This window comes from Rosa chinensis, chromosome 1, assembly GCF_002994745.2.
Source record: "Rosa chinensis cultivar Old Blush chromosome 1, RchiOBHm-V2, whole genome shotgun sequence".
Taxonomy (NCBI): Eukaryota; Viridiplantae; Streptophyta; class Magnoliopsida; order Rosales; family Rosaceae; genus Rosa; species Rosa chinensis.
The window spans coordinates 59,087,639-59,142,176 of record NC_037088.1 but is presented as its reverse complement, the minus strand read 5'-3'; the positions used below and the strand labels follow the sequence as shown (position 1 = coordinate 59,142,176).

The following is a 54,538-nucleotide window of genomic DNA, read 5'->3' as shown; positions in this document are numbered from 1 at the left end:
TGCATGTTATTAATCTTGATCTTATAGGGACCCAACTGCAACTATTTTGAAAAGTGAGGAGATCAATGATGTATTGTCTCCATACGTGCCCTCCTACTCATCAAGGGGTCCAAACGCGTTGAATCCCAACATACTGAAGGTAACTACCTTGATTTGATCGTAATGAAATCTTAATTGTATATCTAAGCTCTAGCAAGAGGCATGATATTGCAGGTGATGAAGTAGAACATATTTAACAATTCTATGTATATGGCCTTGCAGCCGGATTTAGCGGCTCCGGGAACTTACATTCTAGCAGCATATCCCCCAAATGTTAATAATGGAGCTAAATACAAATTGGCAACCGGCACATCAATGGCATGCCCCCATGCTTCGTCTGTAGCTGCGTACGTCAAATCATTTCACCCTAAATGGTCACCGGCTGCTGTCCAGTCAGCTCTCATCACTACTGGTTTGTTTTTATAATTTGCAAAGAAGAGTGTTTTTTTTTAATTTTTTTTTTATCTCTATTGGGATAGTAATGCTATGTTACTGAATATTGGATTAATTATCGGACCAGATGAGAAAAGACCTAACGATCCTTGCGTATTTCCAATCTTTTGCAGCTACGCCTATGAGTGACAAAACTACCCCGCACGCTGAAATTGCATATGGAGCTGGCCTAATAAACCCTTCCAGAGCTCCATATCCTGGTTTGGTTTACGATCTTGATGTACAAGACTATGTAGATTTTTTGTGTTCACAAGGATATAGTGACAAACTATTAGAACAAATAACCAGGGACAAGACTACCTCATGCTCATCAAAATTTGATAATGAAATAGTCAATGACCTGAATTATCCTTCTTTTGCTCTTCCTATCAAGGATCCGAAATTTGTCAATGGGGTTTTCCATAGGACTGTCACTAATGTCGGATCATCAAATTCTATATACAGAGCTAAAGTGGTGGCTCCATCGGGACTCAAAATCAATGTGGATCCAAGTGTGTTGTCGTTCACATCTCTTGAGCAAAAGAAATCTTTTGTAGTCACTGTAAAAGGGCCGATTGAGAAAACAAGTATGGTCTCTGCGTCTTTGGTTTGGGACGATGGTGCTTTCCAAGTCAGGAGCCCCATTGTTGTCTATATTCAACTATAGTCTTTGCATCTTTTAGTTATATTTTGGTTACTCTTTAAAATTAGATGCAGTTGCGCATTTTATTTTGCTTCATTGTTTTGTTTCGATGCATTTACGTCGCTCCATATATTAATAAGTTTCACTTGTCTTTCTCTTCAAAAGAACTATATTTTTCAAAGTCTAATAAGTAGATTTAGAAGTATATGACATATATAAACTGGTGTTTCCTATTTAAATCCATACAGACAGGCACTGATGATGGCATGGAAGAGATGCAATAAGTAAACTAGCTAAAACTCCAATTTATAAATGCACATTGATCCTTTTACTGTATATTTTAGCGAGCGAAAAATGTTAACTACTCACCATGTTAACTACTCACCATGATCGATTTCACACAAAACCAATCTCCACATGTAGTCCTTGCCCCTCCTTTCTGGTCTCTTTTGCCGTATCGCACCGCTCCGAAGTGAGACTTGGTTTGCGCAGAAGCAGAACCTCTCACCCAGACTATTCGATCAAACCCATTTGTCCCATCAGTTTGATCGATTTTGAATCCTTGATCTTACTCTGAAGAAGAAGAAGAAGAATCACCCAGAGAATTCACAGTCGAAGTTTTGAGGCATTCTTTTGCTTTGCTTTGCTGCCTTTTGTGGATGCATGTCATCTTCTTCGAAAGTGTCTTCAGTTGTCTTCTTCGAAAGTGTCTTCAGTTGTGAGTTTAGGGTAGGTTTAGTTGTTAATCTCGTTCATCATTCCCAAATTCAAATTTACATTTTGTGCGAAAGAAATTTTTTAAATTTCACCAAATAAAGCATGAACTATTTAAAATTAATTCTAGCCAGAATCTATAACCTTTAATGCCTTTGAGGACTCTATTGGTTTGCTTTGCTTCTTTCCTGCCATGGATAGTTTGATTCAGCAATATGTAAGATTGCTAAGGGTTACGGTTCTGGTGCCATGCTTTCTCGCACTCATGGACAGGTAAAAAGCAAGTTTTCCATGTACGTGATCATTTAAACTTGGTCTTTGACAAACATGTAATATTCTTCCATATCTTGTAAACCGATTACTTCCAGTAAAGTACGAGCAAATTTTATTTGGAAAAGTTGGGTTACCTCTACGATTTATGTTCTTTTGTTGTGATTTTAAAGGATGTGGGATTTACTGATACCTTCTAATGTGGTTAGTATGCCCTTGTCTTTTATTATCTTCTATAGACAGCCTCACCCACAACTTTGGGGAAGGAGCTAGCAATTTTTGCAGTCAGATTGAGCAGACAAAGGCATAGAATTTCTCGGGTGGAGATAACGGGAAAGTTTGCTGGTCCTGTAGGCTGTAGGAAATTACAATGCTCTTTTTGTTGCATATCCTAGAATCAAATGGCCACAAATTGCTAAAGAGTTTGTAACATCTCTTGGAGTGTGCTTTAATCCTTATGTCACTGAGATATTTTTCCTGTGCTTATGAAGTCTATTCAGTAAAACATTTTATCAAGTTTATAGGGTTCTGAATTTTAAACTCCACATCAATTTTAGATTGTCATTTAAGTGTGATGACCAGGGGATAGCTGTCAGACAGGATAGCTCTGCTATGCATGCTTAATGTTGGTTGGAGATTTTCTTTCTGATTAAAGTAGTTTGCTTTGTTTTGCAGATCGAGACTCATGATTATGTGTCAACACTTTTTGACAGGTTTAACCGATTCAATAACATATTGGTTGACTTTGATTGTGATATGCAGCGCTACATATCATTGGGTTACTTTAAGTCGGTGAATTTTCTGATATAAATGTTAACATTAATGTACTTCCATTTCCACTTATCCTGAAAGTAAACAATTTCTTCTTCAATATATCAGATAGCTAAGCCTGGTGAAATCGGGGCGTCAAGATACACAAGAAAGCCGCACAAAGTTAACCCTATTAATTTTGAAAACAGTGAAGGCCATCTTGGTGTGGCGGTGTGGCCAGTGGAAGTCTTTCCTATCCGAGTGATAAGTTGCCTAAATCACGTTTGTTGGTAAAAACAACTTTGTTGTCTTTATGTCTTGTACTTTCTTTTGAAAATTATTTTTTCTTGATTCTGTATGTACACATTAAGAAGAACCTTGATAGACCACCTAACAAAACCTTTTAAAGTTGTGGTTCATATGTCATAGGCATGGATAAGTGATGTAGTCTTTACCAAATCTGCATTTAGCCCCAACTCATGCCTTGCTACAGAGCAAATTTAGTTGAGCTAATTAAATTGTGCTATAAGAGGAATACCATTTGGCTCGAAAACTATAAGAGATTTTATGTGTACGCTGGACTTACATTACAAACCGAAGACTGAACTCCTTATAGCATCCCAACACTATTGGAGCAGCTGAAGAATTGGCAAGGAGAGTAGACTCGGCCATGAATGCAAATTTAAGGGAAAAGCAGTAGAAGTTCTTTGAAAATGTGATTGCAGAAAAGCAACTGGATTTGGCTGGTAAGAGAATCATATTGTCTCAATTATTTAGGGCCCCTGAAGAATTGCCATTACAAAAAGGTCTTCCTATGTGTGATCATCATCATCATCATCATCATCATCATCATCATCATCATCATCCCCATTTCTCTCTAAAGGGTGACAAGTGACAGCTTTCGGGACAAGAATCATTTTCATGTTGACCTGGCTGTGATATGATCTTAAAGAAAAATGTAGCTGATTGAATAATATTTTAGATCATACACAAGTGGTCTGTACCTGCTGTTTTGTAGATATGAAAACTATGCAGGGTTTGTTTTTGTTATTATTATTAGTGGAGATTAGGGCTGTCAATTCCGACACGATCTAATAACACGACTCAAAACCTGCACGAAATAAAGCGGGTTGAAACCGCACGATTAAAAAGCGAGTTGACCCCATGACCCATTTAATAAATGGGTAAGCCACGGGTCAACCCGCCAACACGAAGTGAACCCGTATAACCCAATTATGCAATACTTCTTATTGAAATTTTGGACGTTGGGAGTATTTGATCATTGGATTAGACAATTTGAATTATTTTGCTTTATAATTATTGGATTTAATTATTTATTGTTGTAAAACAATAGTGAAAAATTTGAGAGAGAGAGAGAGAGTTTAGACGTAGAGAGTAGAATGTGTGTATTATTCATCTCACCATGAGGATCCTTATATAGGACTACATGGTGTACACAAAAGGGTAATACTTAATTACAATTCAATCACTCCTACAATTACAACCTTCAATCACCAATCTATAGGGATAGGCACATATTACTCAACATCTATTTACATGATTATCCACAAATATTTACAACACTCCCCCTTGGATATTCCATGTCAATATTGTTGCATAGGCTGTGCGCTTCTAAATTGCCTCGTCAAAAACCTTGGCAAGTAATAAAAAAAACCCTATGGGAAACAACAACCTTGGTTGAAGGAGAAAAAGAGCACAACGCGCATGAGTGTGGAGGAGTCGTATCACAACTTCAGAGATAGGTGAAGTCTTCTATTAGCATCATAAGTAGGTAGTATGTCTACGAGAGGAATGCATTAGAGTTGCTGCACCAAAACCTTGCCAGGTAAACCCAATGGGAGAAACCCGTGGTCAAAGGAAACAGATGAGCAATTGCGTATATGTCGAATCAAAGCATCTTCAGGATGTATTATAATTGGGGTGACCATGCTAAATATATGCCTCGTTAAAACCTTGCCAGGTAACAAAACCCAGTGGGACAAAATAACCCTGGACGGAAGGACAAAAAGAGTACACGACGGTCAAGTGGGTAAGCTTCAGGATACTCCCCCTGATTTCGACTCTCCCTGAAAATTACATGTTAGGTAATTCAGATAGTTTACGTAGACCAATATCTTGAGCATGCTTCTGGAATGTATACTTTGGTAGTGACTTGGTGAAGAGGTCTGCATGATTGTCTTCAGATAAAATCTACTTAACTTCAATCTTCTGATGCTCCTGTTGTTGCTAATTGAAGGAGAATTTCGGTGCAATATGTTTGGTGTTATCTCATTTGATTAAACTCGTCTTTATATGCTCTATGTAAGCAACATTATCCTCGGAGATAATGGTTGGTTCATCAGTGGTGGAATGCAGTCCACATGTGCTTCGAACATTCTTTGTAACGGCTCTTAGCCATGTACATTCACATACTGCTTCGTGAAGAGCTAGTATCTCAGCATGATTCGAAGAGGTAGCAACAAGTGTCTATTTCATAGACCTCTAAGAAATTGCAGTATTCCCAATGGTAAAGACATAACCAGTTTGGGAACGTGCCTTGTGCGGGTCTGATAGATAGTCTATATCAACATATCCAACAAGGCGAGCATCATTCAAAGGATCAAGGGGGTTTGATCCATTCCTTGATGCGTAGGGATAGAATAAGCCCATATCCGCCGTACCTCTAAGGTATTGAAAAATGTCTTTTATGCCATTCCAGTGGCAGCGTGTTGGCGCAGAGCTATATCTAGCTAACAAGTTCATATCGAATGGGATGTCTTGTCTAGGGCATTGAGCCAAGTACAATAATGCGCTTATTGCACTTAGATATGAGACTTCTGGCACCAATATCACTGTGTTATCATTTGCAGAACGATACGGTTTTCTTTAAACTTCAGACGACCATGGGTGTGCTTGCTTTTATCCTCATTAAAGCGTCTTAACATCTTCTAGATGTAATTTGGTTGATGGACCAAAATTTCATATGCACTTGTCCTCAGGCTTTAGGTGTAGACAATAATTTGTTTTCCCAAGGCCTTTCATCTCAAATTTCGACTTTAGGTGCTTTGCGGTTTCCTTGATTTCTTCAGGAATATCAATCAAATTCATGTCTTTGACATAGACCGCACAATTGCAAACCCGGAACTTGTTTCCTTAATAAACACGCAAGGGCATAGTTTATTATTCACATATCCCATCCCGATCAAATATTCACTACTTAGACAGTCATACCCCCTCCGTCTAGATTTTTTCAATCTATAAAGTAAACGCCTCAAAACTAATGGAGAGCGTGTTCTGTAGTCTAGAACTATTTACATCGGGTATCATAAGTCCTTCAGGAACTTTCATGTATATCTCTGTATTGTGATCCCCATAGAGATAAGCTGTGACCACATTTATATGCTGCATATTCAGTTTTTCGGAAACTACCAAACTGATAAGGTAACGGAACGTTATGACCCATTACTGGAGAATACGCCTCCTCGTAATCAATCACAGAGTGTTCAAAAAATTCTTGCGCCACTAGACGAGCCTTGTGTATCACAATCTCGTTTTTCTCATTACGCTTCCTTACAAATACTCATTTAAATTCTACGGGTTTAACATGGGGAGGTGTAGAAACAACATGTCCAAACACCTTTCTCTTTGTCAAGGAATCTAATTTGACATGGATTGCTTATTTTCTTGTTAGCCAGTCGTCTTTTCATTGATATTGATCAACAAAGCAAGGTTCGAGGTCATCGCATACTATAGATTCGGTGGCCACCGCAAATACTAATATACCATCGATGATAATCTTAACCCAATTCCAAATCTCACTAAATTTATCGAGTTTCTCTATTCTCGGGAGTGGGTTCAAATGTTGGAGCGTCCCCCAACATCATCTCTTCTATGACAAACCCATAATCCGGATTTATCTCATAAGATCGATCGGTTTGAGATTGCGATGTTAAGAGGATTCGTTTGTGTCAAGTTTACCCTCTTCTAGGGATAAGAATCTTTCTAACCTAATGGTCTACCTCGCTTTTGGGCAGGGATATATGACTGGTTAGCCGCCATGGTCGTACTGGGACGACACATCCTACAGGGACGTCTATCCTTGCAGGCACATTTGCAGCAGGTATATATGATCTCGTCACTTTTCCTAAATCAGAGAAAGTGTCTGGCATATTGTATTCTATACTCTATAGATTTAGAATTGTCCGCACTTCAGTATTTTCATGCTGTTTGGGAATCAAGATGAGACATTGTGGGGACATTCCATGTTAATTCACGCCATTCATCAGGAACGGTGACGTTCTTATCTCCCCCTAACGGCGGGAAGACTGTCTCATTAAAGTGACAATCCGCAAATCAAGCAGTAAAGAAATCGCCTGTCAAGGGCTCTAAAGAGCACATAATGGATGAGATTCATAATCGACATACATACCCATCCTTTGTTGAGGACCCAATGTTGTGACGGCACAATTAGCACGAGGACTGCATATCCAAATGCGCGTAAGTGCGAAACATCAGGTTCGTACCCAGTCACCAGCTGTAACGCGAAGTAAGGTTGGTAGCAGTGGGCCTCAACGGGACCAACATAGCTGCATGCAAGATTGCATAGCCCCACACAAAAACTAGAAATTTGGTGCGCATTACCAAGATCTATTTGCGAGACCATCTTGGGTGTGAACAAAGGGAAATATATGTTCAACATCAATACCAAGGGATATGCCATAATTATCTAAAGAATTCTATGTAAACTCTCCGGTATTATCAAGTCTTGTAGACTTTATGGGATAATCCGAGTAGTGAACCCTCAATTTCATGATCTGGGTGAGAGTTTAGCAAAAGCAGTGTTTTCTTGCGGACAATAGTGTAACATGTGATCACTTTGTCGATACATCAACCAAAACCATTAATATTTAACTGATCCACATGGTGGTTGGATATGTGCACAAATTTCCCTTACATTCTGTGCAGAAAAATGGTGGTGTATGCATTAGTCTTTGCCTATGATGGTCTAGTATTAAATATTCTTAACGAGTATGGCATAGCGTGTCATCATATACAAGACTCTTATTCAGAAGAGGATGCACCTGCGATGAATTGATGATACGGTGCATCATACTTTGACCTGGGTGTCCCAAACGGTCATGCCATAGCAAGTAGTTACTTGAATTAGTTAGCTTCTAGCTAACAGATTCCAATTTCTCCAATGTACGCTTCTGGCCACAAACTTTGGAGGCTATGCAAAGATATTACACTCATTTTTCTCAGTGGTTTCAGCGTGATAATTGTTGGTTCGAATATCCTTAATACTCAATAACGTTCTTCTGGAAGGTGGAGATTATAATGCCTCATTAATGGTAGGTTCAGTACCATTGGACAACATATAGTGGGTTTTGCCATAACCCTCTATCAGGTTGGATTGGCCTGATACAGTTGTCATAGAGGTATGAATAAACAATAAGTTTGACAAATATCTCCGATCTGGGAGTATGGTGTGTGTAATAGCACTTTTAACCAGACAACAAACTTCCCCACAGAATATGCCTATTCATTTATTTAATTCAATGGATCACATGTATGAATAAGTTTATTGAATTAAATATATTCGAACATAACCACATTTCTATAATCCAAAATAATTGAAAACATAAATCACCAAAATCTGAAGATGTTTCATTCATTAAGATGAAATAGATATGGCACAAGGGGCTAATTATACCTATGTCTTCGAGTTCTAATCCTCGGTATGTTCAGTAACTGCCTGAAAATCCGTGATCTCTAGTGTGAAATCGATAGAAATGACCTTTTAATAAAGTTAGTATTTCGAGTTCCGTGACCGGCGTAATACTCATCTACTGCTTAGGCTATCGCACAACAGGTGTGGGACCAGCAGTCAAATTCTCCACATCGGTAACAAATATCATGCTGATTCTGGTGGCAGCGGGCCGGACCAGTGTTCCTTTCAACTCGGGTTTGCTGAGTTATGGCATCATAGTTCCTACCACGTGGGCCTTGGCCACGTGGAGCCTGATTACATGGCCTCTTGGGCTTTGGCCAAGTGACAGACGGTCATATGGGCTAATTTCATTCTGCTAATCATGTCTTGCTTCAAGTAAGAAAATGGTCATTTGATAGTGAAAGTGCTTTTCTAGAGCGACCCAAAGAGTCTGTGTATCCTCTTCATCGGATACTCAACTTGGAGTGTTTTCTCCATATGTTTCCTTTTTGAAAATTATGGCACTCATATTAAAAGCCTCAATGATGATATTGTTAGCATTGATTGTTGCTAATGTTAGAAACCGAAGGCTCTAATTAACGTTAGAGAGAAGAGAGAGAGAGAGAAGACACCCGACATATAGTGGTTCGTCTCCCGCCATAGTGGGAGACTACGTCCTCTTGAATATTGCACTATATGTGTCGGGACTTGAGGCCCAACATGATTACAAGAGGTGTTGTAATGGGATGGTGAGTAAGTGGGAAGAAGTCCCATTTTATAGGGAAGGGAGGCTCCTTCCTTCACTTCTTTTCCAATGTGGGATACAAAAACACTATTTTAGTCTAAAAAGCATGTTGTGAAGGCAACTTGGCAAGGTTGGGAACTTGGCTTCCTGACAAGCTCTTGAGCACTTTCGACCATTGTGGTGTAGCTTGGACATCGGCCTACGGGATGCATATCGTCGTTGGGTCCCACCATGGCTCGTGGGCCCCCACGAGGGTGTTGTTTATGCTTGGTGACATAGATATTAGCCTTGTTAGTAGAGGTATCTACAATTGTTGATCTCATCTTCTTTGCAGTCAGATGAATTTTCGCATCTTGAGTTCACTTTAGATAGTTTCTTCTAGAGACCTCCAAAGCAACAAAGTCAAACATGTTGAGATTTGACATTTCTTACAGGAAAGGAACAAATAATATTAGTGCTTTGGGTAATATCATCCATAAGCAAGTAATGAGAACTTCAGGTTCTATAACATGGTATGAAAAATCGGATTAGATATGTAAAATCTACTGGTTTTATCATGTGTTGTGAATTTATGAAATAAACTTCAAGTTTCTTAAATGACATTATCGAAACTACAAGTTCGATTTATGTATGAACTACTGGTTCATTTAAAACTTCTAGTTCATTAGGTACTTGCATTTTCTACACATATATTCTAGTGCGAAAATTTAGACAACTAACATAAAAAATATTGAATAAAGTAAATTGTAATAATATCTCACAAATTGGATAAATGGAAATCATAAATCAATTGAGATATTAATTGCATGTTACTAATATAACAGATTAATTATCACACAATTATGTAAATAAATGCTTCTGACAATTAATTACACATATTAAATTTGGTGAATCTATTTACATTATGAAATCATTTTTCCTTTTATTTTGATTCTGCTGGACCAAAGAAGGAGTGGGCTTGATAGTGAAGCTTATCGGGCTTAGTCTGCGGGCTCGTGACCTAGGCTTTCATGCGCTAGTCAAAGAGTATGTGAGACCTGCTGGGCTCAAACTAGTCTGCCAAGGAATGAAAAGTTATTACTCAACCCTTTTGGTAGCTCCAATTGAATACAACTAGGTAAGGAAAGATGAGGTTTAGGTGGAGCGAGGCTCACTTAAGTACACGACATCATCTGAACCTTGCCTAGACATCGCATCCAACTGGATAAGCCTAGTTTGAGAAGATTCATAACTTTTGTCATGACAACATCTGATGAGCTTCTGTTCTAGCTTTGCAACTTGGGCCTGAGCGCTTTTGGCTCGAATTTTTTTTTTGTGTGACTATGGGCTTGATTTGAGCTTCTGATTTAGCCTCTATTAATATTCACAATTATAATATAACCAAATTCAATATATGTTATTAAATCGTAACATAAATAAATTAATGCAGCGGTTATGTACCTAAGGAAATGGGTTCAAATCTCATTAGTGCTTCTGGCATTTTATATAAATAAATTGGGCAAATGCTTCTGGCATAATGTTTATGTAATAATCACATAATAATTGACTGTGCTCCTTAAGCAAGTTGAGGGATTTGAGACAGAGGTCTCAAGTTCGAGCCTTGTGTATGGAAAAGACTATGCGGGGAGGGCAAACCCACCTATTTGGTGTACTCGATGCCCGGAGGGGGGGTGTCGCTGCGTCTTTGGCGCGGCACTGTGCTGGACTTCGGGTAAAAAAGGCCATTGCGTGCCTCCTTGTGGTCCTTCCCAGTACCTCCTTTTTAAAAAATAAAAAAATAAAAAAATAATCACGTAATAATTTAGCCCATAATGCTAGCATAAGGCATTATAATGGCATAATTCAAATTTGTGTAACCGAAAATTAAGCCCATAATTCTTCTATCATAATTCATGCAATAATTCAACCCATAATGCTTCTAGCATAATGAATTATAATAACATAATTCAGCCCTAAATTACATGCCCTTAAATGTCATAATGAATTATAATAGACATAATTTTGATGATTATTGCATAGATGTAATGTCTGGCATAAACGACCAAATTAATGGTGCTACCTTAGTGGTTATGCGCATTACTTCCTGAATGCATGCATGCTCCTGGGTTCGAATGTTAGAAAAATATGATGGTGAGCTTGAAGCTGCTGATCCATGTGCCTTCATGTCTACACTACAAGGCAGGTGGCGGTGGCTAATTCCAGCTGCTACCGGCTGCTCCGATGATTTGTGATGTCATATTTTCCTTTTGTCAATCTCAAAACATGAACAAATTTATATGACAAATATATACGTATCAACCAAATAAACTAATAAAGTAAATTTGGTGGTTCATGCATCATAGGAGATTTGTTCATATAATCAAGGCTTTGAAAAACATTAACTAAAACTAGAATTTAGAAAACATTACTCAATGAAGAATGGATGAATCTTCAGCTTATTTTTGCAGAACTGAGAAGGTTGTCTTCTCAGCCAATCCAATACCTTGTTTATGATTCAGGTCCTAAACCAGATTGAATGATCATCCTTCATTTGTTGTCGATTCACAATCTTGTCTCAATGTTAGAACTATTCGTGCTAACAACGTGTTGAAAAATAATAGAGAAAAATTTGAGAGAGAGAGAGAGAGAGAGAGAGTTTAGACTTAGAGAGTAGAATGTGTGTATTATTCATCTCACCATGAGGAGCCTTATATAGGACTACAAGGTGTACACAAAAGGGTAATACTTAATTACAATTCAATCACTCCTACAATTACAACCTTCAATCACCAATCTATAGGGATAGGCACCTATTACTCAACATCTATTTACATGATTATCCACAAATATTTACATGAATATATATAATTATTTATATTCTTTGTCTTGTAGAGTTATTAGTGAATTTAATCAATTTATGCATTTTTTTTAGTTAAATGGGTCACATTGTTAACCCTTAAATGAGTCATTTTGTCTAACATGACATAACATATTTGTTAAATAGGTTAAGCGGGTTGGAAACAGATAACTCGTTTAATATATAAGTTGGGTTTGAGTTTAAATTTTTGACACGATTATTAAATGGGTTGGGTTTGTGTTTGTATCTTGCTACACGACAAATACATTGACCCGACACGAACCCAACCCGACACGACCCATTGACAGCCCTAGTGGAGATACTACTACTAGACAGTTGTTATACAGAAATACATATAGAAAATTACATACAAGTGTCAATTTGAAACTTTAATTAGTTATAAGGCCATCTAAATTTTATTGTACAAATAAGGCCACCAGCATCCCTAAACTATTTCTTTCTTGACAATTTTACCCTTCCTACCTAACAGACCCAATTTTATCGATATGTGATCGCTCTCTCTCTCCACAGTCACATTTTCTCTCTCTCTGCTCCCCCTCTCTCCCTCGTCGATCACAAATCTTCACGGCTTGGTCTCCGCCTCCGATTCCGGCAAACCTCCTGCACGGTGCTCTCTCTCTCTCTCTCCTCTGTTTCACGACAGGATCTCCGACGCACGAACTGGATCTCTGATGCACGACGCGGATTGGAACCAGATCTCCGATTCTCTCCTCTGCCTCTCTCTCTCTCCCGCGAAACACTCATTTCCACCATCACGTCGGCGACTGGAACTGAATCCCGACAGACTAGCCGTTTCGCGACTAGTTCTCGGACGCACGAAATGGATCTCAGATGCATGATGGATCTCAGCCTCGGCTCCGGCAGCACCCTTCCTCAACGCCATCGCCTATGCTGTTGTCGATTCCATCTCCATCACCTTTCTCAGTCGAAGCCGAACCAAACGGAGACAAGCCGGAGTAGATTCTCACCGTCTCCGCGCGCGAGGACAACGTCGCCGGAATATAGCTCACCGGAATTGATTGTTCTATGGTTCGTTGTGCTAATTTTTTGATTTTCTTATAGATTTGTGGTTTGAATCATATATTGCTACTGTTTTTGAAATGGTTGAAACTCCCTGGGCTATGAACGAACTTGATGTTGTTTATAGTGTTAGAAGTTGTTAAATGCTTGAAATTGCATAACGTATTGGTTGATGGTCCAGTAGCTTGAAATTGCATCACGTATTGATTGATGGTCCAGTAGCTTGAAATTGCATCACGTATTGATTGATGGTCCAGTAGCTTGAAATTGCATCACGTATTGATTGATGGTCCAGTAGCTTGAAATTGCAGTACCTATGTAGTTTTTTATTACTGGTTCAGTAGTTTTGTACGTGTTATAGTAGCTTTATATACCTATGTTAGTTGTTTTTTATTAATGGTCCAGTAGCTTTATACATGTTTTATAGTAGCCTTCTGTATCTGTGTTAGTAGCTTTTTATTACTGATCAAAGTAACTTTGTATGTATGTTATAGTAACATTCTGTATTTAGCAGCTCCAAGTAATTGTTCTAGTGACATTTCAATATTGTGATAGTAGCTTTATGTGTCTATGTTAGTATATTTTCAAGCTAATGTCAATAGATTTATTTTTTCAAATCAGTAGCTCTCTGTAACTAGTATAGTGGTTTTCCATCATAGTGATCGTAGATTTCTGTACCTATGTTAGTAGCTCTCTAATGTTAGTGAGAGTAGCTCGTTGGTGTTCGTGACAGTAACTTTTGTTGTTGGTGAAAGTAGTTTTGGGTGTTTGTGAGAATAGTTTTCTGGTGTTGGTGAGAGTAGCATTTGTTGCTGATGAGAGTAGTTTTTGGTATTGGTGATAGTATCTTTTGTAGGTGGAGATAGTAGCTTTTTCGTATTGGGGAGCATAGGTTTTTTTAGTAAGGAGTAGCTTTTGTTGTTGGTGATAGTAGCTTTTGTTATCTCACCGGAGGTTGCCGGAAATCTCACTAGAGTGGCTTTTGTTACTAGTGACAGTAGCTTTTGTTGCTAGTGATAGTAGTTTTTGTGACCTCGCCGGAGGTGGCTAAAAATCTCATAAGAGTAGCTTTTGTTGCTAGCCACAGTAGCTTTTGGTGTCAGTGACAGTAGCTTTTGTGGTCGCCGGAGTTCGCCGGAGGTCGGCCGGAGTTCGCCGGAGACCCACCGGAGTTGGTCAGTGACCTCGCCGGAGAGGAGAGAGAGAGTAATTGTTGATTTTGTACTCTAGTGGCATTTATGTAAATATGTTGGTTTTTAATATCTAAAATATAACAACTTTTTTAGTCTAGTGGCCTTATGAGGGAAAAAACTAGTTGGTGGCCTTATGGCTAAAAAAACAATCAAAGATGCACTTATATGTAATTAACCCAAATACATAACCAACTGACTAAAGGTTAATAATTCAGAGTTGGAAGCAAATTGAGCATAATTGGATAAGAACATATGAGTTCAAATTGCTCATAGTATTTCTCAACCCTGTTACTATGAAAAAGAGAGTGCAAAATGTTGGTAAGCTAGTACTTTATCAAATCAAATACGTCTATTCTTAGTGCAAGTCGTGTGTGCAATCGTGATCTTCCTTACACTACAGCTGCTGCTGTTTTATTTGATAGACTCAATTATAGATGTTTTAAGAGCTTCTTTATCTAGTTCCTTACTCGATTATATATATAAAATAATAACAATATAATACTTTCTCAAATGAATATGCAGATCTCTATTCCCATTATCAGTGATAGCCCAATACCTTCTTTACATATCCACAAAACCAAATTGATTCTGATTCAAGTGGGGTGTTCCTCTAATTGTCTTTTCTTGGCAGAATGAAAGCAAAACAAGTGAATATTGGATATTTGGTTATCTGTTCTATTCCGATCCACAAGGAGTCGATACCGAAACATTTATTTGAATTATTTTTGTTGAGATAGCAAAATATCTCGGTTATGTATTTAGATATTTTTTCTAAAAAAGGAAAAGAACAATTATTTGGATGGACCGATGGACTGCTTAAACATTGTTGAGGTTCATTGTTCCAAAAAAAGACACTGTTGAGGTTTCTTTGGACAAAGTGACAAAACTACCCTTCATGTTATATTGCAAAGACTGAAAGGCTCCCTGTACAAAGTACAAACATCATGATGGTGATTTGAAGGAAGGAAGCTTCCTGTTACTCGTTTCAGAGAACTCCATCAATGTACACCAGAGGTAATTCTCCATTTCTACTCTTCTCTCCCACTCTCACACTCACTGTCTCTGTTGCTTAGTCATTTAAAAGCCATCATATTTGACTCCATATATATATATATATATATATATATATATTCTTGAATAGATGATTGTCAGGTTGTATTATTGGTTTTCATGGATGACTCTCTGGGTTGTATTTGTAGTTTTATGGACAAACCAATCTTGGATGACGTAGTGAAATGACTGGTTTGCCATACTGTAATCACACCTAGTTGACAGTATTCTAATCAGTACAAATTATAGTTGAGCCAGCTGACCATTTCATCTGTTTGCATGAACTTGAATCAAAAGGTTTTGAGATTTTCCATATCTGGTGGGTGTTGGATTGATGAAATCAACTGAATGAGCCACATGCCCAAATGGGTAACCTCTGAAATATTGTAATTTTATATTATCTACATGTTGTAAGGTGAGGATTTCTTTTTTCAATGGATAGAACTTGGAATCTCACATGTGCTAATTTTTACAGTGATGTTTGATTTGTCACCTTGTAAATTGCAGGTGATCTTTCTATGAACTGGAAGCGGACCTTTGGTTCTTTGGCAGACTAATTGAGCTGGCGATTGCTTCTTTGGGCTATAACCATGTCTGCTTATGGCCACCATATGGAGCGAGAGTACTCCGCCCAGAGTCTTTCGAGTCGTGAAGTTTCTGGTACGTGACACCATTCTACAAACTTTGGGAATTTTTAACTTAATTGGACTTGTCATGAATGTTGGGATGGTGTGATTCTTATTGAAAAACTATTGTGCTATGAAATAGCGTATTTGGAAATGAAAAGAAATGCTGTGTTCAGAAACTGGAAAACTAGTAGGAAAATATGTGTAAACTCTCTTGTGCCTTTGAAATCTTTTCTCTTCCGATGTATGATCTGGTGTGTTGATTGCTGCGTGGTAGACTAGTGAAAGATTTTAGCTTTAGACCATAAATCAAAAGCAGGTTGACCTTGAGTAATTAACTCATAATCTTGTTCCTGGACGCAGAGAGGACAAGTAGTTATGCAATGGAGTCGGGGTTCTACATGTCGTCCTTTGCTACAACAATCTTCATTGCTTCACTCGTCACAGTCGGGTTATTATTCATCACTTTGCTGATTGCACTGACGGTAATGCTGCAGTCTTGTGAAAGCAAGAGCCATGGAATCGTTGAGGTTCAGAAACCAAGTTATGATTCAAATTACTGCCATATCTTCTCTCTGCATATGGAACTCAACAACTTTGAGGCAGATCAGTTCCCTTCAGTATGCAGGGTTGTTGCTTCTCAGTACATCAAACAAGGTCAATATGCAACAGATTTAAATTCTACCATGGGGATAGTTGAGGACTATTTTGGTAGTATTACCCCGCAACACGATGGTCTGGATGTTGTGTTGATGGATGTAGATGACATTCTTTCTTTAAACCCCCAGAATAGTAATGTTTCAGTGCACCGGTAATCTTCCTTCTAACTTTTCCTGATTTGTTCTTATTTGGTGTTTTTTGAATTTGAATAGCCATGTTTACTAAATTATAAAGAATTGTCTTTTTGCACAGATATGATCACTATGGTTGTAGTGATTGTATGGAGGAGGCAAAGCATCTGAAGCACATGCTTATTCTGAGACTATACATGAAACTTCATTCTAGTGGTTGGCCTTTGATTTTGTTATCAAGAAAGCCAGAGACACATAGGAATACCTCCGTAGAGTATCTTGTATCTGCCGGATACACAGCTTGGTCTTCATTGATTATGAGGTACTATTGACGTCTTCAGATTCATTGGAACCATGACTTTCTAAGTCTAAAATAGCCCAATTTCCCTTGTTTACCTTGTGCGATTACTGATATAAATAAAGCTTGTATTTGATATTTTGATGTTGTAACGTTGATTGATATGGTCAGCAGATCAGAAGCTGAACTGCATATGGATAGCAGTGACTACTTCTCTAAACGAAGGGCTGCAATGCAGAGAGAAGGATTTCGCATAATCGGCATAATAAGCAGTCACATGGATGCTCTAAGAGGACCATTTTTAGGAAGGCGTATTTTTAAGCTTCCGAACCCAATATATTACAATTTTGAATATCAAATTGAAGACACACATACACCAAAATAGATCACTTTCCAACTTCATGTTGTTGCTTGATACACATTGCTTTCCATTGTGAAGCAGCCATGTAAATACAGTTGTTCTGCTCCGGAGTATTTGTTGTCAAGAAATGTCAAATACAAGTATTGTTACAATTATTGTAAACATTGTTCATGAATTGCATAAATTTTGCCAAATAATAGTATATGGTTTCTTTTTAGTTTGTGTATCCAATTTTTTCTGAGTTTATTCATACAAGTTCACATGGGAGTTTGCTTACAGACAACCCAAAACCGTACCAAAAACTTATTTTCCTTGGCATTTACTGAGGCATTAACAATCATTCAAGAAAATGCTACTAGCAGGACCTGCCTAATAATTTGTACCAAACAACAAAACAAGAAAAATCTGATATTCAAAAGATGCCCGAGAAATCTGAAAGAAAACAAGCATCCAATATGTTATACCAAAGGTGGACCAACTGACTGCAGCCGCTGCAACCATGCAATCCTTACATTAGGCTTTTTCAGTTGAAGAAATATTTCCCTGTATTCCTTTTTCAGGAATACATCTAATGCAAACAGATAGAGATCACTTCCTTGTACGACTTCCTCCATGGCATCAAGACAGTCGATGCATTCTCCAATGCTATAAGTGAGCTTGGCTTGTCTAAAGGAAATTGGTACAGCATCAAAATGTTCAATGTTTCCAGCTTGGTTCCTCATGCCGAGTTCATCTATGTTCAAAACAGATGCACTCGAATTATCATTATACTTGCTTCGCTTAGTAGGAGGTTCTGTCTCTCCGGTAACTGTTGTTCCGTCAAATATGATTTCCAGTTTGTCAGTGAACTGAGGTTCCTTGTATCTGAAAGGTGCAGCTTCCGGGTTTGACTGTAAAATAAAAATAAATAAATAAAATTAAAAAAAATAAAACAAGACCAACATGCTTTAACAACCAAGAAGTCATTAAGATCTCCCGCCAGTGTTCAATCACATGGAAATAATTATATATTATACCTCTAAGTAGTTGGCCCAAACTTCTTCAGTTGCACCAAATTTTTTCGTGTTTGGATCCCATCCCATGCTACTTGTTCCAATCAGCTTAGACCAGACTCTCCATTGTTCCTTTGTGATATCCCAATGATTCTTCAACTGTAACCTATTATAACCAAGGCCTGTTCTTTGTTGAAAGGACTCGAGAATAGTCCTCCAAGCATCCCTGGTGAAATGTGTCCTAGGCTTATTACCCTTTAATGTCTCTTCTACACATAGATCCAGAAATGCTCTGTGATATGCAGGCGTCCAGACAGCCTTTGCCTTTGTCTGGGATGAGCTAGATAAACTCGGCTCACTAGCAATTGCTCTACGGCTTCTTAAATGAGACTGAACCTTTTCACCACTCTTTATTGGAATGGCATGAAAACCATGCTCATCCTCAGCAGCAAAAAGATGTTCATCCTCAGTGTCAAAAAGATGCTCATCCTCCCCCTCCATATTCGCCAACTCTTGTTCTTCCGACTGCATAAAGGAACTGTCCGAGCTATCATTCTGCCTCTTACGAGAATAGGAGATCTCCATCCCTTCAGAATCTATAACTCCAGCAAAAATGATCTCCAATTTGTCAGGGAACGGGAGTTCTTTATACTGAAACTGCGCGGCTTCTGGGCAAACCTGTGACGCAGAACTTGCGATTACTAATCTCATTTCATGAACAAAACTCCCTAATGTCTTTCTTAAACATCACAACTTTAGCTACTGTGAATCAATAAGCATACCTGTATATAGTTAGCCCAATCTTTCGCACTAGCACCAAACTTGTTTGTACTCGGATCCCATTTCATATTACTTTCAGCAACTAGCTTAATCCACAATTTCCACTGCTTCTTAGTGAAATCCCAGTGATTCTTCATTTGCTTCTTAGTATACTTCACACCAGTCTCCTCGTAGAACGAATCCACGATATTCTTCCATCCCTCCTTAGTAAAATGTGTCCCTGGCCTATTCCCTTTCGATACCTCATTTAGACAAAGATCAAAGAATATTTTGCGGTGCGCAGGCGACCACGTAGCTTTCGGGGTTGATGAGCCAAACATCCCTTGTTCAACTCCAAATGTTCTGCCATTATATATAAGCATAAGATCAGCTTATTCCAGACTATACCAGAAAACAAATGTAAGAGCCTATGAATCTCTTTCCCAATCCCAAATTGATTAGTGTTGGAAATGCAAAGAAGAAATAGAACTTAAAAAAAAGGCAAAGAATAATAATTAAGAACTATTCAGATTGGGGTTCTATTAGTACATTTTCCCAGCAACCAAACAGAAGCAAAAAGATGCGCACTTTATGATCCCAAATTCTAAAACGTAATGAAAACAGAAAACCCAGATGAAATTGAATTCAAAATACAATCAGATCTTATTGCCAAAAAAAAAAAAGGTACAATCAGATCAAAAAAGGGCTTATAGGAAAACAGAGACCTTTTATAATAATTTACAGTAATTTTGGAGCTTAATTACATAAGAACAATCTCTGTGAAATCTAAAATAGAACTGAAACAGAAAAATCAATTAAATTAAGCATGCAGGGAAATTGAAAGAGGGAGAGAGAAATCCCATACCTGCGATTAAAAGGGCGGCAATTGCACTATGCAGTTGTACGCACTCATCTTTGGGAAGAAGATGAAGGGTCTGTCGTCTCTGAAACTTGAAACGACGTCGTGTTACTGCGCCAGGCGTCGGACTTCCTGTCGTCCTTTAGTTTTTCAATAGGCCCAAACCCAAGGAAATGGTCGAGCAATTCTTATACTAGGCCCATGACCCATTTGAGTTAGTCCATTTTTCTTTATTTTTTTAATTTTTCAAGCTTTTTTTAGTAGAGTTCGTTTTCCTTTCATGTTTTTACCATATATAGTATCTCTCTGATCAATTTTGCCAAACTAATCTTTATCATGGTTTCAAACAAAATTTATTTATTTGCAACAAGGTTAAGAAAACATATAACATTTTTTGATATGTTTGGCTTCACTTTCGATGACACCGTTTTAAATAAATCATAAGTTATAACCATTTTGAGAAGCTTAAAGACATATATTTTGACTAACCAACTGGCCTGTCTGGCCATATCACACGTCAACAAATATTCAAACATCAAACACTTCTTTCAAGCTAATCTACTCAAATTCTGTCTTAATAGAGTAACAATGTGACTTCCAAATTTGTTGGCACTCTCTTTGAAACACTAATTTTGCCGCGCAATTAGTTGGTCACCCTTTGTATTAGATTTAAGAAGTTAGCAAACCACATAGTGAAAGCTCCTTCACTTTGTTACCTTTAAAACTTAAAAAGCCACTCAGTCGACTATGCAACAAAACTCCTTGTAGTTTTGAAAGTTCTCACTGAAAATGTCGTCTGCTTAAATGAAAGATGAAGACTTTGCTAATACAGACTACATATTACTCTGAATAAGAAATTGCTAGCAGAGAATTCAATCCCCAGGTTATTTGAAGTTCATAGTCATCCATAGATAATCAAGCATACACATAGGATAAAAGTTTTGTTTCTCTGTTGTGTGACCTCTGTAAGATTATGGGCATCTTCTAGCTTCATAATCAAACAGAAGAATCCTTAATTTCATAGTACTTTTGCGGGGAATGCAATGTACATTGCCATGAGTCTGTAAGTAACTAACTGCAAAAGTGCCTCAAACCAACCGCAAAAGAGCCTCAGGATTGATAACTTTTGTGTCTTTCAAAGCTGATGAATTTATGGCAAGCAGCTGTAATTGCTGAACAAAACCGTCCCGGTATGTAGGCCTGAAAAAGTGGTACTATATTTCGAGCACAAATCTTCCTGAACGATCCAATCGAGTTTCCCCATGAATTTTCACATCCTCTATGTGACACAAGACCACAAAACATAACTCAGCACATGTGGCCGATTCGCTTCTGAGGAGGGTCTAAAAGGAGAGGAGCGGGTAAGGTACTGAATTTTACTTGGGATATACATATGCATAAGTTTAGCTACATTTCTCTGTTGCAACTTTAGTTTTTCTTTCTACCTGTGGTAGTGGATGATTTGTAGGCAAATGACCTATGTCATGCATATCTTGTATATTGTGTTCTATTCATTTCCCCTAATACTGCAGACGCACGTTTAGAATTATGGTATAGACTATATATAGTGTTGAATGTCATGCCTGTTAAGAAGCGTCTATTAACTGTATATGCTGGTTGCTCTATTTTGTTTAGTTACATTAGAGACAGATTTCCTTTTAGCTAAATAAAAGGGTAATAGTGATCTCATCTCAGTCATCTGTGTAGTATTTCTGTGTATTATTATTGTGTGGCATGCTTAACTGGAGAGCATGGCAGAGCCTTCCTTGAGGCACAATCCACTACACCAGAATGATATTTCATGGTTTCCTTTTGTGCTTTCTCTGTTTTGGTTTTCTAAACTACATGCCCAGCTTCAATTGAAAGGGTAAACTGAAGTGAAATTCCAGAATTTACGACACTCAGGGATGAAGTTCAATCACAACACCAGAAAGCAAGTAATTTGAGGTCAATTTCCAGAATTGAAGACACCCAAAGCAAAGCAATAATAGAAAAGCAAAGCCAAAAACTAATTGATGAACTCAAATCACAACACCAGAAAGCAAGTATTTTCCACATTAATTTCTCTGCAAACCCTACTGAAATCTCTCTTCACATCATTGATGTATATGAAACACATTAAGGATCAGTGGATCCATTGACTATATCACCAAGAATATGATCTCTTGTACAAAATAACCCTACTTACAGAGACCAAGTAATCTCTACAGAAATCAAAGTAAAAGCAGCAACCCAGAGTGAAAATCAAAGCCCCAACACTTTCAGTTCTCCCCAATTTGCAGGTTACCAAAAACTGAGCTAAGCATCATCAGAGCAATGAAACCAAGCACTGAACTAAATCACAGAAGCTAGAGCAGAGAAATAGCAGCATTACCACGCAAGAGGAAAGCAAAGACCAAGAATTGACCAACCACCATCTTCAAGAATCCGAAACCCCCAAGAACGCTATCAGAGCCAGAGCTGTAGTCAATGCTCTTGTACTTCTTGGTCATATTCGGAAAAAGAATTCCCCAGTTGCGTCCCTGCCTCACTTGCTTATCAATCAGCTCATAGATGTAAACCAGAGGCACCCCTTCTTTTCGGAGCGGCGTGCCCCGACCCGACCTCAGATGGCCCAATAGCCCCTTGATGTAGAGCTCCGCGTAAACCGGGTTCGCGTCGGCTTCTCTCGGGTCGGTGCTGGAGCTGGGCCAACCCGTCTCCGTCACGATCAGCGGAATGTTCTCGTGTCCGGCGACGGCCATGGCGGAGATGACGGCGTCGACCATCATGTCGAAGAGATTCCGGTAGCGCACGCCGGTGGCCATGTCGTCTCGGAAACTGAACGGGTGCTCCTGAAAGAGAGGGAACCCGATCGGAATCTCGCTCCGGAGCCGGTAGAGGTTGTAGGGGTAGACGTTGATGAAGAAGGAGGAGTTGGTGTCGCGCAAGAACTGAAGCAGAGGCCTGATCACCGTCTCGAGCGGCGCGTCCTGGAACTGGGCGGCGGAGGGAGGAAACGGCGTCGTGACGACGTTGACGAAGGAGAAGGTGGTGGAGACTGCGATCTTGCGGATCCCTAGGTCGAGTAGCGCCAGGTGGACGTTCTGGATCGCCGGGAGGAGGAACTGTGAGAACTCCGGCGTGGACTCGAGGACGTCGTTGCCGACGGAGATGGCCGCGATCTTGGTGCGCGGGAAGAAGGGGACGACGTGCGCGTAGAGCCACCGCATGGCGTTGGAGCGGTTGGAGGCGAGTGGCGGGACCAGCGCGTTGGGGATGGTAAGGAGGAGCGTGGTGTTGGAGTAGAGGAAGGCGCGGACGAGGCCGGGGTCGGAGACGTCGAGGCGGAGCGAGGAGAGCCCGAGGGAGGAGACGGCGGAGGCCACGCGCTCCGGGGTGGGAGGGGTGGGGTAGGTTGCGGCGGTGGAGGCGGAGTAGGTGGCGCCGATGACTGTGGAGGCTGTGTCCGGCGAGGCGGTTGCGGTGAGGAGGAGAGAGAGGAGGGTGAGGAGAGAGATGGCGGAGAGAGAGAAGTGGGAAGCCATGGCTGGACTCTGAGAGAGAGAGAGAGTCTGGAGAAGTTGCAGGGGTTTTTGCCTTGGGGTTTGAAATGAGGGGAGGTTTGTTACGAGTCGGTTAGTTAAGGGGACTTTTGGCGGGAAAAAGAGAGGGTGCGCAATGCGCACTGCGTGTTTGTTAGTGGAGGAATCGAGGAGAGTCGGTTATGTGGGGTGGGATCGTCTGCGACGAACGAACGATGGGCTTTGTGTTGGTATCGGGCCGTTCATTTTCTCTGGGATGCTTAGATTGTTCCGTTGAAGGAAATTTTCACAAAAGTGATAATCTTTTATTTCAATTTTTACTTTCGTAAAATGAATATAATTATTTAACTAGTGATGGGCGAATGCCAAAGTAGAGAGAACAAATAGAGAAAGAGTTTTTCTAAATATATCCAGCAAATATCTAAGTACATCAACAACTTCGGATTGGATTAGTTTCTCCTCAACAAATAAGCGCTTGGGCACAAAAAATCCTACCTAATGGAGAGATAGTTGGGGAGGTGACAAAACCCTATACTTCTTTACAAAATTTGAATTCATTTAATTCATTTGTTAAAAGGGTTCCTAATAAAATGCAAGTTTTGGGGGTTGAAATAATAAATGTGATATATGATTGGTCGTATAATCGCGGTTGATGAAAAAAAGTAAAAGGTCTTGAGAAGAAAATGGTCCTATTTGACCGTAGGATTCCCAAGAAATTCTTCGATTTCTTCCGGAAGCAGATGCTTATTCATCTGCTTCTCACGTTCCGTGAATAGCTGGGACACCCAATAAAATTTTTACACCCAGCAAAATTATAGAGTCTCTAAATACACCCAACAATTTGTCCAAAAATACCCTTATGTTTAATTAAACCTAGCAAAACCTTATGAGAATACAGAATAACACACCCAACAAATCCCATGTAATTTCTTCATCTTACGTTTATTTTCTTCCAATTTATGTATTTCTGTTCAATTTCCACATCAATTTTTCCTTTTAGGAATTAATCCTTTGTCGATTTTTTTTTTTTTAGAAATGTGATCTGCGTCGATTTGACCGTTTCGTGGACTTGATACATGCGTTATTTATATGTATTCATGATGATAGTGATTGTGTTGTTTTTGTGGTTCCTCTCTCTCTCGTCTTTGTGTAAGTTTGTGTGGTAGAACCAAATTGTTGTATTGGATCATATTATTATGTGATTTTAAGATGCTTTGGTGGTTCGAAGCTTTCATGCATGCTATAGAAAGGGAAGGTTTGTGCATGTACTATGCTGTTGTGCATTTGTTTTCGAGCAGGGGAACTGCGAGAGAAAGAATTTGAAAAATTCAAATGTACTTTGGCCATTATAGTATTAGACATATGGATCATTGAAAAGTTTAGCTATCTGGTGGTTTCTGTTGATTGGGTTTTAGTTTCTCACTTCCCCTTATTTCTTCAGCAATTAAGGAGGACGATCATTGTTGATCTTATAGAATCAGGGGAGAGGTTATTTGGAATCTACATCGGCATTGCATTAATAGAATATGAAACATGCTCTAATGTATAGACGAAGCTCAAACGTTTGATTCACATTTTCTTCCTTCCTCGACCACTTCAAAAGAAAAAAATTTACCCTGAATATAATATGTTGATGGCAAGCTAAATTCACCTAACTGGGCATGTCAATGTGATTGGAATTTGTAATGGGTTGATGAACATAGGTTTGTGAACAATTTCATCAGTGTTGTTTGATAGGTTGAGTGAACTACTTCACCAGATAAACATAACTTGAAGTTTTGAGAGGAAGAGATATCTGCTTTATTGCAAAATATAGAGAATCAATTATAACAATGGTGGTAGAGATTGTTGAAACAAAATCAGCGCTAGTGTTTTAATTTCAACTAGACCGATCTACACAAAGTGATCTATACAAAGTACGCCTCATGATCTGACGATTGAAACTTGTGAGTTGTGACAATGGAGTGATGGTCAAGTGGGTCGAACAGGAGTAATTCCTTCCCCGAAACATGCGGCTCCGACCAATATATTGGTCATCGGCCGGTTGATGGTCATCGTGTTCTGACGGACACAAGGGAAAAATAAAACTAATAAAAAAAAAAAGTACTGCGTAACCCATGCCTGGGCACCATGTTCCTTAATATCTTTGACCCTACATAATTGTAGCAGCAGCCTTGGATGCCTTGTTCACATGAGACGTTGGTGGGCGTCTGATCACCAAGCTAAATCCGACTTAACCTCCCTGTGTGCAAGAATCACGAGGCAACAAAACACACAAAGTGATTTCTACTTCTTGCCAACGCCTCCCATTCCAAACATCCAGTACTGATAGAATGCCTACAAGTTGGCAATTGACACAAGATTAGTCCTAGATTAGCATATGGCAATCAATCCACTCAGTGTGTGGGAACCGATCGAACACAAACCCAACTTAGAGTCGTACCCAAAAGTTAAACAGTGAACGTACTTGATCTTTGATCTTCTGCCAAAGAAACCTGCCCATACAGAGGAACTGGAAAACACTGCAAAGGCAAAAACAACTAACATCACCAAATCTACAAGTCTCAAACCCTTGAAAACTAGTTTAACCAAAAACAGAACCATCAAAGTTCTAACCTCTAGAAGAACTGGAACTGGAGCCGCAACCACCCCTATTCCGTGTTAGACGACGACGTTGCAATCTAGAGACAAAGGGGTTAACGAGGATAACTGAAGAAGAATGCAATGGGAGTGGAGAGGAGGCTAGAGAGTGAAAGAAATAGATGAATGCGGCACTGGTTTGGCTGAGACTTGATAGTTCTTATATATATAGTGAGGGTGGGGGGGTCACAGAAATTATGGTTTTATGAATTGGAAGGGTGATTGGGATTGAAAATTGTTAATGGATTCCACCAAACTTTGCAGAAGACGCAGAGTAAGGACGATTTGAACTGAAATTTGCAGAGCTGACTGAGCCACTTGTCAGAAATGCTGGTTTGACCGTACTAAAGATTTACTGCAGACTATATTAGATGAACATTTTTGTGTAGAGACGAATCGATCTGATGACATTATCAAATCTTTTATGCAGGTTGGTATGAACTTCATGACTATAGGTGATCATACTCGGCTAATTAATGAAGAAATTCTATAGTCATAACAAGTTTTGGAGAAAGTCTCATATGTTCTGTGTTACACACTACCAAGACATGAACTCTTCGGTTGTCCTGTATATGGCTTTAAATTTTCCTGTTTGTCATGGGAAATCCATTCACTATATGACCTTTTCATAATAGTGACAGAATTATCATCTGCATTTTCACTAGTCTATCTTGAATTCAGTGGACGGAACCATTATGCAGCATTACCCGAAAAATCTTTGAATACACAAAAAGGACCGAGGTACAAAAACCACAAGTCTCAAATAAAAAAACTCTACTGCTAACTCAATCTATTTAACCGAAAACAGAACCATCAAAATTCTAACCTCTAGAACAGGATCCGGAACTGCAGCCGCAACCACCCATATTTCGGGGTTAGATGACGACGACGACGTTGCAATCTAGAGAGAGAAGAAGAAGAATGTAGTGGGAGTGGAGAGGAGGCTAGAGAGTGAAAGAAAAAGATGAATGCGGGCACTGGTTTGGCTGAGACTTGATAGCTCTTATATATATAGTGAGGGTGGGAGTCACAGAAATTATGGTTTTATGAATTGGAAGGGTGATTGGGATTGAAAATTATTAATGGATTCCACAAAACTTTGCAGAAGATGAAGAATAAGACGATTTGAATTGAAATCTTCAGAGCTGATTGATCCTCTTTTCAGACGTATGCAGGTTTAACTGTACTAAATATTTACTGTAGACTAGATATTTTTTGGGCTGCAAAACGTACGATAATATTAACGCAGAAATGCAGATGAAATTAGAGCTTTGGGTTTGGGAATAAGAATTAAGAAGGGTGACTGGCAATGAACATCATTAATGGAATTCACCAACTTTTCTGAAGATGCAGATTTTGAATTCAATTTTGTCGAGGAGACTGACCCACTTTTCAGAGATGCAGACTAGAGATTGACTGCAGGTCAGGACCACATGACTAGAAACCTCAATCCTTTGATTCACATTTTCCTTCCTCCCTCCCTCTCCTTTTTTAATTTTTTGTTTTTTGATTACATGAGGTTGTCCGAAGGTATGATCAACTTCCTGTTTTTCATCTTAACTACAAGCTTTGTAACTATTAATTCAATTTATGTTGAACAATTATTTGCAATATTAGATTGTACCTCTTTACTTTTCTCTAGCATGGCCACATTCAACAAATCTTATAAACTAAAGGAAGTAAAAAGATAATAACAAAAAAAAAAAACTCAAACTAGCCTCAATTGGTGAATACTTAATAGTCTAGTGATCTTATCATATCAGTGAACTTCCTGAGTATAAATAGCATTACCAAAAGAACAAAAATTAGAAAGACTGCAAAGACTAAAAGAGTTCTCTTATGTGAACAGTGAAGATGATCCATTCTCCAGTAAATGGACATAAGGGGGAGTGAACAAAGAGCGTAAGCTCTCAAGGTAACTATGTTAGCCATACTTTAAAGTCTAAACTCATCCAAAACGTACATTCTCGGAATTAATGGATGTTATAAACTATCATCAGTAAATTCGAATATCGCCCACCCATCACTAATATCTGCACGTCCTCTCGTTCTGTACAAAAGACTAAATAGCAGTCATCATTGGAAAGCCTGCACCAGAACACCATCGATCATAAACATATATTCTTAAACAATTCACCTGGAAAATAGCAAAAGGACAGGAAGTCACAAACTGTCTACATTATGACTACCAGGCACTCGGATTAACGAGCTAACAAGACATGGCTATCTTGTCGAGTTTTCCCATGGCTTTGAGCCTATATCTAACTGGTGCAGTGACTTTATATGGTAAAAGCTGCAATAAGGTTAATTCTTAACTTACCATTGTTGATCTTCTTTCACTTAAAGAGGGAGCAATTGTTGCCAAGTTTGGATCATCCCTGTGCTTGCCCCAGGCTGCTTCGAACTGCAGACCCTTGCATCTAGGAATTAAAATAAGTATTTGAGATACAGAACTGGTCATCACAAAGAAGGTTCATATAAGTGCTGTGAATATGAGTAGAATGTATAATCCTTACTGATGGAGCAGGATCAGTATACGAATAACAAGATTTCTAATTTCTTCACGAGATCTTTTCATTGCTGCTTCTTTGTGCAAAGTAGCAAGTTCATCCACCAACCTGAAGCGAAGCGATGAATTAAATAATAATACATATTATAAGGGAGACTTTATAAGTTAGGAGTAGTAATTGCTGCAAATTGGAAGATAATATAACTTCAAGTTCACTTTCATCCACAGTATAACAATTAAGGTCTACCAGAAAGAAACTATTGCTTCCAATGGGCAGTAAATAGATAATAGCCTATTTCATTTGTAGGCTAGTAAAAATAATTACTTCCCACATGCCACAACAACCATCTAGAAAATAATGCACAACGTGCATATGTGAGGCCCAAATCATGATTGTGTTGTTTACCTTTCCACATATGGTGTATTCCTAATCCATGTTAGCTTTATAACTGTTTCAATCTGTTTGAGAACCTGCAAAAATATGAAAGTCAATACTTACTAAAATTGCAAAGTCTCAACACACAAACAGAAGGATATATGCTCACCAGTAAAACAGTCTCATCGTCATCAGCATGCATCCACTTAAAGAAAAGAGGGAAAATGCGCCTGAAATGAGCTAGTAACACCAGACCAACACCATTAAAAAGCGGCTCTACATAACGAAGCCATGCAATACGGCGCTCCTTGTTCCTAGGCTGGCGCTCCAAGTGAGTTAACATCTCATTTAGAATTTTATCAAACCTATAGAAAATAATGAAAAGACTATTAATTGATGGGATAAGAACATGCAGTAACAAGACAATAAAAGTATATAAGCTGAACTCTCATGGTTGAATAGATTATAGGCAGCAGACCAGAATTTAAAGTACTTTTAACAACATTGAACTGCATGACTCTATTCAAATGAAATGGCACATGAAGTTATCAAATTCGACATAATGACCCAAAAAAAGTATCCTGACTGTACTGTAAAGTATCTGGTAAGGATTGCCAAAGTAAAAGAAACTGCAGTCTACAGGAATAAGAAAATTGTTCAAACACAAGTGGAATCTCAAAAGCAAAAACTGAATCTAGCCATTATGAGGAGATATTTCATTTTCTCATATAAATTTTTCCTTCATGCTGTCAATTTTTCTATGAAAACGTCACCATCCAGCAGTATAACTATAAACCTCACTTATGTTCCTTCCCTTCATAATAAACACTCACAAACCTAAGAAATAAACGCATCACAAAGTATTTGGAATATAAGAGTACCATGCACTACGAGGATTACTCTGCTGGGTACAAGTCACCACAAGTACTGACATCTCCACCACAAGATGCCATATCTCGTCACTAGAAGCAATATTCTGGCAGCATGCATCAAGAATTGCATCTTGACACCAAGTTAGTTCAGCAGCATCTACACTTTTGGCGATATGTATAAAGCTTATCATGCCTTGCCCCTGAAAGAAAACACACAAGGAGTCATCCATCTGCCTTTACACATGTATACTTGCTATGAATATCTTCTATCACTTTACTTCCCTTCTATTACTTTTTCCACAACACATGAAAGTCCAACCTCCATGAGCTTTACTGCCTCAATAAAGAAGCAACTGTTTGAATAAAAACTCAGTTGAAACTTGACAATTGAATTCCTTGAGTAATAAGTAATGTTAGGTCAGCCAAAACAGTGAGGGTTTCTTGCTTCCAAACTCCCATTCTAAACATAAAAATTATAAACAAGAACTTAAGCATGAATTTCTGAATCCTAAAGTTTCTGTTTTGAAAAAAAAAAAAAAAAAGCGGCAAAAGACATCTTTGGTAATCCTTGAAAGCAATGCTACATTACATTACACACAGTGATTGATTCCGAGCATTGTAACCACAAATCAAATCAAAAGCTCAACAAGCATAAACAGAACCCACATACTTTAATCTCCGGCGACCAGTGATCCAGAGCAGTCAAAGCGCAAGGAACAGCCAAAGCACACAACTTTCCAAAATCCGAATAATCAATCTACAAAACAACAATCACCAATCACATTATACAAAATCCACAACCAAATTCCAAATCCCAAAAAAAAAAAAAAAAATTTATCCACACCTGTGTAACAAACCACCTAAACTGATAAGCAGCCACAATGGCAAACCCAACCGGCACTCTTGCCGACGCCGCCGAGACCTCATCCCCGTCCGCCGATTTATCAATCGAGCTCTCCTTGATCCTCTCCTTCAGTAACGGCATCACCTCAGGCATCAACTCCGCCACCAAACCATCACCAGCTTTCTCGCCGTAATCGGAATAAGCTTTCGAGAATTCCAGAACCGCCCGGTCAGCAGCGGCCGCGAGGTGTTCCGGGATCCACGAGAGAAGCTCGTGGGTTGAGGATTGGGAGGAGGAGAGTAGAGCACAGGCGAGAGTGAAGTCTCGGATTGAGGCGCGGAGGCCGATGTTAGGATTAGGGTTTCGAGGAAGGAGGGGTTCCAGTAAGGCTTTCACGGAGACGTTGGCGGTCTGTGACGGCGTGTACGGCGTTTTGCTCAGAGATTCGGCAATCGGCTCCGATAACCTGAAAAAAAAAAAAAAAAAAAATTTGATTAGAGAAATAGTGAATGAAACTTTTGGGAGGGAAAAGTTGAGAGCTTTACTGGAGGAGAAGGTCGAAGAGGGAAGAGGACGATTTCGACATTTCCGACTCGGTTTCGCGCCGTCTGAACTGGACTCACTACTCTCTGGGGTTTTCTCTGTAATTTGATTTGATTTAGAAGTAATAGCGAGCTGCGACGTCGTTTTATTAGTTTTGTGCAAACGACATGACGTTGGTGGGTCTGTACGGAGGAAATAATGCCTCGTGGTTTTAATGTAATGAAAGGTCATTATGTTGGCCCATCATGCCAATTCAGGCGCGTGCTCTTTCAGTTTTACTATGTCCACTCTCCAAAACCAGGCAATTGATATGTGCACCCATATAAAATGTTCCTAATTCGAACGTTGAGTGCACGTAATTGGATATGTTATGCTAACCATATAATAAATCTTATAACGCGATAATTTATTCATTATATCATTGTTAAATGTTTTAATGTTTCAGATTGCAGAAACATAATCCAAAGCAAAGAGTTTAAAGTGACAAATGTTATAATAAATAAGATGTCAAACCATATCATTTGGCAAATAAGTTGATAAATTGGTTCTGTACCTTCAATATAACCAGTTCAAACAATCTTATACTTTAGTATAATGTACGAATTCGTTGTATGTGTTCGAAAATACAATGTCTTTTATCTCTTTTTAGGAACTCTCAGCCTCCCATTCCCAAGTTTTGAAGTATTAGAAAATTTACCTTACATCTAAAATAAGGGCAACTTTATTCTCTCTTTCACCTAAACTTTGATTCAAACGGTCACAAATGGATTTTTTTTTTGAAAGGGTGAAACTGTGGAACTGAAACTGAAACTGAAACTGAAAAAAGAAGAAGGGGTCAACGTGTAAATTTGTCCCAAACAGAGGGGCGGAAAAAGCCGCGTAATGGAGTCGTGTTCAGCAGAGACAAGGTGGAGCCAAAATAATCACCAGCTCGGATAATTTCCCTTTTTCTTTTAGGCGTTATAAAAGTTAAATGACTCATAAAATCTCTTTCATTGGATTTTTGAGGGGGAGGTCTTTGTAGTTGTTCTATAATTTCAATCATCGTCTTCCTCCACTACTCTGTATCCGCTCGCTGCAAAAAGCGCCCGGATCTCATTCCCTCTCATTCCCATCACCCAATACGCCACTACCCATTTTCTTTATTCTTCCATTTCAATTTTCAATACCAACTTTTTCCCTTCCCCATTTTTTCGATTAGTCAGCCTTAAAGATCCACCATTTTTTTGCTCACTTTGTTCAAAGCTTCAAAGGGTATGCTTTCTCTGACTGTTGAGATGTTTTGTCTTTGTTTTCTGCTGGATCTTTGTTAATCTGTTTTTGCATTCTTGTGTTGGTGTTGTTATTGTCTTGGATCAGAGAAGTGATTTTGAGATCAGCTGTTTGTGTTGTGGGACTTTTTGGATCAGTTAATGCTGAGGAAAAGATTAAATTTTGGGTTTTGGGTTTTCTATCTTTGTGGTTAAAGTTGCCAAGTTCTGTAACTTTGAGGCTTTATCTTGTCCGAGTCAAAGTAGTTGTTGCGTCCTTTACTTTAAGTTGTCAAATTCTGTAACTTTGAAGCTTCTAGTATTCGCTTTGATCATCAATTCTGACTGCAATTTTTTTTCTGGGGTTGATTGTTCATTGCAGTTGAGAGGAGAGGCTCTTTGGGTAATAGAGAAGAGTCAGATCTAAGAAGCATAAGGCAATTATGTCTTTCATTGGCACCCAGCAGAAATGCAAGGCTTGTGCAAAGACGGTTTACCCAGTAGAGGAGCTATCTGCAGATGGGATTTCCTACCACAAGTCTTGCTTCAAGTGCACTCACTGCAAGGGGACTTTGAAGGTACTCAACTCAAACATCCATTCTGCCTCATATTCTTCTTTGTATTTGATGTGAATGTGTAGCGTAGTACTTTGATTAGATTTAGATCAAAGTGATTCTATCGCTTTTGTGTTACAGTTTTTGGAAGATTATTGAATTGCTGAGACTCACACCCTATTAAGGATATGCATTTTGTGAGGACTGTTAATGACCAAAGCCTTTATGCATGAACATACATTTTTTCTGTATTGTACTTGCAATCTAATTGGAAGATGTTTCTGCATTGCTAATATACAATGTGTAGGGTAATAAGGTTTTTAATCCCTACCCTTATATGTAACCAGAAATTTTTGTTTTTGTATATGAATTTAGACTTTATAAGAGGAATTGCATAAAGTGATTTGCTTGAGCAGTATTCCAAATTCTGTTTATCAGGTTGTTGTTTGTCTCTAAGCTTGAAATTTTTATGTTCACAGCTGAGCAATTATTCCTCAATGGAAGGTGTTCTGTACTGTAAGCCTCATTTTGAGCAACTCTTCAAGGAGACCGGAAACTTCAACAAGAATTTCCAGTCACGTACGTGTTTACTTTTTGCCTGAGAATCTAACCTCACTATTTCTGCATTATTTTTATTTACTAGTTTATTTTCTATGAATTGCATTGCAACAGCTGCAAAGTCAGCTGAGAAGCTAACTCCAGAACTGGTAATTTCCCCACCACAACACTGCCTCACATTAAACTTGGTTTTGGACAATCAAATTTTGTTTTATTTTATTCTTTTTGCTCATTATTGGGTTTCTGTTAACACCACTTGTCAAATGCTTGCATTTGTTTCAGACTAGGTCACCCAGCAAAGCTGCTGGTATGTTTTCTGGCACACAAGAAAAATGTGCCACTTGTGGTAAAACCGCTTATCCACTGGAGAAGGTACAATCCCATGATATTGGCTATGTTATCCTTTATTTTATCCATATTTTTCTACTGTTTTCCTGGATCAATACAGAATTAGATTGGCATTGCCCTTTCAGTTTGTTTTATATAAGTCCGGCACATCCGAAGATGTATGTACCTTAGTTCCTACTAGAATTCTTAGATTAGTTGTTTAACAGAGGGGAGTTCTTTAATATATAAAACATTCGTAGATATGATGTAAATCATGGGTATAACGTGTTTCGTCCTTGGTTCTGATGTTCGGTATGTTTGGTATTTGGATTTCTCATCTGAAGTCGAATCAGGTGAAAACTTGGACAGATGTGCAATTGTAGAGGGAAAAAAAAAGTATGCTGTTAATTTTAATGCCAATGTTATGTATCCAGATGGACCACTACAAAGTTAGTTTGGAGCACAAAGGATAAGTCGTTTGTCCACAAGTTTGTTAGTTAGCCTTGTCAGTGACTAAGAATGATATTATCTTCATGGTTGGTACTCTAAGGAGAAGGATAGCACCAAAATACTAGAAAGGAACCCGGGCTTGGCTAAGATCAGTAGTTGTAGCCCTGTTTCTGTAGGACTCCCCTATCCCCTTCTATGAAATGCTCGAATGAATTCCTTGTGCAGTAATGCTTTTCCTATTGATAATATCATGTCTATATTGTATTACCTCACTGACACCAAAATTATGAAAACAAAATTGAAGAGATCAAGTGAAATAATATGGGATTTTTACACTACTGCAGGTGACGGTGGAGAGCCAGGCCTATCACAAGTCGTGTTTTAAGTGTTCTCACGGTGGCTGTCCTATTACTCCATCAAATTATGCAGCCCTTGAGGGAATTTTATACTGTAAGCACCATTTCTCCCAGCTTTTCAAGGAAAAGGGGAGTTACAACCATCTTATTAAGTCTGCATCAATCAAGCGTGCAGCAGCAGCAACAGCAACAGCAGCTGCAGCAGCAGTAGCCTCCATTCCAGAAGCCTAAATGCCAATTTTATAGTTTGTTTACATTGCTTTCTTTTGTTGAAGATTGTGTTGTTTCTTAGACTGTACGCTTGTCATGGCTGAGTGAGTAAACTTCGTCTGTCTTCTCTATTGTCTTTGGCTCAATGAACTCGGGCACATTCTTGTGTTTGCTTGATGTATGTGATGCAGAGTCTGACAGCTGTAAAACGACATTTTTTTTTGTTTTCTCGTTTCTTTTGCAGCAAGTTCATGTTACTTTTTACAAGGGAATATCCCTGTTTCGCTCCCAACCTGAACAGAGGTCACATGAGCATAGATAATAGAACCTTGGTAATATTGATTCACGAGTTTTTTTAGACTAAAGCATGCTGATATTTTGGAAATTTGTCATAAAAGTAATCAGGAAACAGACTCCTCATCCAGGTAGGAACCGGAGGACATTCCCTCTGTTTGTCAACATAAAAGCACGGGTAATCAAAAGCCCAGAAGAAAAGATAAATCTTTACACCAATTAAGAACAAGAAAACTCAGAGAGAAAAAAAAGCCGAATAAACTAAAAAGTACTGATGAATCTTGACATGGACAGTCCGATCTATCTTCGATTTTCGAAGGATCTTAACACCAGTACTCGTTAACATATCGGATCAACCGTGCTGAGGATTGTGTAATTCTTGCATCCCATCTGTGACCATGGGAGGTGCGAGGTTCTTCACCAGGGGCAGAGTGAACGTAAAATTATAGGCAGTAACCAAAAGAATACAATATTGACATGTGCGAATTATGGACTTCACTTGTAATTAAAAAAAAAAAAAAGCAAAATGAGAATACTAGTCACTGAAATTTTACCATGCTACGGAGCATTGACATATACGAATCATGGACTTTACTTGTACAAAAAAGAAGGAAAAAAAAAAAAGCAAACTCAGAATACTAGTCACTAAAATTATACCATGCGACGGAGCATGTTATTCATCGGATTTATTAAACACGATTTAACGGGTGAAAGTTCCGGAGCATAATATGGTCCGGAGACCAACCTAAAGAAAAGAGTCGTACTCAGCTATTAGTTGAAGCGGTTAGCAAGTGGTTAGTTTGTTACAATTGGCGGGAAAGAACCCCCATTCTGTTTGTATAAATTCAGAGCAGTAGTATCAAGAAAACCTTCACGTTTTCACAGCAAGATTTGCTACAGTTTCCAAATGCACCCCAATACAATTCTCTCAATTCTCATAACCACAACGCCAAGCCTGAAGCCTATAAACTCATCTTCAAGCTCTGCAGCTGTATTCATCGTTCTGATTCTGGGTTGAGAATAGCAACACTTTCCATAAAGCACATCACATTTTCTCTGAGAGGTAATGTAAAATCAACTTGTTACTCTGATTCTTGTTCAACTTCTTGGATTCTTCTTCTTCTTGCAATTGAGTTATTTCCGTGACTGGTTCTTGGAGATTGTTTAATCTTTTGATGAACAAACTCGATTCTCAGTTTCTTGGATAATTGTCTTTGTATATGAACTATTACTCTTCTTCATTTTCCTTTTCTTGGGTTTGTTTGGGTCAAAAATATACTCTGTTCTTCATAAATTTGGCCATGTTTCTTGGATTTGTTAGTTTTTGAAGAATGAACTTGATCTTAGTTACTCTGCATTCTCTGAAAATGGGCATTGTTCTTTGAAACTTGCTTCTTCATTTGTTAATTTTGTGTTAAAAATTCACTGGCTTGTGCAAAGATTGCTGATTTCAAGATGAGACTTCCCGACATAGTGAGCCAGAATCTTCGGATTGACCCAGAAGCACAATATGGTGCCCTTTTTAGGATGCCAGCGCGGAGATTAGCTCATATTTTCCACCTTCTTAGCAGCACCAAAACTGATACTGGTACACTCTGCTTTCTCACCACACTCTTGTTCACAGCTTCCTTAAGGGTCAAGAAACAATGCTGATCAATCTTGGGTTTGTTACGCGAATTCTTACTGCAGTTTGGATATCAATAATGAACGCGGAACGGGTGAGATTCGTCGTGGAGAGAGGCAATGATAATGTGATTGATATCTCGAATGCTGAAGGCAGTGATGATAGTGATGATGATGATATCCCGAGGGTTCAAGTCGAATGCAATCACAATGCTGATCATGTCCAGGTGGGTTCTTTTTTCTTTTCCTTTTTTGAGAAGAATTTGTGTTACTTTTCCTCCAAGAAATTAATGCAAACGTTTATATATACAGCCTGAAAAAGCAACCATTATAGAAATGGAGTATGAAGTGGAGAGGCCCTTGTGCATGATGTGTGTGCATAAATACATCAACATGATCACCAAGAAATTCCCAGAGGTGAGTCAAGTGACAATCTACATGGGGCCGGGTGTGCCTACTGTTATTGAGCATAGAGTTCCGGGGATGGATTTCATAGGGCGGAAGGCTCCCTTGGCTAAACACAAATTTCATCCTAGGCGAGAGAGGGCTGAAGTGATGGATGAAGGTTGCATGGATAACAGTGGAGATGAAATGGTTGCTGAAGATGAAGATGGAGGCGAAATGGATCCGGAAGGTGGAGATGGAGATGAAATGGCCCCAGGAGCTGGAGGTGGAGATGAAATGGATCCGGAAGGTGGAGGCGGAGATGAAATGGCTCCAGAAGCTGGAGATGGAGGTGGAGAGGAAGTTGACAGAGTAATTGTCATTAACCGAAAGCGAGTGAGGTCTGAAGCGATGGATAACAATGGAGATGAAATGGATCCTCAAGATGAATTGATGGACGCTGAGTAGTTTCCACCTAACCAGATTGCCAATTACAATGTAATTCACCTCAGTCTCTTTTGTTCTTTTATGAACTGAAGCTTTTCATACTAAAGAGGATAGAACATCTTCAGGTACACCTCAGTCTTTGAGTTGAAAAACTTTTTACAGTGTTTAAGGTGTAGGACTACTACATTTTGCTGCACACATATATGGAAGTACAAACATTCAGCCTTAATTGGAATACAGTTGCTTTCTTTAATCAGTGGGGCTGTTATCAAGTTGTCTTTGTTTACACTGGTATATCATTCTACCTGGATGAGAATTTGAAATAGGTTCATGCAGAGATGGTAAAAAAAAACAAACAAACAAACTGGAAGCTTTGTGAAATTATGAATGTTAAAAAGATGAATGTTTTTCATTAATTAATCAATATATGAAACGTTAATAACAGACTGATTGTGTAAGGACCAATTCTACAACCCTTTACTTAAAAGAATAAAAGATAAAAATATATTCCTGCATAACCCCCATGCTGGGACTAACAGAGATATGAGTCACTTATTGAATTTCCTACTTTTGACTATTCCTGCGTCGTTGCTGATACAAATGGAAACCATGAACTTCAGGCTTCCAGGCAAAAAAATAGATGTTTTAGAGGCAAAATCCCAGCAACAACTGCTAGCATGTGGCCATAACTTGCCTCCAGATTCCGGGAAGGCCACCGCTGTGTCACGTAGTATGAAGAACAAAATGCAGGAAATTTCACTTGATGCTTTCCCAGAATGAAGATATCATTTACTTCTTTTCTTCGCTTCACTGTATAGAATTACTCCAAAGACTGTAAGGGAATAACCCATCATTCCAGTCACAGAAACAGGATTTCTAAAAATCAAGATTGAAACAACCACAGCTACAGCGCCCTTTGCATTTCCTAGTACCTGGATTCAAAAATTTCAATTGTTATAAAACTTAAAAGAAAATCCTCCAAAATTTCAATTGACACTCAGCGAGCAAGTCAAAGCCTAATTATTTTTTCTTCAAATCATATCCCTAAAGCACATCTTCTATGAATTAACAGTAAAGAAAAAAGAAGTCCGAAAATCTAGAACAAATTAGGTTATTTCATCAGTCAGTATGACATGTAAAAGCAGGGATGCAAAGTTAATAAGAAGTGATCCAGCTGCTTATGTCAGGCTATGAATCAGTTTCTAACAGCTTCAATCATCATACTATTGGCCATCATTTTGTCCTAACAGTGCCTTCCTAGATCACATTAGCCCAGGAATATAAGAGCAGCTGTATATAAAGCTAACTGGCCCCTAAAAAAGAATAGCTTCCTATTTCCCAGAGGTTTCAGCCCCATCATAATAAGCAGTATCTGTTCATTTTTTCAGCCCTACAAATTAACTAATATTAGGATTATCCATATACTATAAGTGAAAAATATATCCACCAGCTTTTACTACGTCCCAAAGATAGAACTCCCTGCAACTTCAGAACTCCACAAACGAAGGAAAGGAGACATACCTGAAGAGTCAGAGCACTGGTGTGTTTCGTGACCAAAAAGTTGGTCAGATTTACAAAATATGCCAATGCTGAATTGAATAACAGATACCATATGATCTTGACATCATCTCTTGCAAGAGCTAGTGTTATCCCAACGACATTATCTTCCATGATAAGTGTTGCAGGGAGTAGGAAAACAACGGCTATCGGAGCCATATACAATAGGAGGTTCATCGAATTCAGCTTCTCCCTGGAATAAAAGTACAGGCAAATTCAGCAATCTTTCCGTTCAGAAAACAATTTGCAATACAGAAGAGTTGACTAATACCATCAGCTCAAATAAAGAAAACCAAATACATAAAGACTCCTTATTCCTTACCCTTCAGAAGAAAGCAAAATCCCTTGTAGCACTGACTTAAGCGCCCTGGCAGCTGTTGCTGCGATACAAATTAAGAACCCAAATAGATGGAAACTTGGTTCACCCTGTGCCCATGTAAACATAACACAAAATCAGATGTTTGATCATAACACATTGAACCTAGTAAAATTGAAAAAAAAAAAAAAGCCACCCACTTTCCCCTCATTCAACCTATGCTTTATCAAACATATTCGCCATCCAGAGTCCAAAACAGAAGCTCCCCCCAATTAAATCAATCTTTTATACTAAGCTCAGCTAAACTAGAGTTCATCAGATCTCACGCTACAAAGTAAATATGTCAGTGTTTCCTCTCTCAAACATCCGAATTTACACATCCCAATATCATACTTATCCCAATGAACTCAATTCTCATCCTAACCAGCTCAAATCAAACCACACCCTTATAATCCACATTAACTCCCATCGAAACCACTAGCATTAACAAAAAGCAAACACTAACAAAAAAAGAACAAGAAGAAAGAGCACATACCCCACTGGCAATGATGACCCCTGTAACCACAGGAACCAGCGTCAGGTAAGTCAGCCAAGCCTCCCTTTTCAGGGTCATAAAGTAAGCGAAAACGGCAGTGAAGAACGGCGTGGTGGCCCCTATAGCCTGGTTAAACGACACCGGCAAATACCGCAGCGAAATGTTCCCAAACACCACAGAAACACAGAACACGAGACTCAACGCCGTGATCTTCAGAAACTGAACCCGGGATCGAATGGTCTGCATCGGCACCATCTTCATCCACGCAATTGCGATGTAGCTGAGAAGAGAACACGCCGTCATGTGGCACATGGTGAGGAAGATCGGGTACTTGAAGCCATAGTTGCTAAGCAAGTACTTGTTCAGCAGCAGAACGCCAATGTTGGATGAGTACCAGGCCGTCACGAGCCCGATCGTGAACAAGCGGCTCTTCCCCTTCATCGCCGGCGGTGCTGGGTCTGAATCGGACGGCTGGGAATTTGGGCCCGGAAACGAGAAAAAAAAAAAAAAAAACTCAGAGATCGTTACTGGGATCTGTTATTCTTAAAGCATTGGCGAAACCCAGATGGGAAACGAAGCAATCTGCTATGTGGAATTGTGGGCCGGCCCTCCATGGATCTGAGGATCAAGGCTCATTGGGAAAAAGGCGAGAGCTTTGGGGGAAAATTTGGGACGGAGAAAACGAGAAAAGTATGAGTCTTTGAGGAAAGTAACGGCGACGGAGAAATGGGTCGGTGTTGAAATTGAGCGAGGCTGCGTCGTTGGGTCAGAGTTTTGAGGATGACCGACGAGAATGTGCCTCTTCTGCAAAATAAAGAGAGGAAGAAGAGAGAGAGAGATAGATAGACAGATAGAGAGAGAGAGTTTTAAAGCTTTTAGAGAGAGAGAGAGAGAGAGAGAGTGAGGTGAACGCGTACGGGAAAATTGATCGCGTTTATTTATTTTCCTGGAATTTATAGTTTAATTTCTTTGCTGTGACATATAAGGAAAGTGAGTTTTTGAGTAAATATTATTACATGTTCTAAAATAAAGGGCATGGATTTTAATAAAATATTTAATGCATGCAAAGTTTGATCATTTACCCTCCCAAAGATTTTGACTTGGTTTTGTTCCTACAGAGTTATTCCAGATTCATCCCATTAACTTGACCTTGACCCATTTATTTAAGTTCAAAAGTACTTGCAACTTATGACCATCACTTCAACATGAAATTAGCATATCCGTTATTTAATTTCTCATCGTATTTTATATATCTAACCGACATTGATTAAGGGAATGCATAAAATGATTCCTCATGATTATAATTTTAGTTGTATCACACTTTTAACAAATTATTATGTACTCTGAATTTAGTATCAATATACTCTAGTTATAATACCGACCAGATCCAAAATCCTAACTTACAAAATTGAAACCCCAACCTCCATCTATGTATTTTTCTTGTCTAAAGAAAACTCTTGAAATATTAAAATCTCCATTTTTCATTTGATTATTTGAAGAGATGTAGATGTATTAATGCACCCTTATTGGACAGAAACGTGTATGGGAGTATGAGGGATTAAGAAGGACTCCATCTACCGACTTGAAGGTGCTCCATATGTCAACGAGGGAAAGAATACTCAACGCGCTTATTAGAAAAAAATTAAACATGTTAGGCTTCATGACACTGCAAAATGGCCGGTCCAAAGATGATGGTTAGAATAAGATAATGCGAATCTGCCAGCAATGTTCTAAAATTTCCCAAGCTTCACTAGAAAATTGGATCATGCTTCTTCATGCATGGACTTGGGAGCATTATTGTTATTGGTTGGGCCCTTCCATATCATCCAGAAGCACTTGATCAGCAATCCGAAGGTTGTTGTTGGTTGGGTGTGTCTTTTCTTGAGTTAATTCTTTGTTTTATTGTTTTGGGCAAGAGAACGGAAATAATTATCAAGAATTTGTATTATGTTCTAAATTTTTCAATTGTTACATTTATTTTTTTGTTGTAAGTACTGTTTGACTTTTTTCTTGATGAAACTGGCAAGTGAGGGGCCGAGGGAGAAGAGTTATGTGATAACTAAGTTAGGACGGGAAAAGAGGTCTAAAAAAATACCATTTATGCACTTGTATTATATTTCTTGATCGTATTCATTTAGATAAATAAATCTCGTTTTTTATTAATACATAATCAATAAATATAATACAATTATCATATTCGCAACTTCATTTTTTATACTATAGTATTTAGAAATGTAACTGTTAATGTGATTAGTGGTCCAATTCAACTAGCATTGCTGGTAAGAACTTCAAAGAGAGAGTTTTATATGAAGATTCAGAAGAAAGTCCAACCTTGTTATCTGGCAATGTCCACTCATCTACCTCCCCCAAACTTCCATGACTAGCTGCTGCTCTTGCCCAAAATTCAAGGTTCCCAATTCTCTTGCTTCTAAACCTTATTGTGGTTAATGATGGTGAACTAGTAGTAGTAGAAGTTGTACATCTTCTTGAAGAAAAAAGCTGCAATGACTTGCTCAATTGCTTTGCACCACCACCTGAAAATTCCCAGAAATGTCAAAAAACTTTCCCAATTGACAATGTAGCAGAATTGGTGCTCCTTTGTTTTGAATCTGAGCAAAAGTTGGATAGTAAAAGCAATCAATCCTAAAACCACCATTTGAGTTCTTTCGGAAAACCAAATCAAACATGTTATCCATGAATCCTGGATCCATTTTCATGAAGCCCCCAAGAATACAGACAGAGTCTTTTTGCAATTTTTAGTACCCTACCATTCCAATTGATTTTGAGAGATAGAAAGCATACTATTGAAGGGTATAAGACTTGCTGAAGCAGACAATATTGCAATCTGTGCCATAAAAGAAGAAAAAATCCAATCTTGTGTTTGTGTGTGTTTAGAACCAGACAGCTGAAAAGAAACAAGCTTGACAAAGAGGAAGGTTGTGGAGGGCTAAAATCTAAATTGGGTCTTTTTGAGGGACTAAACTGAAAAAATCCGGTAACTGAAAAAGGTGGGTGATCGGTACAATCTCTACCTGAGACCACCAGCACTATGTATTGAGCTGAGCGGTTGGAGCTGAAGTTGAGATAGAAGCTCTGTGGTGATGACGTGGCATTGGTTATTTTTGACCTCCAAATCAAGAGAGAAGGGACTAGTTAATGGGTATATTCTGTTTCAATTCGACTACTTGGTCAATGTAGGGAAGAGTATATCCAATCCCATCCTCAGATCCTTCTCTCAGTCTCTGTAGCAATTGGTCCAAGTGCTCTAATTTGTCTGGGTTTTTGAAGGAGAGTAGGAGATTGATCTCTGTCACAGTCAGAAGAGCTTTCAAGGATCAGAGTAAAACTTCACAGGTCATCATCATTCTCCACACCAAACACAAAATATCTATAATCCATTCTTTTTGGGAATCTAACATGAACAATTTAATTTATTATCGCGATGGAAGTTAAATCCTGATTTCAGGTCAGTATTATTTTATAAGTTAAGGAAGAGTATTAATTTTCACGAATTGAATTTCTAATTGGATGGTCAACGCAATAGGGATGCTAGGAGTCATTTTATGACATAGAGTCTAGAAGATGGGGAAGAGGGTTAGGCAGTGAAGACAAGTCCAAGGTCCAAATGCTGCCTAATATTTCCACTGGATTAATACCAGACTTGAAATCTTGAATGATTCTATGTGAAAAATGCTAGGAAATTGGGTCATGCATGGACAAGAAGTAGTATATTTTCCGCTATTCTCATAATAGATGGTTTTTATACTCTTTTTTTTCTACTATATATCTTCCGTCCATGTGTTATGCGTCCCGCCAAACTTGGAGATATCTCTCAATGCTCATTCGCTCACATCAAAGGTCATTGGATTTTGGATTATGGAGAAGAATTAGAGCATATGTTTCTACAATAATGAAACATATATGTACCTAATGCTTAATAGTTTGGTCTTAGTAGTTTGGTGCTTTTAGTCTGCAGTTTGGTCGTGTCGATTTAGATTAAGGAAGAGAATCCCAACGTTTTGGTCTTTATTGTTTTGTGCTTTTAGTTAATGTAGTTTGGTCGTGTGGTAGTGCTACTCATGTGTTTAAATTGTAAGCATACAGACCAAAACCGGGAAATTCCAAAAGATGAAGACCAAAATTGTAGTATAATCCAAACATGCGTGTTGAGTGCTCATAATATTTTAGGTGTCACATTATCCTCAAGATTAAAAGTCTAATTAGAAGAGGTTAGTCACATACTACATGGAATTTGGAATATTCAACCGCAAGTTGCGCCTGATTTTGCTTCCCACTGTCAAACTTTGAAATGTGTTATTCAAAGAGTGGGCATGCAATTCATGCACTATGTATTGATTGGCCTACTACACATTCTTATCAAGCGTTTGGTAGCACTATTGTATCAAGCTTTGCTTGCTTGGCCATACTGGATTCGTGATTGGGATGTTGATCGACGTTTCATAGGGTTGGTGAATTAGTCTTGAGTGGAGCTCCATTCCTTTTATAGGGTAAGTATGAAAAGGAAGGCAATGTTGAGTAGAGATGAAGATCGAGAAACGGCAAATACTCGTGCATCTCCTTAATCAGGAAAAGAGAGAGGTAGTCTCTAGCTTTGTCCTAAGCACATCGCACCATGGTTCAAGATCCCAAAAAGTTGTAAAGATCAAAGACCAAAGAATTGCGTGACTTACGGTGCTTGTTTTGTGTCGTTACGGTAATGTGGTTTATGAAAGTGGTAGATAATGCCTAACTTCAAGATTAGGCAACATTTACATCACATGACATAGTGTTGTAAATGGAAGCAAAGCTACACCCTTTTGAGTGTTGAAGCGGCTACAAGCATGCCTTCCCATTAAGCCTGTCTAGCCAAGGCTTTTACTTCCATAGCCCAAGAAAAACGAAGCATCAGGAAGACATAGTGCATCTTCCTAAGACAAACAATTGGCACCAACAATGGGTATAACAATTGGCAACAACAAAGCCAACAGAAAATATCAGAAGGTTATGAACTTATGATAGAGGCCACAATCAGAACACGTGGGCAACCATGGCTCTAAGCATCACTTCACCCCTCCACCAAGTAGGGTAAATCTAATCTTTCAATCTCAATCCAAAAGCCACATTTCAATAATGCCAATGGAGCAGGTTGCAATGAATATTCAAATCATTAAGTTGCAAAAGTCGGATAACAAAAATTTAATCTTTGTGAGGAGTCTAATACAATATTCTCCCATCAAACAAACAAAACTGGCAGAGCCTTCTAAGAAACAATACATCTATCTTAGCTCATAACAACCATGTAAATTTCAAAATACTTGATGCTCCATCTCTATAGTCTAGGAAGTACTGAGAAACTGCAAGGAAAATGAGCATAGGATTAGAACCAGGGTAGAAGAGTATAATACAAACCCAATAAAACCAAACAAGTCAACTATTTTGGAAATAAATATTTACAAATACAAATTGTTTTTGAGGGTTGGAAAAAGGAAAGAGCAAATAGTTGTGAGATGACAATTGAAAACTTCAAATGCAGCTAGAACAAGTAACATATATATTAAAAACATTGATAGGTTTAGACAGAAAAACTCCAAAAGATGAGAGGGTGATAAGATATTGGATTGAAGGCTAAATTAACAAGTGTAAAAGTCTTGGCCTGTAGAGAACTAGGAATTAGATAAAAAGGAATCTGACAATTCCAAATGACCATTGACTAGCTATGACAACCGTTTCTTGTAATAGTTACTCATACTCTGGTATCCAATTCAGAATGTCTTCAACTATTTTGGAAATAAATATTTACAAATACAAATTGTTTTTGAGGGTTGGAAAAAGGAAAGAGCAAATAGTTGTGAGATGACAATTGAAAACTTCAAATGCAGCTAGAACAAGTAACATATATATTAAAAACATTGATAGGTTTAGACAGAAAAACTCCAAAAGATGAGAGGGTGATAAGATATTGGATTGAAGGCTAAATTAACAAGTGTAAAAGTCTTGGCCTGTAGAGAACTAGGAATTAGATAAAAAGGAATCTGACAATTCCAAATGACCATTGACTAGCTATGACAACCGTTTCTTGTAATAGTTACTCATACTCTGGTATCCAATTCAGAATGTCTTCAATTCTTCTCTTGTAGCACTAATTCAACATAACTAAGAGTTTCCATTCAAAGGGAACCAACAATTGCTCAAAGACACTATCAACACAAAGAAGATTAGAGGGACCAACTCCCAACATGGATGGGTTGATAATTGTCCAGTTATAGCTACAACAGTAGCATTTTAAATAAACTTATACTCTCATAACAGTACAATGTTGGACTCTAAAATGACCAGTTCACTCTTTTCTCAGTTTTTACCAACTTAACTACTAGTTTCCAATGAAAGCAAACCAACAAAAGCTCAAAGACTAAACCACATAGAGCAACTTTGACTTTGGCCGTGCATGTTTTTGCAATCTCTATATCAGTATATAAGCTCAGCAGTGTAAACTTAAGCTCAAATACCAGTCAACTCTTTAAATGAATCCAAATAGGAATTCGAATCAAACTGAACCAGCACAGATAACGTGACCATTGTATAAATGTAGGCCACCCGAGATTACACCACATTAAAAGATCCAAAGATCAAAACTATATCATGTATATCAGTACAACAAAAACTAGTCCGACACAGTTTCAAGCAACAATAGATAAATCGCATCCAGAAGTTGTATAGCACTTTAATTTTTAAGTGCACAGTAGGCAAAGAAAAGTTACAATGGCAAGCACAAATTTTCAATATAATAGCTGCGCACAGCACATACTGACATACAGTAACTCAACCAAGTAGTACCTTATATATTGCAGGGATACATGAATACCCTCACTCGAGCACCCTGCAATGTCACAACAGAAGAAATCGATCAGAAACACCTTTCGAACAATAACCATCATACAGTAGTTCCAGTATAGGAATGTACCATGGACTTGGGGGGCAAATTGGAGGTGAACTTAGCCCGAACAACACCGGTGTTACCATGAGGCCTAGCAACCTTTCCCCAAATGCAGCGGTAGTGGCTCCCGTTCTGCTTCACCTTAGCCTTGTAGATATAAGCCAATCGCTTTCCGGCGTACCACCCAACTTCCTCCTTGGTGTTCACTCCCTCGATCTGAATCAGTGAGGTGTTTGGGTACTGGTTCGACTTGGACCTAACCCAAATCAATAACCGAATCAACTCAGCTCAAAACCCTAGTAATAAAAACGCCCCCTTTTTCCAATTTTAGGGTTTCTACAATATCTAAAACGAGAACAAGAAACAAAGACACAAAATTTAGGGTTTCAATTACCTCTTGTAGCCGAGGACAGTTCCCCTGACGTAGAGTCTGAGAGAGAGAGAGAGAGATTAAAGTGAGAAATTTTGATGCAGTAATCGGATTAAGATTTTGAAAATTAGGGGTTTTTGTTTTGTTTTGGGTTGGATGTCGAACCTGACTCGCTCTCCTTGACGTCCCTTCACCATTTCTGCGATGTGTGAGCTACCAGAGACGACTGCGCAGAAGGAGTGCTAAAACCCTAGCTCTCGGTGAACGAAGAATATTGGGGTATTTATATATGAAAGGGCGCGTGGGTTTTATATATCGGAATTGTGAACAAAAGGCCCAAATCGGTTTAGACCATGAATGGGCTTTTATATTTCCACTGTGTCCTTCAGTAACAAGTAGCCCAGTCCATTGCCTTGGGTCGGAACGAGTCTATAGTAGCTCAGGGATACTTCCGATACAAAATTTCAAAAGATGGTGCTTGAATGTTGTCACACGTTTAGTTTTTCGGTTTTGTTCGTATAGTCATTTGATTCCATACTCAATTGTACTGGACTTGAATCTCACACCATTGTACAACATCATAGTAGTTTTCGCCTCGGAGTGGTAATTTCCGTGGTTAAAACAAGCCACATGGTGCCTGCCGGCATAGAAGGCTCGATGAATCAGTTGAGGGAGTCAATAACGATGTGCTTCTGGTTATCCCAGACGGATCCGGATCCTATGACGAAGTTGAGGACCCTTGCCCTTACATGTGCGTTTTACCATGCTTGTTTTGAATCGGAAGAAAAAGGTTTGCTTAGGGTTTGGGACTAGTCTTTGGAATCGGGTGGGGATAAACTTCAAGGACACAAGTTCACATAGGAGTAGAGTCCATCTCAAGAAACCAGAACTACTCAACCCTTCGTTGCTAGCCTACTCTCTCAAATAGAGTCGTTAACCCGACGTACTTAATATTAAGTGTCCAGTTCTAAATCAATTGCCGAGTCTAACTTGTTCTTGTATTATCAGTTTGTATATATATCTAGAACTGTAAGAATGATTTTCTTTTCCAATTGCCAAAAGCCTTGCTTCAGAGAAACCGATCATATTTTTGTCTTACAATTTAGAGCTAGGTATAATATTTTTCTCTACCACGTACAGTAGAGGCCACAAGCCTAAATTATGATCTTTAAGACTCGACCGGTATAACTTCCTCGGCATCTCCCATCCCGAAATGAGCTTCTCTTCCTGTTATTGTTGCTTGGCTACTGTTGATGAGCCTCCGGAATTTTCACAGATGCAACCCGGAAAAGGGTTTGCGTAAAAGTTCTCCTCAAGTTTGTGGTCACCTCTGGCTACTCTGGAGTATGGTGCTCCGATCCGATTTTCATGCAACTTCTTCACCTTGGATGAGAATTTTTCCCAAGATATCATTCCGTTGTCCAACCTATCAATCAATGTCACAAATTGTTGTCTGCAAGGGAAACAATGTAATCTTTCATTAGATCGAAGATTATAGTTCAAAAGAAATTGTTACTAAATTTGCAGTGTTGGGGGTCTATTGGGGACTTGTTAATGATTTTGTATGAAATGCTTTTACTTTGAAGTGCTTCAATAACTGCAAAAGAACGTTTGAAAACATTATAGAAAGTTTCTGGCAATTTGAACGTATTTGTTAAAGAGTACTAAAGAAACCCTAATAACTAGTTCATAAGGCTGGTAAATTGTTTATACATACTTGTTGGGGTTGATCGTCTTCCGGAACCCTTCAAATCGTCGATGCCCTTTTATTGCTTTAGCCATATTTCCATCAAAAGAATAAATGAACACATCACTCTCCAAAGCCAAAATGTAATCCAAGGCAGCAAGCTGGTTCTGCAAGTTCTTGAAAGGTTGCAACTCTACTTCAGTCGCTAAATTTGAGTGGAAGAATAAATTGGGGTACTTATCTTTCAGAGGTCTAATCCCATCTCTCCCGTAGATCTTCCCAGCGGCTACATAAACTTTTGTATCCAAAGGAAACCCAATTGCTTCAAGAAACACAGCAACCTCTCTTGGGGTCATGGGGCATACCCCTTGGAGTCTATGATTGGTGCTATTAATCGTCTTATGCTTCCAGTGTGATGTTTGTTTCCTTATTTTTGCGAGTTCTCTATCTTCGTCTTTGGTCAGATTGTGACTGCAGCCTGTGAAAGAAAGCATGTCCTTTTCATATCTGCATTTATAACGTGCTGGTCACTAGTCAGAATAACTTATGTGGCAAGAAATCTTTGTTTAGGGTAATGTATGTGTTCTCTATCCTTGGTTAAGATTCTGCATATTCAAAAGATACATACTGTAAGTCTGCGTATCATGTCAGATAGGAGCGCACCTTAAATGGAGACCAATGTATCTACTATTGTTGTTCTTTAATCTGTTAACCAACTTTGATGCTAGTTGTTCGATTTCAGGTGAGAATCTCAGTGCCTCAAACATTGCACGGCAGCGTAGCTTTTGGAATGAACCACCAAGATCATTAGCAAGTCTGGAATCTGTGTACGTGAATTTGAGCACTTTGTGCTGCTTCAATAACGAAGACATATATCCTCTGTAGTAACTAGCCTGGGCTGGTTAGAAATGGTGATCCACTGTTAGATACTTCGATTCAAGTTACGTATACTAAATTTCCTAAGCAAGGTAAACAATTCTGACCATACCTTGGACCAGGAAACTGGAGCCCTGGGGAGAGGCTTCAGGTCTGCAAGCTCCGGTGGGAGTGACTCTATAACCATGATATCATCTTTTAAGACTTCCATGAAATTCTTCCAGTTGAAAATGTCCTTAAAATCACTGAACATATCAATTGAAAACACAATGAATAAATCAATGATAATAGTCTAATCAAATGGACCGTACTATGATTGAGAAAATTTGGTACCTTGGATCGGTCCAAAAGGATTTATGATCTAAAAAAGGGAGAACCAGAGTGGCATTCATAAGTTTTGCTACGGCAACCATATCACTTATCTGCAAGTTACAATTTTTTCAGAACAATTTCGGGAGGGGGGGGTCGGGCATCAAATATTGAAGACATGATTGAGATTGATCTCATACCCCAAGCTTCATTTGATTCAACCCACCATTGGCCTTGATCATAATATAGCCATTTGTTGCATTTCGTTTCACTGTAACAAACGAAACGTCATAAGACGACTTATTCACGATAGAATGAGAGAGATTATTTAGTATATCCAATAACTAACTAGCTTTTGGACATACAAATATCCTTCTTTGCTCGATTAATGCATTTGTAGTAGTTTTCACTGTTTGGTTGCGTCCAGATATCACCAGTCTGACTAGCAGAGAACAAATAAAAGATGGGATCACAATCTCAGGTAACTGAAAAATGAGACCCCTAATAAGAAGAATGCCAAAACCTAATTAGTCCTAATTGAGTTACAATACCAAAAACAAAACAAAAAATTGTATATGAGTTTCACCAAGAACTGTATATAATAGGCTTAATGGATGTATGAACGTGATTGAGCATAGAATAACAATCTGACCGGGAACTTCGTTGTTTCAGAGCCACATTATAACCCTCGTCACCTTCACTAACCATTTTATGTTGCAAAACTGTCGAAGGTCGTCGAATAAAAGCTATTCCTTCCCTCATTCTCAATTCCTGTAATGCATTCAGCTGTAAAGCAAATTTTGTCATCACTGACACGAAACCTAACAGCAACAAAACCACGAAAACCCTTCTTCCTCTCATCAAAAGCTTTGCCAACTTGAGCGGTCTGCTGCTGAAGAACATGCTGTTAATGGCATCTTGTTGATCTTCTGTGGCCTCAAATAACCGTCTCCTTGTCATGGAAGAAATGAAAAGAGGAAGTGGTCAAATTGAGGTGAAAATGAAGAAGAGGTGCTTAGTGGAGGTAATGGCCTTATTGCGTTTACAAATGTTTGTGGAAATTTCTTGTTGGTTTTTATATCAAGGAATTCGGAGTATGAGTGGGGAGCGGAACATAAGGCGAAGGACACTCTGTGTTTGTGATTTTATTAGAATTAAAGACAGGATGGTTGGTTTTTCTTCGTTACGACGTGTGGATTTTGGGGTCTTGACCCATAACTTAATTTTTACACGTACAAGAACACTCTCCTATTGGTCGCAGCAATCGTTGCTATTTCGTACTACGCCGTCGTCGCGCTGACGTGAGGACCCGAGCTGCAAACTGGTGGGCTCCACTCTTTCTTGGCCATCTCCAGTATATCGTATCGTTCTCTTCCATTTTCTGGTAATTCTGTACTGTTTCAGCCGTGGAGTTTCTTGGTTAGTTGGCTGCTTTGGGTTCTAAATTTTTAAAAGAATCCAGTCTCTTTTATTTTATGCTGTGAATTGGTAATTGGTTTTTCTTTTATCATTAATTAGGGATTTCAGTTGCAAATTGCAAATATGTCGTTTTGGATAACTGGAATTTCGGTTTAATTGATGGACGATATTCTTCACTGTGTTGATGCGGTTTGGAGTTAAGGGAAGCGTTTAGCATTTGGCTGAAACATGCTTTTGTTTTGTTGAAGGTCCAAACTTGGTTATGTCTATGGAGTTATACAGAAGCCTAAAGCTGACTCTCCTAATCTTGATTCTTGGCTGTGCAAGGATCAACTCGTCATGTTCTGGCTAATTAACTCCATGGAAACCAGAATAGCAGAAATTTTCAGTTTTTCTGAGTCATCTATGCATCTATGGAATAATGTCAAAGAGATGTATGGAAATCAGAATAATGCTGCTCGAGTTTTTCAACTGAAACTAGATATTGCTGATCTTCAACAGGAAGGTAAACCCTTTGTCCAGCATCTTGGTAGCCTTACTAGTATGTGGAATGAGCTAGATGTTTATAGACCTCACACTACCGAGGCTAGTGTGTTGTTAAAAAGAGCTGAGGAGGACTAGATTTTTCAGCTTCTTGCAAGCTTAAGCTCAGAATATGAAGATTCGAGAAGCCATATTCTTATGAATACTAAGTTACCATCTTTTAACAACATGTGTGCTACCGTTCAAAGAGAAGAAGTTCGAAAAAAGGTGATGAATATGGAGTCAAAGACTAGTGCATATGAAACTAGAGCACATGCCTCTAATCACAGGCAAGCTGAAGCTAAACTGTACAAGGGCAAGAAACCTGACTTGAAATGCAGCTACTATGAGGGAGTTGGACATGTTAGGGATAGATGTTGGATTCTCCATCCGGAACAGAAGTTAAAGTTTTTGAAGGAAGGCAAAGGTGCTCAAAAGAGTTGGAATCCACCAAAGGCAAACCTGGCAGCAATTCCTTTAATCCTTCTGAGGGTAGGCTAAACTTCACCGCCAATCCCACTACTTTAATCAATGAATTTGCTGCTTATCTCCGCAAGAAGCAGATGCATAGTGGCAGTGAAGAAACAGACATTCCTGGGATTGAAGGCCATACTGCACTCCTTGGCAAACTTGCTGGCTTTCTTGCAGAGACTGATTGTGTTCCACATGAAGAAGCTTCAGGTACTTTAAAATCCTTCTCTACTGCTCTAAGTGTTTGTGCTATGGATGACTATTGGATTATAGACTCAGGGGCTACGGATCACATGACAAATAAAATTACAAATCTGCATGAGTTTGAAAAAATGTATATTCCTTCTAAAGTATTTGTAGCAAATGGCAAAGGTGCCTCAGTTTTAGGAAAGGGAAAAATCAAATTACTCTCTATGTTCCTTCTTTTCCCTTTCAACTCCTATCTGTTGAAAGAATTATAAACACATTAAAATGTCTTGTCATCTTCTCTCCTTATAATGTCATATTTCAGGATCTCATCACCAAGAAGACGATTGGTGAGGGTTTCTTTTTGAATGGTCTCTATTATCTGTCCAAGAATTCTTTTGTTTCCAAAGCTTTCCAAGTCAGTTCAAGATCATCACAAGAGCATCATCTGTGGCATTAAAGCTTGGCTCATCCTTCAGAGAAAGTGTTGTCGTTTTTGTTTCCAAATTTGTGCAAAGCAGACAATCAATGTGATGTTTGTCATCTGTCAAAATTCTCTAGGTTGCCTTTTACTTCCTCTCCTTCTAAAGCTAGTAATCATTTTGAAATCGTTCATTCAGACATTTGGGGTCCAGTTCTTGAATCTTATGATGGATTTAAGTATTTTGTAACATTTGTAGATAATTTTACAAGGATTACTTGGTTGTATCTACTGAAATTCAAAAGTGAAGTTGTGAATGTTTTTAAGGATTTTCATAAACTTATCAACACTCAATTTTCTCCATCCATTCATGTGTTAAGATCCGATAATGGCTCTGAGTATATGTCCAATAATATATCACACTACTTGAGCACACAAGGCATTGTGCATCAAACTAGCTGTGTTGGTACTCCTCAACAGAATGGGATTACTGAGAGAAAGAATTGAGACGTTCTTGAAAAAACAAGAGCACTTATGTGTCAAATGAATGTTCCAAAAAAATTTTGGTTTCAAGGTGTTCTCACTGCTACATATCTCATCAACAGACTCCCTAGTAGAGTGCTTGGTTTCAAATCACCTCTTGAAGTATTGAAAGGTAGAAAGATTGATTTGTCTCACTTGAAGGTCTTTGGCTACACATGTTTTGTTCATATTCAAGCTCACCAACGTGATAAACTTGATCCTGGAGCTGATAAGTATGTCTTCCTAAGATATTCATCTACTCAAAAGGGTTATAAATGTTATAATTACGCTACTAGGAAACTAATTGTCTCCAGGGATGTGAGATTTGATGAAGATACTCCCTATTTCACTAGAAAATCATGTGATTTTGGTCAGGGGAGTTTCTCTCTGATTTGTTTCCAAGTCCTAAGCTTCCTGTTGATGAGGATTACAGTCGGTTTCTTAATCCTGACACTTCTGTGCAAGAAGCTCCAGCAGTAGTTACTGATGCAAAAACTGGTATGCAAGAAGATCAGGAAGTTCCAGATGTAACCTCTGATAGAG

General features: G+C 38.7%; 9 protein-coding genes across 20 annotated transcripts in view; 3 read left to right on the top strand and 6 right to left on the bottom strand.

The window, feature by feature from the left end:
* LOC112170967 (subtilisin-like protease SBT4.6) overlaps positions 1–1,208 on the top strand; it is a 3,412-nt gene extending 2,204 nt beyond the window's left edge. Inside the window, exons 7-9 of the mRNA XM_024308231.2 lie at positions 28–139; positions 262–451; positions 606–1,208. Of these exons, the coding sequence (XP_024163999.2) occupies positions 28–139; positions 262–451; positions 606–1,138 (835 nt within the window). The 3' untranslated portion in view covers positions 1,139–1,208. The remainder of the gene's footprint in view (positions 1–27; positions 140–261; positions 452–605) is intronic.
* A 14,029-nt stretch (positions 1,209–15,237) lies between these two features.
* LOC112182906 (uncharacterized protein At2g39920) lies at positions 15,238–17,716 on the top strand. 8 transcript variants are annotated; one of them, XM_040509824.1, is made up of 6 exons: positions 15,238–15,387; positions 15,721–15,792; positions 15,931–16,083; positions 16,413–16,860; positions 16,962–17,162; positions 17,310–17,716. In XM_040509824.1, the coding sequence occupies exons 3-6, from the start codon at positions 16,014–16,016 to the stop codon at positions 17,521–17,523; spliced, it is 933 nt and encodes a 310-aa protein (XP_040365758.1). In that variant the 5' UTR covers positions 15,238–15,387; positions 15,721–15,792; positions 15,931–16,013; the 3' UTR covers positions 17,524–17,716. The 8 variants fall into 8 exon arrangements, with proteins under 8 accessions (XP_040365758.1, XP_040365759.1, XP_040365757.1 ...); XM_040509825.1 differs by having other exon boundaries at positions 15,721–15,809; XM_040509823.1 differs by having other exon boundaries at positions 15,721–15,838.
* A 192-nt stretch (positions 17,717–17,908) lies between these two features.
* LOC112182903 (L10-interacting MYB domain-containing protein) lies at positions 17,909–20,255 on the bottom strand. Of its 2 annotated transcripts, none has more exons than XM_024321460.2 (4): positions 20,116–20,255; positions 19,274–19,613; positions 18,516–19,169; positions 17,909–18,389 (listed from the first exon to the last, which is right to left on the bottom strand). In XM_024321460.2, the coding sequence occupies exons 2-4, from the start codon at positions 19,589–19,591 to the stop codon at positions 17,958–17,960; spliced, it is 1,404 nt and encodes a 467-aa protein (XP_024177228.1). In that variant the 5' UTR covers positions 19,592–19,613; positions 20,116–20,255; the 3' UTR covers positions 17,909–17,957. The 2 variants fall into 2 exon arrangements, with proteins under 2 accessions (XP_024177228.1, XP_024177229.1); XM_024321461.2 differs by lacking the exon at positions 20,116–20,255 and adding an exon at positions 19,976–19,998.
* Positions 20,256–22,146: 1,891 nt separating this feature from the next.
* LOC112170960 (glucan endo-1,3-beta-glucosidase 2) lies at positions 22,147–23,656 on the bottom strand. The gene has a single exon (XM_024308224.2). It carries the CDS (start codon positions 23,634–23,636, stop codon positions 22,458–22,460), a length of 1,179 nt encoding a protein of 392 aa, XP_024163992.1. The 5' UTR covers positions 23,637–23,656; the 3' UTR covers positions 22,147–22,457.
* A 4,432-nt stretch (positions 23,657–28,088) lies between these two features.
* Positions 28,089–31,532, bottom strand: LOC112175596 (uncharacterized protein At2g39910). The gene is made up of 9 exons (XM_024313292.2): positions 31,420–31,532; positions 30,875–31,340; positions 30,701–30,787; positions 30,040–30,230; positions 29,328–29,523; positions 29,189–29,253; positions 28,790–28,891; positions 28,594–28,693; positions 28,089–28,361 (listed from the first exon to the last, which is right to left on the bottom strand). The coding sequence occupies exons 1-9, from the start codon at positions 31,458–31,460 to the stop codon at positions 28,350–28,352; spliced, it is 1,260 nt and encodes a 419-aa protein (XP_024169060.1). The 5' UTR covers positions 31,461–31,532; the 3' UTR covers positions 28,089–28,349.
* Positions 31,533–32,379: 847 nt separating this feature from the next.
* On the top strand, positions 32,380–35,389 carry LOC112182899 (LIM domain-containing protein WLIM2b). Its single transcript, XM_024321455.2, has 6 exons — positions 32,380–32,671; positions 33,050–33,245; positions 33,701–33,800; positions 33,894–33,928; positions 34,062–34,151; positions 34,901–35,389. Exons 2-6 carry the CDS (start codon positions 33,111–33,113, stop codon positions 35,141–35,143), a joined length of 603 nt encoding a protein of 200 aa, XP_024177223.1. The 5' UTR covers positions 32,380–32,671; positions 33,050–33,110; the 3' UTR covers positions 35,144–35,389.
* Positions 35,390–38,251: 2,862 nt separating this feature from the next.
* Positions 38,252–41,201, bottom strand: LOC112182896 (probable sugar phosphate/phosphate translocator At3g11320). The gene is made up of 4 exons (XM_024321452.2): positions 40,279–41,201; positions 39,750–39,853; positions 39,392–39,620; positions 38,252–38,802 (listed from the first exon to the last, which is right to left on the bottom strand). Exons 1-4 carry the CDS (start codon positions 40,717–40,719, stop codon positions 38,656–38,658), a joined length of 921 nt encoding a protein of 306 aa, XP_024177220.1. The 5' UTR covers positions 40,720–41,201; the 3' UTR covers positions 38,252–38,655.
* Positions 41,202–45,400: 4,199 nt separating this feature from the next.
* On the bottom strand, positions 45,401–47,872 carry LOC112182900 (60S ribosomal protein L35a-2). Its single transcript, XM_024321456.2, has 5 exons — positions 47,748–47,872; positions 47,607–47,642; positions 47,240–47,468; positions 47,113–47,155; positions 45,401–45,632 (listed from the first exon to the last, which is right to left on the bottom strand). The coding sequence occupies exons 1-4, from the start codon at positions 47,777–47,779 to the stop codon at positions 47,114–47,116; spliced, it is 339 nt and encodes a 112-aa protein (XP_024177224.1). The 5' UTR covers positions 47,780–47,872; the 3' UTR covers positions 45,401–45,632; position 47,113.
* Positions 47,873–48,592: 720 nt separating this feature from the next.
* LOC112170952 (O-fucosyltransferase 19-like) lies at positions 48,593–51,654 on the bottom strand. Of its 4 annotated transcripts, none has more exons than XM_040512926.1 (8): positions 51,160–51,654; positions 50,820–50,892; positions 50,655–50,725; positions 50,479–50,567; positions 50,258–50,390; positions 49,933–50,162; positions 49,300–49,776; positions 48,593–49,035 (listed from the first exon to the last, which is right to left on the bottom strand). In XM_040512926.1, the coding sequence occupies exons 1-8, from the start codon at positions 51,412–51,414 to the stop codon at positions 48,813–48,815; spliced, it is 1,551 nt and encodes a 516-aa protein (XP_040368860.1). In that variant the 5' UTR covers positions 51,415–51,654; the 3' UTR covers positions 48,593–48,812. The 4 variants fall into 4 exon arrangements, with proteins under 4 accessions (XP_040368860.1, XP_040368859.1, XP_040368861.1 ...); XM_040512925.1 differs by having other exon boundaries at positions 48,594–49,035; positions 50,820–50,896; positions 51,107–51,653; XM_040512927.1 differs by having other exon boundaries at positions 48,594–49,035; positions 51,107–51,301.
* Positions 51,655–54,538: the final 2,884 nt, after the last annotated feature.

Excerpts from the sequence above, each read along its gene's own strand:
- LOC112182906 (XM_040509824.1), top strand. The coding sequence starts at position 16,014 with ATGTCTGCTTATGGCCACCATATGGAGCGAGAGTACTCCGCCCAGAGT. Across the intron at positions 16,861-16,961 it reads AGTAATGTTTCAGTGCACCG|ATATGATCACTATGGTTGTA; the intron begins GTAATCTTCCTT and ends CTTTTTGCACAG. Across the intron at positions 17,163-17,309 it reads TGGTCTTCATTGATTATGAG|CAGATCAGAAGCTGAACTGC; the intron begins GTACTATTGACG and ends TGATATGGTCAG.
- LOC112182903 (XM_024321460.2), bottom strand. The coding sequence starts at position 19,591 with ATGTTTGGCTCATCAACCCCGAAAGCTACGTGGTCGCCTGCGCACCGC. Across the intron at positions 19,170-19,273 it reads ATTGGGCTAACTATATACAG|GTTTGCCCAGAAGCCGCGCA; the intron begins GTATGCTTATTG and ends TCTGCGTCACAG. Across the intron at positions 18,390-18,515 it reads TTTGGGCCAACTACTTAGAG|TCAAACCCGGAAGCTGCACC; the intron begins GTATAATATATA and ends TTTATTTTACAG.
- LOC112170960 (XM_024308224.2), bottom strand. The coding sequence starts at position 23,636 with ATGGCTTCCCACTTCTCTCTCTCCGCCATCTCTCTCCTCACCCTCCTC.
- LOC112175596 (XM_024313292.2), bottom strand. The coding sequence starts at position 31,460 with ATGTCGAAATCGTCCTCTTCCCTCTTCGACCTTCTCCTCCA. Across the intron at positions 29,524-30,039 it reads AGTAATCCTCGTAGTGCATG|GTTTGATAAAATTCTAAATG; the intron begins GTACTCTTATAT and ends TATTTTCTATAG. Across the intron at positions 28,892-29,188 it reads AATACACCATATGTGGAAAG|GTTGGTGGATGAACTTGCTA; the intron begins GTAAACAACACA and ends GCTTCGCTTCAG.
- LOC112182899 (XM_024321455.2), top strand. The coding sequence starts at position 33,111 with ATGTCTTTCATTGGCACCCAGCAGAAATGCAAGGCTTGTGCAAAGACG. Across the intron at positions 33,246-33,700 it reads ACTGCAAGGGGACTTTGAAG|CTGAGCAATTATTCCTCAAT; the intron begins GTACTCAACTCA and ends TTATGTTCACAG. Across the intron at positions 34,152-34,900 it reads CCGCTTATCCACTGGAGAAG|GTGACGGTGGAGAGCCAGGC; the intron begins GTACAATCCCAT and ends ACACTACTGCAG.
- LOC112182896 (XM_024321452.2), bottom strand. The coding sequence starts at position 40,719 with ATGAAGGGGAAGAGCCGCTTGTTCACGATCGGGCTCGTGACGGCCTGG. Across the intron at positions 39,854-40,278 it reads GGGTCATCATTGCCAGTGGG|GGTGAACCAAGTTTCCATCT; the intron begins GTATGTGCTCTT and ends ACATGGGCACAG. Across the intron at positions 39,621-39,749 it reads ATTTTGCTTTCTTCTGAAGG|GGAGAAGCTGAATTCGATGA; the intron begins GTAAGGAATAAG and ends CTTTTATTCCAG.
- LOC112182900 (XM_024321456.2), bottom strand. The coding sequence starts at position 47,779 with ATGGTGAAGGGACGTCAAGGAGAGCGAGTCAG. Across the intron at positions 47,643-47,747 it reads CGTCAAGGAGAGCGAGTCAG|ACTCTACGTCAGGGGAACTG; the intron begins GTTCGACATCCA and ends TCTCTCTCTCAG. Across the intron at positions 47,156-47,239 it reads ATTTGCCCCCCAAGTCCATG|GGTGCTCGAGTGAGGGTATT; the intron begins GTACATTCCTAT and ends GTGACATTGCAG.
- LOC112170952 (XM_040512925.1), bottom strand. The coding sequence starts at position 51,414 with ATGACAAGGAGACGGTTATTTGAGGCCACAGAAGATCAACAAGATGCC. Across the intron at positions 50,568-50,654 it reads TGAATCAAATGAAGCTTGGG|ATAAGTGATATGGTTGCCGT; the intron begins GTATGAGATCAA and ends TGTAACTTGCAG. Across the intron at positions 50,391-50,478 it reads TCCTTTTGGACCGATCCAAG|TGATTTTAAGGACATTTTCA; the intron begins GTACCAAATTTT and ends TGATATGTTCAG.